Source organism: Salvelinus fontinalis, chromosome 35, assembly GCF_029448725.1.
Source record: "Salvelinus fontinalis isolate EN_2023a chromosome 35, ASM2944872v1, whole genome shotgun sequence".
In the NCBI taxonomy this organism is placed as follows: domain Eukaryota; kingdom Metazoa; phylum Chordata; class Actinopteri; order Salmoniformes; family Salmonidae; genus Salvelinus; species Salvelinus fontinalis.
The window spans coordinates 16303635-16365536 of NC_074699.1; the positions used below are offsets into that span (position 1 = coordinate 16303635).

Sequence of the window (61902 nt, forward strand, 5' to 3'; positions counted from 1 at the left end):
GTTATATGTACAGTAGCTTTGATTGGACTGATTATGTCATCATCATACTTTCTAAATCTTAGCTAGCAGTCATCATGAATCAAGTCAACAATCTACTGGCAAATCCTTTTCAATCCTTGTCATTATGAAGAGAAATAATGTAGATAAATTATAGATTAAACATATCGGTGCTCATCGGCCATTGGACAAACATTACACAACAAGTTGGAAATCGCTAATTCAACAATTAGTGGTTTGGAAGGAATCAGTGACGAACTGCAAGCATTGCAAAGCAATCACTAGCCTGCTATTCAGTGGAATATGTGTGTGGTCCCAATTCTGGGTTTAATGGCTTTTCCAAGCTTAAAATTATAAACATTCAGCATTGGCCATGCTGTCAATCCAGCATGATTTCTGCCGCACTCAAAACAAACTGTTAACTCAGAACTGGGAAATCTGACTTCAGTGAGTTCAAGACAACTGCGAAGTTGGTAAAAAAACGAGCTCTGACTGGGAAAATACATTTTAACGGTCATCCAACTCGGAATTGTAAGTCGGGAACTCGGGCTTCTTTCTAGAGCTACGACCTGAAGATCACTGACGTAATCATGATTGGACCGTGTTTTTTCTCAGTTCCCATTTATCTTGAAAGCAGCATAAATCCAGAGAATGACAGATTTTGATGACAAAATTTGCCCACAAAGGACTGCCGCACCACCTTCCTGTTCAAGTGAGGACAGCACAACAAGAGTCCAAAAATGTCTTGTACGCTGCTGCATAAATGATGTAATATGCCAGGGAAGATATGTATACTGTAGCTAAGAAAGTAATACTAAGTATATGTTGTGCAGTAAGCTGTTAGTAGCCCATGTGACTCACCCTAATAATTTGGCCTATTTTCCCCTCTTAATTTTGCCTACTGTTCTGACTTGATGGTGCACATGTAGCCTATAACTTGTTTTAGAGAAATGTAATCATTGAAATATTGTAAGAGCTTCCATTGTCTGCTTATATGCCCCCTTTATTTATCCTACGGTTCTGACTTGGTGTACAGGGAGAATACTCTAAGAACGGCCCATGTTCTGAATTCTGTTGCCTTACATTTTCAAAAGTGCTGAACAAATAGTTATGTAGACTACGTCTGTCCTAGCTCACTCATTAATGTTTTAATCGAAATTACTGATGACCTCTTATACACTTGTCTTCCTCTTATGCCATAGTTTGTACATCTCAATTGTCAGTAGAAACCACATTTGTTTAAGCAAGTCAGCCATATCAGCTATGTTTTTTTAAAAGGCTGAATGAACTGTTTCGCTGCCAGACAACGCTCCGCTGATATCCAGGTGTAGCAGTGGTAATGTGTTGGGACTGCTGTTGGGACTCTGCTGTTGGGGCAGCTTTATGTAGCCCCTAACAGTTTGTGGTCAAACTTTGTCACCGTTAAAGTGCAATTAATGTACTGTTTAGTGTTGTGTTGTGTAGTGGCTTTGCTGGCCTGCATCCCCCAACATGTTTTTTTGTTTGCCTCACCAAGATTTACACTATAGCTGACTATATGACTATAGCTGTAGGATCTTCATTTAACCACCCTGTTGTTGCAGGAAATGTCCAGCACAGCAGGAAATTCAAACTTCTACTGTATTCAAGGTTTAAAAAGGCTTATAAAGTTTTTAATTTCCACTTAAAAATGTCAGACTTGATTTGTCCTTACTAAAACTTTATCAACCCCTACAAAAATGTCCATAAATTATAGTCCATACAATAATTCACATTTCCTGTTGCTGCAGGATTATTTTCCTACTGTGAGAAACTGGTCACATTAAGATCCTTTATCTGTACCTTATAGCAAGTCCCTTGTGGATCCTTGGCTGTGTAAGTGCCCATCTAGACCACCCGTGTTCACAGATGATTGTGGCCCGTGTTGAGCAGAGTGGTCTGTGTACGTCCATGTTTCTGGAGCCCCACTCTGAATTAAGGCATAATGAACGGTTGACTCAGCTAATCCAGGCTTTTCCGTGGTATTTTCGAGACCTTTTCTCTCATCCTCTCACTGTTCTACATTGTTAGGCCTATATGGGATCTGGAAGATTGGGGGTTCAGGTCAGGAACATTCAGACATGTTGAGTTTACACCTGGAAACTTTTGCTGCTAAATAGCACATGATACATTACAGGTATTACTAATAATCCTAAATGGTAAGCCTTAGACAAGTAAGCCTTATCCAAGCCAGAACGACACATAGGGGCAGGAGCAAGAACACCCCATGGACATGACACTAGTCGGTCGCAGGACCTCAACCCCAATCCATTTCCTTAATGCAGAGTGCCAAGCAGAGAGGCATGAGGCTCAATCCCTGGTATGACTCGACCAGAGATGGAACCCCCAATCTTCCAATCTCAGTGCAGACACTAAACACAAGGCCACGGTGTTGGTTTATTCATTTATGACTGAATTAATCGTTTTATGGGTACCATTAGCTTATCTTCCTGACTATTGTGAGGACCATCCCATAGCTTCAATACCATACAACACTCATTTCCATGGCCTCCAACTGCTATTAAATGTTAGTAAAATGCTAGTAAAACTAAGTGCATGCTCTTCAACCGATTGCTGCCCGCACCCTCCCGCCCGACTAGCATCACTACTCTGGACGGTTCTGACCTAGAATATGTGGACAACTACAAATACCTAGGCGTCTGGTTAGACTGTAAACTCTCCTTCCAGACTCACATTAAGCATCTCCAATCCAAAATTAAATCTAGAATCGGCTTCCTATTTTGCAACAAAGCATCCTTCACTCATGCTGCCAAACATACCCTCGTAAAACTGACTATCCTACCAATCCTTGACTTCGGAGATGTCATTTACAAAATATCCCCAAACACTCTACTCAGCAAACTGGATGTAGTCTATCACAGTGCCATCCGTTTTGTCACCAAAGCCCCATATACTACCCACCACTGCGACCTGTATGCTCTCGTTGGCTGGCCCTCACTACATATTCGTCGCCAAACCCACTGGCTCCAGGTCATCTATAAGTCTTTGCTAGATAAAGCCCCGCCTTATCTCAGCTCACTGGTCACCACAGCAACACCCACCCGTAGTACACGCTCCAGCAGGTATATTTCACTGGTCATACCCAAAGCCAACACTTTCTTTGGGCGCCTTTCCTTCCAGTTCTCTACTGCCAATGACTGGAATGAATTGCAAAAATCACTGAAGCTGCACATACAGGCTACAAACGTATAACATAGACAATTACCCACATCACATGAAAGCCTATGGCTACCCTAAATATGGCTCCCAATCAGAGACAACAGAAATCAGCTGTCTCTAATTGGGAACTCATTCAGGCAACCATAGACTCTCCTAGACAACTAAACCAACATAGACAACGCTAGACACATGCACTCAACACAATCCCATACACTACACCCAACACCCCCTTTACCATATAATCACCCAAAACCAACAAAACACAAACATTCCCCATGTCACACACTGACCTAACTAAAATAATAAAGAAAAACAAAGAATACTAAGGCCAGGGCGTGACAGTAAGTGTCCGTAAGACACAGACACTTTTTTTTGTTTTGGGGGGTAGGCCTCTGTTTTGCAGGATATTGTAAAGAGAGAGAGAGCCTTGAGCGCAGCCGCATAGCCATTTATGAACACACACCCCACCCCTTTTTCTTTGTTTTGAAACACACCCACATCCACTACCGCACACGCATGCACACACGCGCGCACATGGCTTTTTCCGCAAGTTTTTTTCTCCGGGGGCATGCTTGGTGATAGATGGAAAGGACATATTCCTATCGTTAAAAGGTGAGATACAATTTTAAAACCATTTATTTAATTCAAAATATTTAGTACATACAGTTTATAGCCGTTCATAATTAATGTCTTTTACTATGCCTTTCTTATCAAAGCTCCGTAAGTTTTCCCTCCATGGCTAGATAATCCGTCCGGCATGTAAATCCTGGGTATGCCCACAGCATTAATGAATAAGATGGGTAGAAAATGAATCTGTTTAAGTCATAAGTAAAGGCCTTTCATAAAGAGGCTGTCATGATTGACTGTGGCCCATATTTAACACGTATTGCTTTTTACCTAAGTTTTTTGTTGTACATTGAATATCCAATAGCAGATTTGTGTAGCATGCATCTCCACTATATCTGTCATGTTACTGTGGTCTTTTAAAAGTCAATAAACATGTGTGTAAAATGTACACTTTTGTTTCACTGTTGATTTGTTTAAGCCCACCTAGAAACACCTGATTTATCCCACAGCATTAATGAATAAGATGTGTAGAAAATGATACTGTTTAAGTCATAAGTAAAGGCCTTTCCTAAAGAGGCTGTCATGATTGACTGTGGCCCATATTTAACACGTATTGCTTGTTACAAAAGACCACTGTTGTACAGTGAATATCCATTTATCCCTGTTACACCTTTATGTGTTGGCTCTCTATGTCGGTACATAGTGTGAAATGCGGTTTCACTAAAGTTATTATACTCTAAACCTAAACCTGAAATGACCTTTAGGATCTTTCTTTGGGGTTCTAATCTCCCCGGTGTACATGCACCGAACAACCATAGGCTGGAGCCACCTGGAAGCTCGGTGCATGTACATATAAAGACAACTAAATAGGAAACTCAACAGTGTGTTAGGCCTAGAAACATTATTTAGATGGCTGTTTTACTGTTGTTGAAAGCTTGAAATGTACATAATGCGAAGGGACCTTGTTTCTAACACACACACACACACACACACACACACACACACACACACACACACACACACACCCACGAGCGCACATATAATCCGTCGGGCCTTTAGGTTCTGGCTATGTCTCAAGGACAGCCGCGGCCAGCGCTGTAATTGTTCACGATTTTGGAAAAGACTGTCCAGCTTATTCATAAGTGTTATGAAAATTGGATAATCCACCCATTTAAAACTAAACACAGGAATAAAAAAGTTTACATCTTTGCATGCTGTGGAAGATACAGGAGAATTGACAGACTTTAGCACCATCATAAAGTTCACAGGCTAAAATTGTCACTTTGGCGTCAGGGCTATAGGCCATTGAAGCGATTCTTAGGGCCTTCAAATCACTGCGGTCGCAGACCTGTTCTTCCAACGCATATCCGGGCACATTTGTACCACTCAGGGCCTGTTCAATTTTACAGAGCGCCAGCCTAATCTTTAGCCATTCTCTCATCCGCAGAGCAGGAGAAAAACTCCCAGGTTTTGCCTGATAAAGGGGTTCTGGGCCACTGTCTGTGAATATCTTTACTGTAGAATCCTCCGGCTGGAATATGTATGACACATGTCCCTCACTCGTACCCAAAAATCCTTTAAAACATTCTGGAGCTTCACACAGAACTTCCTCAATGCTTTGGTCACTGGGTTCATGACAAGACGCGCATAACATGCCAAAAATTGGCATAGGTGTCATTTTTGTTTAATATTCCGGGGGTTATCATGTACAGTCTTACACATGTATTGTTCTGGGGCTTTATAAGGCGTCTGCAAAGCCCAATACCCCAGGACATTCGTGTTTCATAGACAACAACCCGGAGGGCAATAAAATAGGCCTTACTCTTTGAAATGCTTACTCTTTGAAATGTCCCCCCACCCCGTTCAACCTGGACACTAGACATCAAACATCATGACAACTTCAAAAACATCATCAAACTCTTTTCACACTCTAAGCCGTGAGAACCAGGAACAGGATGCCCAAACACACGGTTACTTCCCCCCCCCCGCCCCACCAGGATGTCCTGACCGGAAGCCCAAATATGGGCATGCACACGTCAGCAGGACATAGGGTCATAAATCAACATTTTGACGTGTGACATCTACTTTATTCTCTCTGACCTTTAACCATGTTTTGAGGCTATACAGTGTTTGTTTACAATTACATTGTTCACAATCATTGGAATAAATCAAGCTTGTATTTTGGGTTCTGATGGAGTAGGACAGTTGAACTAAGCTCATGAGACATTTATAAAGTTATATTCCTTAAGCATCAATGAGTATATCATTAATTTATAAGTCCAAAAATGGATGTATCAACTAAGGATTCCAGCTTTTTTACGACCCAGACCAACAGGCTCAGAGACAGTTTTTATGTACAGGCAGTGCGGATCACTTTACTCAGCCCCAACTTCATCTGTACAAAAGAAAATGATCTCTATACAAATGGTAATTCCCATAGCTACAGTACCTACCATACATTTCCCCCTGGGAAATCCCCCTCCATCCAGACAACGTTAAACGGTTTCTACAGCTACAGCTACACCCACTCAGCTTTCCTCCAATGAGTTCCTCTTACAGTTCCTGTTGTATCTTACTGCTTCGCTATTTAAGGTCTGTAGCAAGCCAGATCATCTCATACTTCCTCACAGATAGTCAGTCAGACAAACAGACAGAGAGACAGGCACAGGCAGACCAAAAGGTAGACCGTCAGTTAAGTAGACAAGCAGTCAGACAGGCAGGCAGACAGACAGACATGGCCAGGCTGGACGTGACAGAGACCTTCCATCACATCTCATTCCCTGGGCACATTCACACCCAGGACTCCCTGAACTATGCCCGCCACTTCAAGTTCCAGGACAGGGACACCGTCATCGCCACCTACCCCAAATCAGGTAAGGACGGGACAGCTCTGTCACACCTCTGCTCTGTGTCACAACACATTAGACATGCTGCAACACTAGCCAACTATAGTACTTCTCCCTCTTTCACACACTTTGCAGTTGAAGAAAACGGTCAGGGCTTTAATAACTGTACATGTACAGACTACAGTAGGTTATTGTATTGTCACGGTTGGTTTTACTTGTCATTAATGAATTGTTTTCAACATCCACTTCTCTCAGACCACCTGTCTTTATGGAAGTAGTGGTTTAGGGAGGGATTCAATGAAGACAGAGGTATTAGATGTACAGTTCTCTCTTATCTCTCTCTCTCTTTAACTCTCTTCTTTCTTTCCCTCTGTGATCTCTGGTTAAAGGGACTACCTGGATGCAGGAGATTGTCACTCTTGTGAAAAACAGAGGGGACCCACAACTCTCCAAAACTGTTCCCAACTGGGCCCGAGCCCCCTGGCTGGAACAGTATTACAGTGCAAAGTTGCTGGAGGCCACCCAAGGGCCCCGAATCATCACCACTCACCTGCCCTACAACCTGCTGGCTTCTGCACTCCAGGGCTCCAAAGCTAAGGTAGGATGTGGTTATGTTGAAGAGACTATTCTCAATGCTGTGAGACATTTCCTTTTTTTCTAAATCAACTCTATGGAAATAATATATTGATAGCAAGTGACACTATCTCTACCCTGTCTCTTAGGTCATCTATGTAACCAGAAACCCCAAAGATGTTGTTGTGTCATATTACCACTTCCATAAAATGGCCAAATTCCTCCCAGAACCCAACTCATTTGATGAGTTTCTGGATAGTTTTCTGGAGGGATCAGGTGAGTTGACACTAATGATTTGTACCTCAAGCAATTCTGGGATGTAATCCTCCTGTTAACAGTCAGATCTTTGCTTTATCTTGGCCAGGTCGCAATTGTAAATGAGAACGTGTTCTCAATTTGCCTACCTGGTTAAATAAAGGTGAAATAAAATCTAATCCAACGTTTACCCTTTTTACAGTGAGTTATGGGTCGTGGTTCGATCATGTGAAAGGCTGGACGAGACAAGCAGAAGTCTTGGCAAATGTTCTTTATATCTCTTATGAGGAGATGTGGCTGGTAGGAGAACTCTTGTCTATCACTGTCTGCTATTTATTGTAGTTGTCATAAATTGCAAACACCCCATTACATTCTCTCTTCCTCATGGCAGTTGTGTCACCCCTAACCATATTGTAGACATGTCCATTTATGGGCATCAAAACACAACACTTGTATCACAGCAGTTCTATTACAGTCTCATGAGTCTCTGAGGTTGTGTCAACTACAGAAATAGGCTATCCTTCAGACATGAAAATATTAGTCATAGATTATAAATAGACCTTTGTGAGATGCTATTTTAAGTGACATTATGATTTATTCTTGGCGAACAGGTGCACATAAAATACCACATGAACATTGTTTTAGGAAAAATAATTGCTTGCATTACAGATATTCACTGTATCTGACCTAATGAGTGTTTGATCTCTTAGTATGCCACAAATGTTGTTGATAGACTAGACATAGAAGATCAATTCAGCCTCTTGTGAAAACAACCCTCTTTGTCCGTATCTATAATAAGAGCATTGACTTTTCTCAGGACCTGCGAGGCTCGATGGAGAAGATCAGCACTTTCCTGCAGTGCCCCCTAGTGGGCGAGGAGTTAACCAGCTCCATGAGACACTGCAGCTTTAGCAGCATGAGAGACAACGCCATGGTGAACTACACCCTAGTCCCACAGGAGATCATGGACCACAGCAAAGGCAAATTCATGCGGAAAGGTGAGGCTCCATTGCTCAACAGGAGTACAATCCTGACTAGAGATATGTGTCAGTCAGTGCCAGAAGGATAGAACAGTACCGCAGGCCTCCCCTGCACTCACAGTGCTGTGAAGAGAGATGGGCCATAATAATGAAGACCTTGTTCTGTTTGCAGGTAAAATTGGTGACTGGAGAAACACTTTCACAGAGGACCAGATTTGTCTTTTCGACACCGTCTACTGCTACCAGATGCAAGACTGTCCTCAGACCTTTTTGTGGGAGTGTCCTGAGGGGGAGGAGGAGTAGGAGGAGTAGGAGGACAGGCCTCTGGGGATCAGGGGAGGGCCCTTATCCTCCATGCCGCCGGAGATTGATGGATACGGTTCATACAAGTCCTGGGATTCTCCCACGGATGTTCTCCGTGTTTTTGTGAATGTAAATGTAATGTACATAAGCTAATATAGTAAAATAATATAATAAAACTGATACGCTAATATAAACAAATATTGTGTGTGACCTATTTGTTGTTGTAGTTAGGTTTTTCCACCTCTAAAGAAATCTAAATGTTACAGTTAACTGAATGAGAGTGAAGTTTCTCCTGCATCTTGGCTTGTGCTGCAATAGCTAGATGAATAAACCATGTCTCCTCCCTAGCTAGCGCTGTCAGCCGGTCCCTCTCATTAGCCTGCTGATGGGATCCGAGAGGGACACATTTAACTCCCTGACATTGACACATTGGAAATCCTCCCAGTGTGTGGCAGTGCATCAAGCAGAAGGGCTCATATATTAACTCCAGAAAGGCTGATGTGTACATAAAAAGCTGTTACGTCAGTCACATAGCTTGACTCCGAACAACCTGGATTTCCCATATACGTTTCCCATATACGTCTTGTACTTCCATCAGTACGGTTGTTGGAAAACGATGTGACAGATGCTAACAAATAGGCGGATATCATCGTTAGGCCTACCTAATCCCAGATTCTATTGGGCTGCTCATCTAAAATAATGTGAAGGATGGTGAGTTGTGTATTGAAAGCATTTGTGACAGTAAGGATCCATCCACCAGAGACTGTGGTCATGTGACTTTATCATAGTGCTCCGGTTGTCTCATTGATGCTGCTAAAATATACAACCACATACAGTATGTCCACCTAATGCGTGTCATGTTATTCAGTCTGGGTTGGTTGTTGAAGTTGTCTTTGCGGGGCTTGTGTGTCATGGGTCTTGTGTTCAGCTGTCAGTGACGTCAGGGTTCACCACTGGATTCCATTACAAAGTGGTGTGCCAGAGCTATTTCTGGGGGTCAGCATGAACTCTGTCCCTGTGTGACATATATTCAACCTCTCTTTCGTATCGTCTGAGATCCCCAAAGATTGGAAAGCTGCCGCGGTCATCCCCCTCTTCAAAGGGGGAGACACTCTAGACCCAAACTGTTATAGACCTATATCCATCCTGCCCTGCCATTCTAAAATCTTCTAAGGCCAAGTTAATAAACAGATCACCGACCATTCCAAATCCCACCGTACGTTCTCCACTATGCAATCTGGTTTCCGAGCTGGTCATGGGAGCACCTCAGCCACGCTCAAGGTCCTAAACAATATCATAACCGCCATCGATAAAAGACAGTACTGTGCAGCTGTCTTCATCGACCTGGCTAAGGCTTTCGACTCTGTCAATCACTGCATTCTAATCGACAGAATCAATAGCCTTTGCTTCTCAAATGACTGCCTCGCCTGGTTCACCAACTACTTCTCAGACAGAGTTCAGTGTGTCAAATCGGAGGGCCTGTTGTCCGGACCTCTGGCAGTCTCTATGGGGGTGCCACAGGGTTCAATTCCCGGGCCGACTCTTTTCTCTGTATACATCAAGGATGTCGCTCTTGCTGCTGGTGATTCTCTGATCCACCTCTACGTAGACGACACCATTCTGTATACATCTGGCCCTTCTTTGGACACTGTGCTAACACACCTCCAATCGAGCTTCAAAGCCATACAGCACTCCTTCCGTGGCCTCCAACTGCTTTTAAATGCTAGTAAAACTAAGTGCATGCTATTCAACTGATTGTGGCCACACCCTCCCGTCCAACTAGCATCACTACTCTGGACGGTTCTAATTTATAATATGTGGACAACTACAAATACCTAGGTGTCTGGTTAGACTGTAAACTCTCCTTCCAGACTCACATTAAGCATCTCGAATCCAAAATTAAATCTAGATTCGCCTTCCTATTTCGCAACAAAGCCTCCTTCACTCATGCATACCCTCGTAAAACTTGTAAAACGACTTCATGTCGTTCAGCCACAGAGACAGAGGCCATGCAACAGAATGAGTTTCCTCTGCAATGGAGTGTGAGTGACGGTGTTGGGTACCGCGTGTGTCACAGCAGCTCCTTACTCCATAGTCCTGTCTCAATGCTGATGACCAGGAGAAAGACACACACACACACACACACACACAGTGTCTCGGACCGGCACACCCTGGTTGTAATGGGCCAGCTGTTTAGAGCCTGGCCTGAGGCAGTTATGAGCGTTTCATTCCTGAGTGGAGGGGATGTCTTGGAAGAGCCACTGAGACAGTCAGGCTTCCTGTGCCATCTGGGACAGACGCCTGCCTGTCTGCATCCCTGTCTGTTTGTCTGTCTGTTTGTCCAAATGATTATCATCATCATCACCCGGTTCTCACACACCAGAGCTTTTAACCAGAGAAACATGTTTAAATAAAATGACTATGCACATTTTTAAGGCTTTCTGTGAGGACCTCAATATGAAAAATATATAATTTACAATTGGGTAAAAACAGACTAGCGTGAGATTTGGGATGCTCTAGGGTAGTAATATGAATCGGCTGTTTCCAATTCCGAATCAAGTTCCTGTAAATTGCATCAATTTATTGAAAATGTTCCGTAAGAGGTAAGATGGGATGCCTGGAACGTTTAAAAATTGTGAATTAGGGGAAATATTCATTTGAATCTCTAAAATGTATCAGGAATAGTGGTTAAGGGGAGACCAGCAGAATAATGAGTATTTTGATCTTCCCTAAAAAAGTCAACCTCGTTGGCTGTGCTACTCACTTCAGCAAACAAAGGGACTAGAGGTAAGTGTCGCATGTAAGTTGCCTTTACCCTCTGTGCCCAATTACAACCTTATCTCATCCACTTCTCAGGAAGTTAAGCCTTGGCCTTTTTGTGCAATCAAACTCTGTCAGCCGGAACCTTGTTAATCGGGAATTCATTCCCAAATGACATCAAAGCCAATGAGAGTGAAGCAGATGAGGTTGTGCACAGTGGCTGCTGATCAGTTGAAACAGAACCACAGTGTTTCCCCTAAGAGATTCAGACCGTCAAAAAACATCATTTCATGCCTGATCTTTTCAGCCAATTGGCTTCAATATCGTATTTGAACTTGTTTTCCCTCTTTTCTTATTATGTCTCCTGAGTCAATAACTAATCATGTCCTTCATCTGAATGTAAAATGGATTCTCAAACATAATCAAGCGGCTGAAAGTCAGAAGGGAAAATCATTTGTGGATTCTGCTAATAATAGCTAAACAATGTGCTTATCCTTATTACATTATTCCGACAGGTACAGACAAAACTAATAGTGAATGCTTATCTTTATTACATTATTCCGACAGGTACAGACAAAACTAATAGTGAATGCTTATCCTTATTACATTATTCCGACAGGTACAGACAAAACTAATAGTGAATGCTTATCCTTATTACATTATTCCGATAGGTACAGACAAAACTAATAGTGAATGCTTATCTTTATTACATTATTCCGACAGGTACAGACAAAACTAATAGTGAATGCTTATCCTTATTACATTATTCCGACAGGTACAGACAAAACTAATAGTGAATGCTTATCCTTATTACATTATTCCGACAGGTACAGACAAAACTAATAGTGAATGCTTATCCTTATTACATTATTCCGACAGGTACAGACAAAACTAATAGTGAATGCTTGTTATTATTTGATGTGATTGATGGAATTTTCTTTGCTGCTTATCTTTCTTATCTATGTTTTGATCATGTAATGTTATATAACCTCATCTGCAAACTCAATGAGAATGGATGACAAAGGCAGCGAAACCACAGAAGGACAGATTAAATATGTCACACATAAACAGTGCTGCTGCAACACTGAATGGTAAATCTATTTAAATCCATTAACTTTCAGAGGAAGGTTTGCTCAGGCCTTATGCACATATAAGCAAATCAGATCATCTGCTTTTGGAGACAGTGATAACTCCCTGTCTCTATTAGTGACTTAATTCAATTATCCCCACCGTGTGTGTGATATAAAACGTTACATTCAACATGCTTCTGTGGATCTACAGTATCTCTGATATTGTTGCTTGATGAAAAGCTGTGAATGTTTCCTCTACAGGTTGGCAGATATTAGTTTCCCAGATACAGTGGAGGACATGAGACAAAGCCAAACAGTTGTTTATACAGTGTCCTCTCCACAACATCAGAGCGATTGAAAACAAATATTATTAATGGATTTTACTCTGAATGGCTGTTTGACTTTTATTTGTCAGTTCAGCAACATAAAAGGCTTTCCGATAAGGCTTCTTCTAAAGCCACATTCTACTCGTCTAATAATGGTATGATAACAGGCCCTATGGAAAATAAAATGTTTTTTATTCACATACACATTCTCAGAAACACACTTGCACACACGCACAAACACGAACACGCACACGCACGTATTAACACATGGGGATGCAGGTGAGAGGGAAACAGGAAGACAGGAAATTAAAGTCAGCCTCCCAATCAGACCTCAGAACACATTGTGATCACCCAATATCAACATAAAAGTACAAAGCGCCTCACGTTTCATAAACACGAGACAAATGTCTGGGGAATGAGCTGTGTGTGTGGGTGTGTGTGTGTGTATGTGTGTGTGTGTGTGTCTCTCTGTGTTGGACACATAGCCCCAGAAGTTGCGTACAAGTCTCACGTCTCTTCTAAAGGACACAGGTGAGACTATGAGAACAGAGAGAGAGACTGAGTGTCTTACGCACGTTTAAATGTTTCATTTACATCACTGATAATACACACCAGAGGGAGAACATTTCTTCAAAGATGTTGAAGGCAAGCAGTAGACTGCTAAAAGTTAACACTGACATCAGGTTTAGGGAACGGTAATTCAGTGGCCAATAATGGTTGCAATGGAAATAAGATGTGTGGGTGATTTTAGCGCAAATGTATGGTTTAACAATGGATTACCCTGTGTTAAATCGCTGGCCAATTGTGGTTGCAAAAGGCGTTGGAACAATATTTCCTCTTCACTTCAGTTTGCGCCTCAATTCATCATCTTTGGTTGTAGAGCGAGGTAGCAGCACATTCCTTTCCCTAAACACTGGACAGGATACATGTGTCCTAAGTGTATTTTTGTACATGGGGTTTGTTGTTATTAATGTTTTTACATAGCATGTTGACCACAGTGTAGGTTGGTGGGTGGAGCTATAGGAGAATGGGCTCATTGTATTGGCTGGAATGGTGTCAATGGAACAGAGTCAAACATGGTTCCCATATGTCTGATCGATTCGATACCATTCCATTTATTCCACTCAAGCCATTACAATGAGCCTGTCCTCCTATAGCTCCCCCCACAAGCCTCCGCTGGTTAAAAAGTAAGTCAAAGTAAGTTCAGGAGTAAAAATTTGCTTAACAAGTCACATAATACACTACATGAACAAAGGTATGTGGACACCTGCACGTGGAACATCTCATTCCAAAATCATGGGCATTAATACGGAGTTTGCTGCTATAACAGCCTCCACTCTTATGGGAAGGCATTCCACTAGAAGTTGAAACATTCCTGTGGGAATTTGCTTCTAGTCAGCCACAAGAGCATTAGTGAGGTCGGGCACTGATGTTATGTGATTAGGCCTGACTAGGCTGATTAGGTCGGGGCTCAGGTCTCTAGGTCGGGGCTCTGTTCTTCCAAACCGATCTTGACAAAGCATTTCTGTATGGACCTCGCTTTGTGCACGGGGCATTGTCATGCTGAAATAGGAAAGGGCCTTCCTTAAACTGTTGACACAAAGTTGGAAGCACATATTCGTATAGAATGCCATTGTATGCTGTAGCCAGGACCATGAAAAACAGCCCCAGACCACTATTCCCCCTCCTCCAAACTTTGCAGTTGGCACTATGCATTGGGGCAGGTAGTGTTCTCCTGGCATCCGCCAAACTCAGATTATTAGGCTGCTCGGCCATTGAAACCCATTTCATGATGCTCCTGTCAAACAGTTATTGTGCTGAAGTTGCTTCCAGAGGCAGTTTGGAACTCAGGAGTGAGTGTTGCAACCGAGGACAGACTATTTTTTACACGCTACGTGCTTCAGCATTCAGTGGTCCCGTTCTGTGAGCTTGTGTGGCCTACATCTTTGCGGCTGAGCCATTGTTACTCCTTGACGTTTCCACTTCACAATAACAGCACTTACAGTTGACTGGGGAAGCTCTAGCAGGGCAGATATTTGACTTGTTGGAAAGGTGGCATCCTATGACGGTGCCACGTTGAAAGTCACTGAGCTCTTCAGTAAGGCCATTCTTCTGCCAATGTTTGTCTATGGAGATTGCAGCATTGACATGTGCTCGATTTTATACACCTGTCAGCTACGGGTGTGGCAAAATTAGCCAAATACACTCATTTGAAGGGGTGTCCACATACTTCTATATATATACTGTAGTGTAATTTGCATGGACTCACTGTGCAATAATAGTGTTTAACATGATTTTTTAATGAATACCTCATCTCTGTGTCCCCCACACAGACAAATGATCTGTTATCTCTGTCGAGCAGTGAATTTCAAACACAGATTCAATCACAAAAACAGGGAGGTTTTCCAACGTCTCACAAAGAAGGGCACTTATAAAAATGTAAATTAAAACTTAAACTGCAAAAAATGTGGCAAAGAAATTAACTTCATGTCCTGAATACAAAGCATTATGTTTGGGGCAAATCCAGCACACAACTTAGTACCACTCTTCATATTTTCAAGCATGGTGGTGGCTGCATCATGTTATGGGTATGCTTGTCATCGAAGGACTAGGGATTTTTTTAGGATGAAAAGAAAAGTAATAGACATGACAATAACCTAAAACACAAGGCCAAATATAGACTGTAGTTGCTTACCAAGACGGCATTGAATGTTCCTGAGTGGCCTAGTCACAGTTTTGACATAAATCGGTTTGAAACTCTATGCCAAGAATTGAAAATGGCTGTCTAGCAATGATCAACAACCAACTTGACAGAGGTTGAATAATTTTTTAAGAATAATGTGCAAATGTTGCACAGTCCAGGTGTGCAAAGCTCTTAGACTAACAGCTCTAATCGCTGCCAAAGGTGATTCTAACATTTATTGACTCAGAATACTATGTAAATGAAATATTTCTGTACTTAATTTCTAAAAACATGCGTTCACTTTGTCATTATGGGGTTTTGTGTGTAGATGGGGGAGAATTATAATTTTTGTAATTCATTTGGGGACAAAATGTGCTACAAGTCAAGGTGTATGAATACTTTCTGAAGGCACTGTATATACACTTGGTGAACTATTCTCGACCCTCAAAACTCACCATTCAGGGTATAAAAGAAAAACAAAAGGATGTCAAAAAAATGTCAGGGCCAAATTGTCAGTGGCTTAACACAGAGGAATTCTCTTGGTTGCTTAGCCTCTGATTGTATAAGTGGGGATATGCTGGTATTGTAACCTTTTTTGAACTAGGCAAGTCAGTTAAGAACAAATTCTTATTTACAATGACAGCCTACCGGGGAACAGTGGGTTAGCTGCCTTGTTCAGGGGCAGAACAACAGATTTTTACCTTGTCAGTTTGTGGATTCCATCCAGCAACCTTTCGGTTACTGGCCCAACGCTCTAACCACTAGGCTACCTGCTCTAACCTCGAGGCTACCTGCTCTAACCACTAGGCTACCTGCCGTATTGAAACTAGTGAGAGTGTCACTAGCCTTTATACCCACTCTCCTCGCTCTATCATCTTGGTCCCTCTAGGTTGTGTAAGGTTATAGAGGCCAGTTAGTGGATCAGAGTTGTAGGAGGAAGTGCTTTCAACTGTGTGCAAGAGGGCAATAGTGCATGAAATGTAATGCATGGAACTGTAAACCTTCCTCAAAGAGTTACATACAAGCAGGGGTGAACTTAGTGATTTGAAGGCTCCAGGCAGAGTCCAGTCTGAGGTCTGACATGCCATGCTCGTTTTGGCCAGACAGCATCAGACAGCATCAGATAGGTGGGCAGCATCAGACACATGTCCTCTGTCTCGATGACGATGACAGTATTATCAGCAGCACCTGTCATATTGCAGGAAAAGACAACACAATTGCAGGAAAAGACAACACAATTTCAAAAGCTCACACAGATGTCAAGTGTACACATCAAGTCTCGTAGTAACAATGAGGGAGAGCACTTTATCTGTAGTCCCCTGAGGAACCCGGCCTAGGCTAGACTATGTGTTGGATAAGGTGATGAAACGAACGAGCTGCTGAGTCTAAGCGCCAATGTGTTGCAAGAAACCATGAGGACTAGCCCTCGATACCTCCCCTCAATACGGGGGTGAGGGACTTTATGTAACTCTGTCAGCACAGCAGGAACACCAGTCTTAGCGAGGGTGCACACACTGAGACTAGCAGAGTGTAATGACCCCTGACAGGGACATTCATATTTTAGCTCGACAGAGGTGCACCCACTACTTCACTCTTACCGATTGTTAAAAAAAATGCCTATTTAATCCTCAAATACGAAGGTCGTGTTTTCATCGGAAAATGACATAGAAATCGTGTTGAGTCATTCTGGTAGTGTAATAGGGTTGGTTAACCATTTCCTGTTGCTATGCGCACTCACTTGTAATTAAATAGCTACATTATAGAAGAGTGACTAATGTCAATTTTCAATGATCAAGTAGAAATTGAATCTTCCCACCTCATAACAGCCTCTGGGTTGATATCTTAGGTAATCTACTGTATTCTCTTGAGCTCAATAGTTCTGCCCCCCCCCCCCCCCCCCCCCCCCACACTGTTTTATTTAGGGAATTGGACATCCTGCTGTCAACAGAGGTGGGTGTTGAAGTACCAAGAACCACAGCGCGTCATCTTTGTACATGTGGCAACGGAAGAGCACTCCTCGTTCTTGAAATTTCATTATCTCAAAATGGCCTTCTCCTCTCCTCGTTCTTGGAATTTCATTATCTCAAAATGGCCCTCTCCTCTGTTCTCCTCAGTTCTCAACACTAGGTGGTGATGAGTTTACAGAATGTTATGTCCTACTGTGTAGTCACATGGACATCTTCATATTGCACCTACTGTGTCTTGCTTATCAGATCCCACTAGACTAACTTCGAGAAGCTCAATTTAGTTCAGAATTTGATGTCTCACAATAGTAGCCTAAATTCTGTCACTATATTGTTAAACAAGGAGGAGGTATTGCTCCTATCAAGCTAGGCTTTTGAGACATTTTGGTGGAAACCTGAACATACCAGTTGAGTGGGAACTGCAGTTTTTTGATATGAAGAACAAATATAATTAATCATATCCTTGCAGGACAATTTACAGTACAATTTACAGTACGTTGGTTGAGGATTGAAGATCTGTATCTATCACTTGTTGCCTCTAACTGTGGCTCTGAAGATGGACAGACAGAATGACATGAAACCAGGGCAGAACCAGAGGCCCATAGGCCCTCAGATTTGTCCTGTTTAATAATAATACAAATAATAATTATGAAGTTGGCTTTAGCTAGCCCAGATAGGTTCCTAATCTCCCAATCTCACAACTAGCTACCAATAAGCCATTTCAGGCTGTCAATCAAGTTAGAGTAGCTAGCTTGTCTAACTATCTTAGCTGGCATGCCTTCTGGCAAGGCTGGTAGACTTTCAAAAAACAAGCAATAACTAAATATACTGAATAAGACTCACATTCATTTAAATCCTTTACTCAGATTTGAACAGAAATGCAGAGAAGCATATTTAGTTTATTTAATAAAAGAACCAGCAGGATACAGACAGCTCAAGAAGGTATACTGAAGATATGCTGAAAAATATACATATTTTTTTTTTTACATACCTGTCGAAGTAAGCATAATCATTATGCCTCTAGATTGCAGATAAAAGCTGTTTCAGGTGTTTAAAAAATCCCAAATGCTCCAACTTCCTGATGGGGGGGGGCATAGCCCCACTCCGGACCAGCCCCCAGTCATCCTCACATACTCTGAGGAACCACCGTTCACTAACTTCACAGCGACAAACGACATGACAAAGAGCTCTCACTGTTTAATGGATAAAAGATAGCTCAATCTGTCTGTCCCTCCGATGTAATGCAGAAACGATTCAAACACTCTCAGGTTCTTGGATTTACAGACAGAAGGGATAGTAATTGCGCAACAATCGATTCTCTCTCTCTTCTTCTTCTCCCTCTCACTCTCTCTGTCCCTTCTTCTGTGCAACACATGGACACACATGAAAGCAGTTTCTCGTGACTGGCAGAAGCTAGAATCTTTCATGGAACTGTATATGTGTGTTATTATGCAATTCAGGTTTGACAAGGAGTTTGAAACATTTTCATTTTCATTTTTTTATGGGGGCTAGATGGCATATTCCATTATACGTATAGGCTATGCTACGTCAAGGCTATGATACGTCAGGGCTATGCTACGCTATGTCAAGCTGGCACCTCTACAATACTTCAACTCAAGAGATCAGGGTTGGGGAAAGTACCGTAAGGTACCATTTATCATCAAAGTCGATTTTTCAATTTTCTAAATGGAATTTCAATTCACTTCCTTCATTGAAATGAAATGTACATGGTTGAGATTATCATCACGTTATGCATGTGACATCTGAGATATATCTTGTTGAAACTGAACAAATTGAGGTACAGCAGGCTGCTCCAAAGCAAGAGAGCTATTAACTAGAGTTGGGCTATGATGACAAGCCTTTTGTCATCTGTATTTAAATGATTCACTAACCAGGAGTGACAGGACCTCCATTCCCCTGCTGGGAGGGAATCTAGACCCTGTTTATGCAGCTCTATTTTAGAACAAGTTATTTCCTTCTTGGGTGGTTTTCATGAAAAATCCACTTAAAAATCCTTCCTGGTTGACAAAGGCCGTAGAAATCTAGTGGCTAGAATCTCCTCACAATATCCTCCTTGACCAGATAACATCTTGTCCTTAATAATTCCATCCCTTAAATGAACTTTAAAATCATCTCAAGTCCAAGCTGTAGCCTACTTGTTTTAATGGCTCTAACATGCTCTCATCTTACAGCTTGTGAGATTATCTAAAACACAGGTGTCAAACTCATTCCACGGAGGGCCGAGTGTCTGCGGGTTTTCGCTCCTCCCTTGTACTTGATTGATGAATTAACATCACTAATTAGTTAGGAACTCCCCACACCTGGTTGTCTAGGGCTTTATTGAAAGGAAAAACCAAAAACCTGCAGACACTAGGCCCTCCGTGGAATGAGTTTGACACCCCTGATCTAAAACATGTTTCCCAGCATTCTAATATGAGTTGAAGAAAATGTGAATAAAAGTTGTAAGGTGAAACATCGGAAACCAAACTTCTTAAGAGAGATTAATTTATTGAAAATCCTTTGAAATCAACATCGGAAGACATACTCGATCAGGCGAGGACACACACTCAATGAAAGTCATGACTTGAGAGAGTTTTACAAGATCAAGGCAGAAAATGACTTTGTTAGCAAAGGCATAATGGAGATTATAAGCCCCGGCTCTCATATCTGAAACTGTGCTGAGTGGAGGCTACAACTGCCTCGAATACATCTCAGACATTACACTGGAGCGGAGACTGGCTGATGTCTCACTGTCGCCCCTGAGGACACTGTTGATCCAAGGCATGTAGGCAGAGAGCTTCATGTAGACAGCGTATTTCTCCCTGGCACAGGCCTTATCGAAGGACAGGATCCCTATAGCATACACTCTGCTGTCTTTGGGGTCCTGGACTGCCAGGGCACTGCCTGCATCCCCAGAGCACACATTCTCCTGGTACTTGCTGGCTCCAGTACAGAACATGTTGTCGTCTATGGTTGGAGTTCCTCTCAGCACTTGGCCACCGCGGTTGTACTCTGCCTTACAGAAGCCGTGCGATACCACAGGCAACACCAGGTGTTTCAGTGACTCAGCGGGGGTGAAGTGGACCCCCCAGCCCCAGCCTGTGATGATGCCTTTCTCCTGGGCTGCCTCAGCTAGGTCCTGACCCCTCTCAGGCAGAGGGATGGGCATCACAGCCTCGCTCAGGGTGAATGGCTCCTTCAGCTGAATCAGAGCCAGGTTGTTGTCCCAGTCTGACACGTTCTGGAAGCCTGGGTGCAGAACCACCTAGAAGGGGGAAGGGAATAATTCATAGGACCTCTTTTTGATGATCTACTGTATTTGTGCTCTGACTACCTGTAAGACTGAGAGAGCCCAGTGATGAGAGCCCAGTGCAGTTCTGCTTGCTGAAAATAGTGAATTGTCTGAATATTGTTTGAAAGAGATGGTAATGGGCATACTAGCTCACCTTTTCTACAGCAACTTCTTTGGAGGCATTGGCTTGGGAGCGTCGCGTGATGCCTAGGTACACCTTGGGGATGATTGGTTCTTTCCCCTGGGTGTCCTGCCTACTCTTCCTGACAAACAAGTTCCTGCCAGCGGTCAGGACCCAGCGGTCAGAGATTAGAGCTCCCCCAGCGAAGCCCCCGTTCATGACGTTTTTACTCAGGTAGACCATGGCCTGCCAGGGGACATGAGGGGCCAGAGTGCCCCCAACCATACGCCTGAAGCGCAGGTCTGGGCAAGAAACACAACAACATTATAATTAAAAGATTATTGCAGAAAAATGAAATGTGCCTCAATACAATTCCAGCCTTAGTTTCAGTTTGAGTTTGAGTTTGCTAAAATCAGCACTATCCACTTGAATACACACAGCATTTGGTAATAGCTTTGTGGAACCTTGACCTGAAGCAAAGTACATTCATGAATCCTGAAGCTCAGTAAATTCATGAATCATCTACTATTATCTGAAAAAGTAAGTGTTGTCATGACTTGAGCGAGACAAGGCTAGCTTTCACAGAATTACCTTGGGGGTCACAATACGCAGAAACCTAAATGAGGATGGAATTAGTGTTGTTTCTCTTCTCAAACATTTTCCTTGAAACCCTAGATGATTTCATGCTCTGTAGATTTTCCTAATGACATATCTTACCATCCAGCTTGGAGGAAGCTGAGACTGAGGATCTCTCCTTTCTTTCCTCCCTGCTTCCCTTCTCTTTGATCCCTGTCATCTCATGTGTGTCGCTGCTGAATCGATTTTTAAGATAATCAGGATAATAGCTGTGAGCTGTGAGCTGTGAGCCGTGAGCCAAGGTTCTCACTTGAAAGTGATGGTGACATCCTCATTTTGGCCACAGCTACTGTATTCTCTTCCTCTTACAGAGGCCAACAGGCTGAATAGAAACAGCTTGTGTCTGATAAAGCTCAGAGTAGCCTGAGGGGAGCCATAGTGAATATTGGCTTCAGAACATCCGATGAGAGTGACAGTGTAATTGAAATGTGAGTGATATCCTTACACGAACCAGTCACAATGGGCCAGCAAATATAATATGTTTTGGAAATAGAAGAATTGCACGTGTATATCCAATGTTTTTGGCGATATTCTGCATCAATGGAGTAACCAATACCCACCTTAACATAGACATGGGATAAGAAAGGGTGTCAATGCTCCTTGGTCTTGTTTTTGTTTGAAAGCGTTTCCTCTCTCCATTCAGAACATTTAATCCCTCTGATCTTTGTTGACATTTCAATCTAAATCAGAAGAAGTAAGCCTGTATTGGCATAAAGCAGGGAGTTGGTTATGTTTCAGTTAGATAGATAGTTACCTGAATCGCCTGAGATCTCATCAATTGCATGTGATTCTTGGGTTTTGATTTTGATTCTGACCTGAGCTAGACAGACACAGGAGGCTGCGAGGAGCACTGCCAGGGATGACCTGTGGACAGAAGGAACACATGAGTACAGTACACACACACAGAGCCAACTGACAGACAGAGCCCAAACACTCACCAGTACCACAGCTAACTGTTCCTTTACTTAGTGCTTCTCGGGGCTTGCATGTTTACCTATATTTAGAAAATGTCTCTAGCTAGAGCAGTTTGAATGTTTTTTTGAAAGATTTAAGTAGCTGCATTTCCCTGCCATATTACAAAGATCCTTTGTTCAAAGACATTTCAGAGATTTATTTGGATTGGTACTGCAACGACAACAATTGCCAGGCAACTAGGGTTTTGTTGAGGAAAGAATATGAAAGGTATAACATACCACATTTTGATGGAAATATCAGTATATCAGTTTGTATGTTGAGCTGTGTCTCCTCTGTAAAGACGATGTACTCCGTGAGAAGTTATGGGACCAAGGCCTTATATCTGCTGAGGAGAGAACTCACCCCCTGTCTGCCCACCCCTGGGAATTCTGCTGGACACAGCTTCAGTTCTGATTCCCGAAAATCGGAGAGATTTCTATTTCGATTTCCTCTCCTATTCTCGCTATACACCAAGTCACTTGGCTCTGTCATAACCTCACATGGTCTCTCCTATCATTGCTATGCAGACGACACACAATTAATCTTCTCCTTTCCCCCTTCTGATGACCAGGTGGCGAATCGCATCTCTGCATGTCTGGCAGACATATCAGTGTGGATGACGGATCACCACCTCAAGCTGAACCTCGGCAAGACGGAGCTGCTCTTCCTCCCGGGGAAGGACTGTCCGTTCCATGATCTCGCCATCACGGTTGACAACTCCATTGTGTCCTCCTCCCAGAGCGCTAAGAACCTTGGCGTGATCCTGGACAACACCCTGTCGTTCTCCACCAACATCAAGGCGGTGGCCCGTTCCTGTAGGTTCATGCTCTACAACATCCGCAGAGTACGACCCTGCCTCACACAGGAAGCGGCGCAGGTCCTAATCCAGGCACTCGTCATCTCCCGTCTGGATTACTGCAACTCGCTGCTGGCTGGGCTCCCTGCCTGTGCCATTAAACCCCTACAACTCATCCAGAACGCCGCAGCCCGTCTGGTGTTCAACCTTCCCAAGTTCTCTCACGTCACCCCGCTCCTCCGCTCTCTCCACTGGCTTCCAGTTGAAGCTCGCATCCGCTACAAGACCATGGTGCTTGCCTACGGAGCTGTGAGGGGAACGGCACCTCAGTACCTTCAGGCTCTGATCAGGCCCTACACCCAAACAAGGGCACTGCGTTCATCCACCTCTGGCCTGCTCGCCTCCCTACCACTGAGGAAGTACAGTTCCCGCTCAGCCCAGTCAAAACTGTTCGCTGCTCTGGCCCCCCAATGGTGGAACAAACTCCCTCACGACGCCAGGACAGCGGAGTCAATCACCACCTTCCGGAGACACCTGAAACCCCACCTCTTCAAGGAATACCTAGGATAAAGCAATCCTTCTGCCCCCCCCCCCCCCCCCCTTAAAAGATCTGATGCACTATTGTAAAGTGGCTGTTCCACCGGATGCCATAAGGTGAATGCACCAATTTGTAAGTCGCTCTGGATAAGAGCGTCTGCTAAATGACTTAAATGTAAATGTAAATGTAGATTGCAACATCTCTGTTCAGCGCCAACCCATTATTGGGACCGTGTCTAAACCCCAACCCTGACCCCATCTGGAGCTCAGCCACAGCCAACGAGTATCAGAGAAGACCATCTGAGGGATAAATCATTTCATAGGGTAGGAATTATGAAACCAGAACAGAACACAGCACATCTATAATGTGTGTGTCAGTTTGGTTTATTGAAAGTTAATGAGGTGCATATAAATGCCGCATCAGAGTGTGTTATTTAAAAAAATGTGGTTACCATCAGAATCCCCAAAACTTTTTCTTGATTATGTTATTTGGAAAACCCCAATTAAAAAGTTGTTGAAGTTATTGTTGACTCACATTTGCTGTTTATGACCTACTTTGGTAACACTTATTGTTATTAACACTTACACTTATTGTTATTTGAATAAATGTGCATGTTGACACTCTTATGTCTTAACCAGCCATAAAATAACACAATATATGTCACAACAGGCATAAATATATGGGTCATGACAGTGGCATGACCATGTTATGACAAGTTGTGTCAGCTGTTACAACATATTATGACATGGTTATGACACTGGGTGTAAAGTAAAGTGTTACCCTCACTTTTCAAGAAGAATAAAATGTGCTTGCCTTTGAAACATCTGGAGGGAAACATTTACTTAGTGTTTTTGCATTTGTTGTAAAGGATCCAAGCTTTTAAAATACCAGCTTTGCGAAATCATGTGAATTCCACTTGGCTGTTGACCGAGGTACAAAGAACAGGTAGCCTAGTCGAGTAAAGTTGAGTAAACAAATAGTCTGTCCTTTTGCCAAGCTTCTTGGCTCTCAACAACATTAGGAAAAATCCAGCCCTGCAACTAAATAATATTCTGGTGTTGGGGAAAGAAATTGAAGGATTAAGTGACTTTCTTCCACTGGGAGATCTGGTCATTATCTGATGTATTCAATTCTGAGTTTGCATCCCAATATTACACTTTATATACACCATGGAAGACTGAAATATAACAAAAGTGTTAGACATAGAAACACCGGATTTTCTGCGTAAAAAAATAAAATAATGTTTATTAATGACTCAAGGATGAAAAATATGAATATCACTCCACCTGTGAGGCCACTATGTCATTTGACTGCAGGACAGGGCTACTACCACATCCCATTTGAAAGCACCTTCTGACATGTATTAGTGTTCGATCTCATTCTTATGGCCACTCGTTGGAGTGGAGTAGTTTGTTCATAGCCATCCTCCTTTAAGTCCGTGCAAAATTAGTTTGCAATAGTATCGATTAACTGTAAAATGAGAGGCTTTCATTGACAAAGAGAAAAAAAGCTGCAGTGCTTTGTAACAAAGAGGTGAGCGTACAACGTACAGTATGTTGTCGTGTACTTATATTACTGTAGATCTAGGGATTGATGGTGACTGAACAGTATCATGTACCTCATCAGTGTAATTACAGCATATAAAACAGCCATTGTTAATAGGAACTGTGTCATAGCTAACGAGTTAGCAGATTGTCTCTCAGATGGTCTCATCGGTATCATTCATTCATGTCTCTGAAACAGGTGGGCGGGCTAGCATAATACAATGACTGATGCAAGGACAGAGAGATGGATGCCCTGCCTGCCTGCCTGCCTGCCTGCCTGCCTGCCTGCTTGCCTGCCTGCCTGCCTGCTTGCCTGCCTGCCTGCCTGCCTGCCTGCCTGCTTGCCTGCATGCCTGCCTGCCTGTTTGCCTGCCTGCCTGCCTGTTTGCCTACCTGCCTGCCTGCCTGCATGCATGCCTGCATGCCTGGCACTGTAATGCTGTTGATGTCTCTGAACTGTCATGCTCTTAGTGCCTGATGTTACATAAGACTGGTAACGTCATTGTGGCTCTATGTCACACTCTCACAAACACTGACTGTCCTTAGGCCTTGTGATTCCAGACTGGAACCTGTGTGTTGTGTTGGGTATCACACTACAGGACAGGATATGATGTACAGGTACGTGTACAGATAAAAACAGCCATCTGTCAGCAGCCATTTCATTTAGCGTTTTCACGTGTGTATGTGTGTGTGTGCGTTTGCGTGTGCATGTGCATGTGTGTGTGCGTGTGTCAAATAAAATGTTATTTGTTACATGCAGTGAAATGCTTACTTACAAGCTCTTTCCCAAAGATGTAGAGTTTTAGATAAAAAGATAAAAAAACACATGAGAAATAAAACACACAAGCATGAAACTATATACAAGGAGTACCAATAACATATTAACGTTCAGGGATTCGTGGTAATTGAGGAAATATGTACATGTAGGCAGGGGTAACATGGCTAGGCATCAGGATATAATAATAAGAGTGAAAAGTAGCAGCAGCGTATATGATGGGTGTATGCGTGAGTGTGTGATTGCGTGTGTGTGTGTGTGTGTGTGTGCATGCGTGCGTGCATGTGTGGATAGAGACCTGTAAGTGTGTGTATATAGCCAGTGCAGGTAGAGTCAGTGCAGATAGTCCGGGTAGCCATTGATTAGCTATTCAGCAGTCTAATTGCTTTTAAGATAGAAGCTGTCTCGGAGCCTGTTGGTCTGAGACCCGTTGCTCCGGTACCGCTTGCCTGACGGTAGCACAGAGAACAGTCCATGGCTTGGGGGGCTGAAGTCTTTGGCAATTTCCTTGGCCTTCCTTAGACACCGCCTGGTATAAAGGTCCTGGTCGGCATGGAGTTCAGCCCCACTGATGTGCTGGGCTGTCCACACCACCCTCTGTGGAGCCTTGTGGTCGAGGGCGGTGCAGTTGCCATACCAGACGGTGAAACAGCCAGTCAAGATACTCTCAATGGTGCAGCTGTAGAACTCCTTGACGATCTGAGGCACAAATCGGTCTTTTTAGTTATTGTTTTTGATTTGTTGTTGAAACAGCGGAGAGGAGCCTCCGGCAGCGTAGTCAAAAAATTGGAATGATGTCAGAGGGGAAAAAACTGTGTTGGTTGTTTGCAGTAACTTCTTTGTTGTTGTAATATCCCAAACAGACGTGGCAGTTTCACCAATTAAGGATTCCAGCTGGAGCCCTTTCCTGCAGTCAAATGACCTAGTGGCCTCAAAAAGGAGGATGGTTATGAACAACTCCTACGAGTGGAGTACTTTTGTTTCAAAGTAGATTTGTTAGACTACCAAGAAACACTCTGTGTGACACTGATTTAGTCCTCTGCAGTAAAAGGTTTTCAAAGCAGGAGAAAGAGACGAGTTGGTGCACTGTTACCAACCTTTACTCTTCAGCTGTCCTCTGTATGGTTGCACTTTCACGTTGCTGTACTATGCATTCAGCACCCTCTCTACTTTCGCTGCAGCACAAATCAGGATAGCTATGTCTGTCTATACAAAGGTCTTAGTCACGAATGTTTCAAACTATTCATGTTTATTCAATTACTGCTATTCAATAGGGAATCAACAAAGGTTTACACCACACATTGATTGCCAATGAGAACTGTCCCTTTGAACCAGGTGACTCATATGCCTGAGTCATCTGTGATTATATAACATTCAAAACCTCCTTAGATCAACAAGTCACATAGTCTTGAATGACACCTACAGGAATGTTGTAACTCTGGACGTCATTCATTTCTTCGATATTTTATTTTGAAAGAATATTTCAAATCCATTGCTCTGATTCATAAGAGTTCATTGTATTTCAGCTGAATTCATTGTATTCACAAGTGATGCTCCCATTGAGGAGCCTCTCAATCTACGTAAATAGTGCAGTGGAGTCAGGCAAGTTGGCCATGGACTTTCTTTGTTTGGCACGGTCTGTTTCGCCTACCCAAAAGCTACTTGAAACTTTACGTCTTTTAGTTTGAATGACTCCTCGGCAAAGATACAATCCCATCAACAGTTTAATTCATAGATCTGTTTCTTCAGAATGCAATAATTTATGATGTTTACACATTTGACTTTCACTGTCCTCAAACCTTTGTCTGACCACAAATAAACAGACACCGAGTCATCTGTTGTAGTCTGGAGGACTGGCTGCTGGCTGCTTGTCAACAACTTTACAATCCATCTATGTATGCATTGCCTCATGACCTTAGTTAATAAAATATTGTTTTACTCCATTGTTTGTAAACAATGTAAACAAACACTGTATAGCCTCAAAACATGGTTATAACTATAATTTTGATTCCATGGATGGTCCATAACTCTGTCTATAATTTTGAAAGTGGTTTCATTTCTCCAGCCCCATCGCGCATCCCTTTACTAAAACGTTGTTATTGTTCAAACTGCAGATTACCATTGGCTACATTAGAGTGCTTCTAAAACAGGATGGAGGAATTCACAATTGACAAGAGGAGAATCTACATAGTAAAGCACTCAAAGCAAAAATGTCAGTAACACCACTCAGCACAGATGTGATGACTCTACCTGACAGCCATGTGGTTGAAAATACAGCACATTCTCACCAGGGTGCTGTACCTTTAAAGAGATGGTGTGGGCTGTGCTGTGCTGTGGGGGACCATATGGTGAAAGGACGCCAAGGAAATTTGTAGATCATATGAGGTATGGGGTCATTAAGTGGGAGGGGGTGGGGTCAAAGCCATTTGATGTGACCAACCGAGAAAATGGGAAGAGGGCATGGAAAGGCAATGGGAGCAGTGCTTCCTGGGTCTAATATTGTGATGTTAGCGTTGTAGTCTACCGATCAGCTGCATTCCCCAGTTGTCTCTCATTGTGGGTCATATGACCATAGAATTGGGAATTAGAATACTAGAACAGTTATTTAATAGGATCTCTATACATATTATTCAGCTTGAGTGGACTGACAAACTCATTAGCTAGCTACATCCTCTCATGAGAAACAAAAGTCCTTTCGGAAAATTTGTCAAATTAATCGCATGGGTGAGCTTACTTTCACTCAGAGCCTAATTTAGTTACATGTAGAGTTTTTCTTCTGGAATTTCTATTTTGCATCAGGCTATGTCACTACATGCTGACTAGCTTTTAAAAGAGGATAATGAACTGAGAACTGTCTTTTCTCTGCGGTATTGTTTTGCTATCTTGTCTGACAAGTTGACTGAGTGTGATCTTGGAGGGAAGACACTGTGCTGAAAATATAAATATAAATCGCAACTGTCAGGCCCATTGACTGCACTGATACAGGTGGAGACTGTTGTATTATTCATTACATGAGCTTGAAGCCACAACAGACAGTGAAGTCATATGTTTGTCCCACTCCATTAACAGTCAGCACGCCATTTTAATATAGCCTTAGGGGTTTGTAGGTACAGTATGTGAACTCCATACCACACAAATGCATTATAAGACAAGCCAAACATGGACATGCTAGGGGGAATGCTTTGATGTTGCCAGATTATCCAAATCGTAAAGAAAAATGACCTTATTGTATTTCTATGTGATTGAGTGTGTGCATTTATATGAAGTTAATTTATATGTTGTTAACAATTATGTAGTAAGTCACTAATAGTTCAGCAGCCCAATATGACATCTAGGGATTGAAGAAGTGTTTACCTGGCTCTGTGGATCTACCGTTGACTGCAAGCTGTTGTTATTTTATTGTGATAAGTTATTATGGTTGGGTGAAGCAGCCAAGCATGCTCAGTGCTTACACATGAAGTGCAGTGATAGTGGAGGCGGGGGTTGACTGGGATGGTGCCTCCCTGAGGGCGGCGGCAAGGCCGTGGCAGGATGTGACCCATGCCAGGGCCCCTAAGCGATGCGCTGCTACCGCATCTACTGGAGCTGGGCTGACGGTCGCCAGCGTATGCTCTCTGCTTCACAAGGGCATGGACTCTGGCGGGGGATTAAGAGTGCACTGCCAGGGGTGGAAGACTGGGAGAGGAACAGAGAAGGGGGGGGGGGGGGGAATGAGAGAAAGGGAGAAGAGGAGAGAGAGTGGGGAAGAGGAGAGAGCCGGACGGTGCCCGGTACCTCAGATTTTTGAGAAAAAAAATCACCTTCATAAGAAAGCATTGGATGCAAATCATCACATTTGCGTAGTGGCATCGAGCAGTAGATTACAGGCACTTACAGAAGTCGCACACATGGGAGAAAGAACAATTGTGGCCTAGGGTCCGGAATATTGTTGGCCTTTTTATAAATGCATTTAATGCAATTCTACTTCATTTTACATGCCTGGAGACTTTGGCATAATCCTTTTTAATGCTGCATTCAAAACAACTGGGAACTCGGAGCTGGGAAATCTCTGACTTTTGACTTCAGTGCGTTCAATACAACTGGGAAATTGGGGGGAAAAGGAGTTCCGATTTGGAAAATTTGTTTTGAACGGAATTCCAAGTGTGGAACTCTGGCCTCTTTTAGACCTCCGACTTTCTGACCAGAAGATCACTGACATCATGATTCAACCTAGTTTTTTTTCAGAGTTCCCAGTTATCTTGAAAGCACAAAACGATCAAAATGACAGGCTACTTAGACTGACAAACTGAGAATCTGAGATCAATGAAAACGACCTTGAATCCATCAATAGCCTAGGCTTAGGTGTGTGGAGACAATTGTATGCTACAATATGAGGAATAAATTATAGTCCTAAAAAAGCATATGCGCTCGTGCCAAAAACATCTCTCCCTCACTTTCTCTCATTTCACTTTGTAAAACAATAGTTTTATCAAATATGTTGGTAGCCTACAGCTGACGGATTGGAGAATTATCTTTTCAGCAGGAGCCATTTGCTTTCCAACCTGTGTTTTCCCACGATTGTAGACTATTTGAAATATTGGGAAAGGACAGTTTTGTCTGCATGCTGTTTGCTCACCCACAGATTTGCTGAGCGTTCCCGACTGTAGGCTATGCCTTAATATTGGGCTACATTACACAGCTAGGCAATTTTTTAAATAAGCTATTGATCCTCTGTGTCTAAATGATAGGCCTTCTCATGAGGTAGTTCTGCTGTTCTGAATGATTTCATTTATTTCTGAACAGACAACAGTAATTCTATAACTTTAGCAAATGTATTTCAAATTTTCAGGCGTGCTGCATAAGGAAATACATTCTGAAGTGCATTGCTGGAGAGATGAGTTGCAGGCTCCTGTCTATCAGAGCAGAGAGGGAGAGAGATTATAGAAAGTGAATCTCATTGTAATTCTGTGAGAGATGGGGGGGTGAGAGAGAATTAAAGATGAGGCAACTCGAATGAACTTTGATCGCGTTTGTTATAATTTGTACATTGCAAAAAGGGACAATTATTGTTGATGCCAGAAGAGGTACCGGATCTGGCCAAATACAGTTGAAGTCGGAAGTTTACATACACTTAGGTTGGAGTCATTAAAACTCATTTTTCAACCACTCCACAAATTTCTTGTTAACAAACTATAGTTTTGGCAAGTCGGTTAGGACATTTACTGTGTGCATGACACAAGTAATTTTTCCAACAATTGTTTACAGACAGATCATTTCACTTATAATTCACTGTATCACAATTCCAGTGGGTCAGAAGTTGAAATGCACTAAGTTGACCGTGCCTTTAAACAGCTTGGAAAATTCCAGAAAATGATGTCATGGCTTTAGAAGCTTCTGATAGGCTAATTGGCATCATTTGAGTCAATTGGAGGGGAACCAGTGGATGTATTTCAAGGTCTACCTTCAAACTCAGTGCCTCTTTGCTTGACATCATGGGAAAATCAAAAGAAATCAGCCAAGACCACAGAAAAAAAATTGTAGACTTCCACAAGTCTGGTTCATCCTTGGGAGCAATTTCCAAATGCCTGAAGGTACCACGTTCATCTGTACAAACAATAGTACGCAAGTATAAACACCATGGGACCACGCAGCCGTCATACCGCTCAGGAAGGAGACGCGTTCTGTCTCCTAGAGATGAACATACTTTGGTGCGAAAAGTGCAAATCAATCCCAGAACAACAGCAAAGGACCTTGTGAAGATGCTGGAGGAAACAGGTGCAAAAGTATCTATATCCACAGTAAAATGAGTCCTATATCGATTTAACCTGAAAGGCCGCTCAGCAAGGAAGAAGCCACTGCTCCAAAACTGCCATAAAAAAGCCAGACTACGGTTTACAACTGCACATGGGGACAAAGATCGTACTTGTCCTCTGGTCTGATGAAACAAAAATATAACTGTTTGGCCATAATGCCCATCGTTATGTTTGGAGGATAAATGGGGAGGCTTGCAAGCCGAGGAACACCATCCCAACCGTGAAGCACGGGGGTGGCAACATCATGTTGTGGGGGTGCTTTACTGCAGGAGGGACTGGTGCACTTCACAAAATAGATGCATCATGAGGAGGGAAAATGATGTGCATATATTGAAGCAACATCTCAAGACATCAGTCAGGAAGTTAAAGCTTGGTCGCAAATGGGTCTTCCAAATGGACAATAATCCCAAGCATACTTCCAAAGTTGTGGCAAAATGGCTTATGGACAACAAAGTCAAGGTATTAGACTGGCCATCACAAAGCCCTGACCTCAATCTTATAGAAAATTTGTGGGGAGAACTGAAAAAGCGTGTGCGAGCAAGGAGGCCTACAAACCTGACTCAGTTACACCATCTCTGTCAGGAGGAATGGGTCAAAATTCACCAAATTTATTGTGGGAAACTTGTGGAAGGCTACCTGAAACGTTTGACCCAAGTTAAACAATTTAAAGGCAATGCTACCAAATACTAAATGAGTGTATGTAAACTTCTGACCCACTGGGAATGTTATGAAAGAAATTAAATCTGAAATAAATCCCTTTCTCTACTATTATTCTGACATTTCACATTCTTAAAATAAAGTGGTGATCCTAACTGACGTAAGACAGGGAATTTTTACGAGGATGTAAATGTCAAGAATTGTGAACAACTGAGTTTAAATGTTTTTGGCTAAGGTGTATGTAAACTTCCGACTTCAACTGTAGGTTCTAGAACGAAACAGTCCAAAACTGAGCGGTGCCAGATCCTGTTCCGGCAGGATCCGGCTTAAATTAAGCACTGGAGTGAGGGAAGGAGAAAGGTGAAGAGCGGTTTAGAGAAAACATCTTATCCCAGAAAATGGAGAGAAGATTGGAAGTGCTGAGTGATAAACCGAAATGTCATTGTTTTCCTCCGGTTATTAAACAAATAGTTGGCCGATGTCATTTCAATTATTTGAATTCCATTTAGTTCGTTATTTTTGTGATCCCAATGCGCCGTTTCTCTAGAGAGAAATCAAATCATTCACGAGAGAAATCAAGTCAAAAACTATATGGGACACTGGGCTGAAGTGAGTTGTAGTTTTCATTAACCAACTATTAATTAACCTAGTTCAGCGCAGAAATGTGGTAATTAACTACCGTAACCACGTTTTCATCCACAGTTGATATGTGGGTAAAGTATACGGTATAAATAAATACACTAGCTGTGATGGAAACAGGAAGATTTGGTACAATTGTATAAATGCGGACAGATAATTTCTTCATTTGACATGGTGGGATCTTTTTGTGTCTGTAAAATTAATTATGGAGGAATGGCGGTGGAAACGCCTTTAAGCTCAAATATTTATGTAATAACATAATTTCGAAGTAAACTTGTCACGCGATGATATTGTGTGTGGTCCTCCCACTACGAATCAGGAAACCATGCAGTTTATTAGGCTACAGATTTTTAAAATTATGATGAATTTCACAGGGTGTTGAAAGTGCACGGTGATGAGCATGATGCTCCTTTCCAATAAATATCGAGGGTCTTATTCTGGTGACACAATGCTCGACTGCCATTTGTCAAATACAAATATCCATAATAATTGAATCACGTGTACTAGCCAGTGGCGACCAGTCATCCAGGGTAGGTGGGGCACCTGCTTGAGCCCCACACTTTTGCATATTATTTTAGCATTAATTCGTGTCACATAACAGTTTGCAAAAAAAAAAAAAAAAAAAAATTATAATCATAAGAGTTAATAAAGCCTCCATGCAAACATGGTCTCTTTTTTGCTTCCTTGAGTAAGGCAGCTCCAAAATGCAGGTTTTTCAGCCTAGCTCAGCGCTTTCTGTGGTGGTGGGGCAGCCAGCGGAAAATACAGAGCATCGGGGTTGGTAATGTTCTCTAGTTGCGCCGTGATTGGCTTTGTGTTCTGTAACTCATGGGGACACTTAATCACTGCCTGTTCATGAGAATTGCTAAATAAATGTACATATACATATTATTCAATCTACAATCTAAACTAGATGTCCTCAATCTCACAAAAATGATCAAGGAACCCACCAGGTACAACCCTAACTCCGTAAACATGGGCACCCTCATAGATATTATCCTGACCAACTTGCCCTCCAAATACACCTCTGCTGTTTTCAATCAGGATCTCAGCGATCACTGCCTCATTGCCTGCATCCGCTATGGATACGCGGTCAAACGACAACCCCTCATCACTGTCAAACACTCCCTGAAACTCTTCTGTGAGCAGACCTTTCTAATCGACCTGGTCCGGTTATCCTGGAAGGATATTAACCTCATCCCGTCAGTCGAGTCGAAGCCTGGTCGTTCTTTAAAAGTAATTTCCTCAACATCTTAAATAAGCATGCCCTTTCAAAAAATGTAATACTAAGAACAGATACAGCCCTTGGTTCACTCCAGACCTGACTGTCCTCGACAAGCACAAAACATCCTGTGGCGGACTGCACTAGCATCGAATAGTCCCCGCGATATGCAACTTTTCAGGGAAGTCAGGAATCAATACACGCAGTCAGTCAGGAAAGGAAAGACTAGCTTTTTTCAAACAGAAATTTGCATCCTGTAGCTCTAACTCCAAAGAGTTTTGGGACACTGTAAAGTCCATGGAGAATAAGAGCACCTCCTCCCAGCTGCCCACTGCACTGAGGCTAGGAAACACTGTCACCACTGATAAATCCACGATAATCGATCATTTCAATATGCATTTCTCTACGGCTGGCCATGCTTTCCTCCTGGCTACCCCAAACCCGGCCAACAGCTCCGCAACCCCGCAGCTACTTGCCCAAGCCTCCCCAGCTTCTCCTTCACGCAAATCCAGATAGCAGATGTTCTGAAAGCGCTGCAAAACCTGGACCCGTACAAATCAGCTGGGCTCGACAATCTGGACCCTCTCTTTCTAAAATTATCCGCTGCCATTGTTGCAACCTCTATTACAAGTCTGTTCAACCCCTCTTTCATATCGTCCGAGATCCCTAAAGATCGGAAAGCTGCCGCGGTCATCCCCCTCTACAAAGGGGGAGACACTCTAGACCCAAACCGTTACAGACCTATATCCATCCTGGCCTGCCTTTCTAAAGTCTTCGAAAGCCAAGTTAATAAACAGATCACTGACCATTTCGAATCCCACCGTACCTTCTCCGTTGTGCAATCTGGTTTCTGAGCTGGTCACGGGTGCACCTCAGCCACACTCAAGGTCCTAAACGATATCATAACCGCCATCGATAAAAGACAGTACTGTGCAGCCGTCTTCATCAACCTGGCCAAGGCTTTCGACTCTGTCAATCACTGCATTCTTATCGGCAGACTCAATAGCCTTGGCTTCTCAAATGACTGCCTCGCCTGGTTCAACAACTACTTCTCAGACAGAGTTCAGTGTGTCAAATCGGAGGACCTCTGGCAGTCTCTATGGGGGTGCCACAGGGTTCAATTCTCGGGCCGACTCTTTTCTCTGTATATATCAACAATGTCGCTCTTGCTGCGGGTGATTCCCTGGCCCACCTCTACGCAGACGACACCATTCTGTATACATCTGGCCCTTCTTTGGACACTGTGTTAACAAACCTCCAAACAAGCTTCAATACCATACACACTCCTTCCATGGCCTCCAACTGCTCTTAAACGCTAGTAAAACCAAATGCATGCTTTTCAACCGTTCACTGCCCACACCCGCACGACTAGCATCACTACTCTGGATGGTTCTGACTTAGAATATGTGGACAACTACAAATACCTAGGTGTCTGGCTAGACTGTAAACTCTCCTTCCAGACTCATATTAAACATCTCCAATCCAAAATTAAATCTAGAATCTGCTACCTATTTCGCAACAAAGCCTGCTTCACTCACGTCGCCAAACATACCCTCGTAAAACTGACTATCCTACGGATCCTCGACTTCGGCGATGTCATTTACAAAATAGCTTCCTATACTCTACTCAGCAAACTGGATGCAGTCTATCACAGTGCCATCCGGTTTGTCACCAAAGCCCCTTATACCACCCACCACTGCGACCTGTATGCTCTAGTCGACTGGCCCTCGCTACATATTCGTCGCCAGACCCACTGGCTCCAGGACGTCTATAAGTCTATGCTAGGTAAAGCTCCGCTTTATCCCAGCTCACTGGTCACGATAACAACACCCACCCATAGCACGCGCTCCAGCAGGTATATCTCACTGGTCATCCCAAAGCCAACACCTCATTTGGCCGCCTTTCCTTCCAGTTCTCTGCTGCCAATGACTGGATCGATTTGCAAAAATCGCTGAAGCTGGAGAATTATATTTTTCCTCACTAAATTTAAACATTAGCTATCGGAGCGGTTAACCGATCGCTGCAGCTGTACATAGCCCATCTGTAAATAGCCCACCCAATCTACCTACCTCATCCCCATATTGTTTTTATTTACTTTTCTGCTCTTTTGCACACCAGTATTTCTACTTGCACATCATCATCTGCTCATCTATCACTCAAGTGTTAGTTTGTTAAATTGTAATTACTCCGCTAATATGGCCTATTTATTGCCTTACGTCCTCATGCCATTTGCACAAACTGTACATATATAGACTTTCTTTTTTTCTATGTTATTTCTATGTTATTCTATGTTATATTATTCTGTGTTATTGACTGTACGCTTGTTTATTCCATGTGTAACTAACTCTGTGTTGTTTGTGTCGCACTGCTTTGCTTTCTCTTGGCCAGGTCGCAGTTGTAAATTAGAACTTGTTCTCAACTAGCCTACCTGGTTAAATAACGGTGAAATAAAAACATTTAAATAAAAAATTTGCAGCCACACTGCTCTATTTGTGACGCTTCACTCGCTACAAGTCCTGCTTCTCCCATCTCCTCATTGGTTATTTGCAGCATAAACCCACATGGGTGAATGAAAGATGAACTGAGGTCCACACTTCAGTTCAGTTGGTGGTGCTAATGCAGCTTAAAGTTGGTTGTCAACTGCCATATAAGTCCGAAGAAGAAGAAGAAGAGCCAGATGGAGGAGAGATTGCTAGAAACAAACTCGGTTTGTTATTAATATAGTTGGTTCAGATATCGTTTTGGTATTTCAACCTGCGTGTCCTGATCGTGGGCGCGATGGCTCACGCAGACACACGTGCGCGAGTGGTTTGGTCAGCATATTAAAGTAGAGCTCGAAAATTCAAGCCCTTTGGGTGATGCCATAGAGTTATATTAGAAGAGCCCATCCAAGAAGGCTCAAGGTAATTGGCCACAGATAAAATTACTTCAAATCAATGTTATTTCTACAGTAGCTTTGATTGGACTAGTCATGTCAACATCATACTTTCAAAATATTAGCTAGCAGTCATCATCATGAATCAAGTTGACAATCTACTGGCAAATCCTTTTTAATCCTTAATGAAGGAAATAATGAAGAGAAATTATAGATAAAATGTATCAGTGCTCATCGGCCATTGAACATAAACATTAAACAACAAGTTGGAAATCGCAAATTCAGCAATGAGTTGGTTTGGAAGGAACCAGTGGCTAACTGCAAGCATTGCAAAGCAATCACTAGCCTACTATTCAGTGGAGTAGGTGTGTGGTCCCAATTCTTGGTTTAATCAATCAATTTTATTTTATATGGCCCTTCGTACATCAGATAATATCTCGAAGTGCTGTACAGAAACCCAGCCTAAAACCCCAAACAGCTAGAATGCAGGTGTAGAAGCACGGTGGCTAGGAAAAACTCCCTAGAAAGGCCAAAACCTAGGAAGAAACCTAGAGAGGAACCAGGCTATGAGGCGTGGCCAGTCCTCTTCTGGCTGTGCCGGGTGGAGATTATAACAGAACTATGCCAAGATGTTCAAAAATGTTCATAAGTGACAAGCATGGTCAAATAATAATCATGAATAATTTTCAGTTGGCTTTTCATAGCTGATCATTAAGAGTTGAAAAACAACAGGTCTGGGACAGGTGGCGGTTCCATAACCGCAGGCAGAACAGCTGAAACTGAAATAGCAGCAAGGCCAGGCGGACTGGGGACAGCAAGGAGTCACCACGGGCGGCAGTCCCGACGCATGGTCCTAGGGCCCAGGTCCTCCGAGAGAAAGAAAGAGAGAATGAGAAAATTAGAGAGAGCCAAGATTTTCAAAATGTTCATAAATGACAAGCATGGTCAAATAATAATCAGGAATAAATCTCAGTTGGCTTTTCATAGCCGATCATTAAGAGTTGAAAACAGCAGGTCTGGGACAGGTAGGGGTTCCATAACCGCAGGCAGAAGAGTTGAAACTGGAATAGCAGCAAGGCCAGGCGGACTGGGGGCAGCAAGGAGTCACCACGGCCGGTAGTCCCGACGTATGGTCCTAGGGCTCAGGTCCTCCGAGAGAAAGAGAGAAGGAGAAAATTAGAGAGAGCCAAGATTTTCAAAATGTTCATAAATGACAAGCATGGTCAAATAATAATCAGGAATAAATCTCAGTTGGCTTTTCATAGCCGATCATTAAGAGTTGAAAACAGCAGGTCTGGGACAGGTAGGGGTTTCGTAACCGCAGGCAGAAACAGTTGAAACTGGAATAGCAGCAAGGCCGGGCGGACTGGGGACAGCAAGGTGTCAGCATGCCCGGTAGTCCTGACGTATGGTCCTAGGGCTCAGGTTCTCAGAGAGAAAGAGAGAACGAGAGAATTAGAGAGAGCATACTTAAATTCACACAGGACACTGGATAAGACAGGAGAAGTACTCCAGGTATAACCAACTGACCCTAGCCCCCCGACACATAAACTACTGCAGCATAAATACTGGAGGCTGAGACAGGAGCGGTCAGGAGACACTGTGGCCCCATCCGAAGAAACCCCCGGACAGGGCCAAACAGGAAGGATATAACCCCACCCACTCTGCCAAAGCACAGCCCCCACACCACTAGAGGGATATCCTCAACCACCAACTTACAATCCTGAGACAAGGCCGAGTATAGCCCACAAAGGTCTCCACCACAGCACAACCAAGGGGGGGCGCCAACCCAGACAGGAAGTTCACGTCAGTAACTCAACCCACTCAAGTGACGCACCCCTCCTAGGGACGGCATGAAAGAGCACCAGCAAGCCAGTGACTCAGCCCCAGTAACAGGGTTAGAGGCAGAGAATCCCAGTGGAGAGAGGGGAACCGGCCCTGGAGAGACAGCAAGGGCGGTTCGTTGCTCCAGAGCCTTTCCGTTCACCTTCACACTCCTGGGCCAGACTACACTCAATCATATGACCTACTGAAGAGATAAGTCTTCAGTAAAGACTTAAAGGTTGAGACCGAGTCTGCGTCTCTCACATGGGTAGGCAGACTGTTCCATAAAAATGGAGATCTATAGGAGAAAGCCCTGCCTCCAGCTGTTTGCTTAGAAATTTTAGGGACAATTAGGAGGCCTGCGTCTTGTGACCGTAGCGTATGTGTAGGTATGTACGGCAGGACCAACTCGGAAAGATAGGTAGGAGCAAGCCCATGTAACGCTTTATAGGTTAACAGTAAAACCTTGAAATCAGCCCTTGCCTTAACGGGAAGCCAGTGTAGGGAAGCTAGCACTGGAGTAATATGATCAAATTTCTTGGTTCTAGTCAGGATTCTAGCAGCCGTATTTAGCACTAACTGAAGTTTATTTAGTGCTTTATCCGGGTAGCCGGAAAGTAGAGCATTGCAGTAGTCTAACCTAGAAGTAACAAATGCATGGATTAATTTTTCTGCATCATTTTTGGACAGAAAATTTCTGATTTTTGCAATGTTACGTAGATGGAAAAAAGCTGTCCTTGAAACAGTCTTGATATGTTCGTCAAAAGAGAGATCAGGGTCAAGAGTAACGCCGAGGTCCTTCACAGTTTTATTTGAGACGACTTTACAACCATCAAGATTAATTGTCAGATTTAACAGAAGATCTCTTTGTTTCTTGGGACCTAGAACAAGCATCTCTGTTTTGTCCGAGTTTAAAAGTAGAAAGTTTTCAGCCATCCACTTCCTTATGTCTGAAACACAGGCTTCTAGCGAGGGCAATTTTGGGGCTTCACCATGTTTCATTGAAATGTACAGCTGTGTGTCATCCGCATAGCAGTGAAAGTTAACATTATGTTTTCGAATAACATCCCCAAGAGGTAAAATATATAGTGAAAACAATAGTGGTCCTAAAACGGAACCTTGAGGAACACCGAAATGTACAGTTGATTTGTCAGAGGACAGACCATTCACAGAGACAAACTGATATCTTTCCGACAGGTAAGATCTAAACCAGGCCAGAACTTGTCCGTGTAGACCAATTTGGGTTTCCAGTCTCTCCAAAAGAATGTGGTGATCGATGGTGTCAAAGGCAGCACTAAGGTCTAGTAGCACGAGGACAGATGCAGAGCCTCGGTCTGACGCCATTAAAAGGTCATTTACCACCTTCACAAGTGCATTCTCAGTGCTATGATGGGGTCTAAAACCAGACTGAAGCATTTCGTATACATTGTTTGTCTTCAGAAAGGCAGTGAGTTGCTGCGCAACAGCTTTTTCTAAAATTTTTGAGAGGAATGGAAGATTCGATATAGGCCGATAGTTTTTTATATTTTCCGGGTCAAGGTTTGGCTTTTTCAAGAGAGGCTTTATCACTGCCACTTTTAGTGAGTTTGGTACACATCCGGTGGATAGAGAGCTGTTTATTATGTTCAACATAGGAGGGCCAAGCACAGGAAGCAGCTCCTTCAGCAGTTTAGTAGGAATAGGATCCAGTATGCAGCTTGAAGGTTTAGAGGCCATGATTATTTTCATCATTGTGTCAAGAGATATAGTACTAAAACACTTAAGTGTCTCTCCCGATCCCAGGCCCTCGCAGAGCTGTGCAGATCCAGGACAGCTAAGCCCTGGAGGAATACGCAGATTCAAAGAGGAGTCCGTAATTTGCTTTCTAATGGTCATGATCTTTTCCTCAAAGAAGTTCATGAATTTATTACTGCTGAAGTGAAAGCCATCCTCTCTTGGGGAATGCTGCTTTTTAGTTAGCTTTGCAACAGTATCAAAAATAAATTTTAGATTGTTCTTATTTTCCTCGATTAAGTTGGAAAAGTAGGATGATCGAGCAGCAGTGAGGGCTCTTCGGTACTGCACGGTACTGTCTTTCCAAGCTAGTCGGAAGACTTCCAGTTTTGTGTGGCGCCATTTCCGTTCCAATTTCCTGGAAGCTTGCTTCAAAGCTCGGGTATTTTCTGTATACCAGGGAGCTAGTTTCTTATGACAAATGTTTTTCGTTTTTAGGGGTGCAACTGCATCTAGGGTATTGCGCAAGGTTAAATTGAGTTCCTCAGTTAAGTGGTTAACTGATTTTTGTCCTCTGACGTCCTTGGGTAGGCAGAAGGAGTCTGGAAGGGCATCAAGGAATTTTTGTGTTGTCTGAGAATTTATAGCACGACTTTTGATGCTCCTTGGTTGGGGTCTGAGCAGATTATTTGTTGCGATTGCAAACGTAATAAAATGGTGGTCCGATAGTCCAGGATTATGTGGAAAAACATTAAGATCTACAACATTTATTCCATGGGACAAAACTAGGTCCAGAGTATGACTGTGGCAGTGAGTAGGTCCAGAGACATGTTGGACAAAACCCACTGAGTCGATGATGGCTCCGAAAGACTTTTGGAGTGGGTCTGTGGACTTCTCCATGTGAATATTAAAATCACCAAAAATTAGAATATGATCTGCTATGACTACAAGGTCTGATAGGAATTCAGGAAACTCAGAGAGGAACGCTGTATATGGCCCAGGAGGCCTGTAAACAGTAGCTATAAAAAGTGATTGAGTAGGCTGCATAGATTTCATGACTAGAAGCTCAAAAGACGAAAACGCAATATTTTTTTGTAAATTGAAATTTGCTATCGTAGATGTTAGCAACACCTCCGCCTTTGCGGGATGCACGGGGGATATGGTCACTAGTGTAACCAGGAGGTGAGGCCTCATTTAACACAGTAAATTCATCAGGCTTAAGCCATGTTTCAGTCAGGCCAATCACATCAAGATTATGATCAGTGATTAGTTCATTGACTATGACTGCCTTTGAAGTGAGGAATCTAACATTAAGTAACCCTATTTTGAGATGTGAGGTATCACGATCTCTTTCAATAATGGCAGGAATGGAGGAGGTCTTTATCCTAATAAGATTGCTAAGGCGAACACCGCCATGTTTAGTTTTGCCCAACCTAGGTCGAGGCACAGACACAGTCTCAATGGGTATGGCTGAGCTGACTACACTGACTGTGCTATTGGCAGACTCCACTAAGCTGGCAGGTTGGCTAACAGCCTGCTGCCTGGCCTGCACCCTATTTCATTGTGGGGCTAAAGGAGTTAGAGCCCTATCTATGTTGGTAGATAAGATGAGAGCACCCCTCCAGGTAGGATGGAGTTCGTCACTCCTTAGCAGGTCAGGCTTGGTCCTGTTTGTGGGTGAGTCCCAGAAAGAGGGCCAATTATCTACAAATTCTATCTTTTGGGAGGGGCAGAAAACAGTTTTCAACCAGCGATTGAGTGCTGAGACTCTGCTGTAGAGCTCGTCACTCCCCCTAACTGGGAGGGGGCCAGAGACAATTACTCGATGCCGACACATCTTTCTAGCTGATTTACACGCTGAAGCTATGTTGCACTTGGTGACCTCTGACTGTTTCATCCTAACATCGTTGGTGCCGACGTGGATAACAATATCTCTATACTCTCTACACTCGCCAGATTTAGCTTTAGCCAGCACCATCTTAAGATTAGCCTTAACGTCGGTAGCCCTGCCCCCTGGTAAACAGTGTATGATCGCTGGGTGATTCGTTTTAAGTCTAATACTGCGGGTAATGGAGTCGCCAATGACTAGGGTTTTCAATTTGTCAGAGCTAACGGTGGGAGCCTTCGGCGTCTCAGACCCCGTAACGGGAGGAGTAGAGACAAGAGAAGACTCAGACTCAGACTCCGACTCGCTACATAATGGGGAAAACCGGTTGAAAGTTTCTGTCGGCTGAATGAGCGACACCGGTTGAGCATTCCAACAGCATTTCCCTCCAGAAGCCATGAGAAAGTTGCCAGAAAGCTGGCTTGCAGCACAGCTATTTTCGCCGTAAGGCGATCGTTCTCCTGTATATTATGAGTACAGCGACTGCAATTAGAAGACATCATGTTAATGTTACTACTTAGCTTCGGCTGTTGAAGGTGTTGACGAACCATGTCCAGATAAAGCGTCCGGAGTGAAAAAGTTGAATGAGGGAAAAAAGTTGCGATGGAAAAACTAAAAATATAAACGGTAATTAAAAACAGAAACAAAACAAAAAACGTAAAGTTGTCAGCTAGCAAAGTAAAGTAAAGTTGGCAGCAAAACGCACAGCAACAAAACGCACAGCAACACGTCTGCAGATTCAACAGGAAGTGACGTCGATCCAGAAGGCGAGGTTAGTACAGTTTAATAACCTCTAACGAGTCTCCCTCCCGGATCCGGGATCCTCCTCATCAAAAAAGCTGACTAGCATAGCCTAGCCTAACGCGACAGGGATATCATATAATATAATTTCATGAAATCGCAAGTTCAATAGAGCAAATGAAAGATAAACATCTTGTGAATCCAGCCATCATTCAATTTTTTTTATGTTTTACAGCGAAAACACAATATATATTTATATTAGCTCACCACAATAGCCAAACACACAACGTCATTTATTCACCGCCAACATAGCTTTCACAAAACCCAGAAATAGAGATAAAATTAATCACTAACCTTTGGACAACTTCATCAGATGACAGTCTTATAACATCATGTTATACAATACATTTATGTTTTGTTCGAAAATGTGCATATTTAGAGCTACATATCATGGTTTTACATTGTGAATACGTAGCCACAATGCACCAAATTATCCGGAGATATTTTGGACAGTCACCTAATCTAACCAAAGAACTCATCATAAACTTTACTAAAAGATACATGTTGTACAGCAAATGAAAGATACACTGGTTCTTAATGCAACCCTTAATGCAACCCCTGTGTTAGATTTTTTAAAGTAACTTTAGTACAACATACAGCATGCAATATTGTGAAACAGCGCCCTACAATTCTCCGCCTTGTTGGAGCCAACATAAAACACAAAAATATGAAATAACATCATAAATATTCTCTTACTTTTGATGATCTTCCATCAGAATGTTGTTCAAGGAGTCCTAGTTCCAGAATAAATCGTTGTTTTGTTTTAGAATGTCCATTTCTTCTGTCGAATTAGCAACTTTGGCTAGCCATGTGGAGGGCACATGTCCAAGAAATCTTTGCGCCTGGAACGAAAAATTCCAAAATTCCCAATAAACGTTGAATAAACTGGTCAAACTCGGTTGAAAATACTAATTTATGATGTTTTTCTCATATGTATCCAATAAAATCAGAGCCGGAGCATTTCGTCGTGTATACGTAACGCATTTCAAAAGACAATGTGGAGTTCCCCTGTGCGCAGTTGAAAACTGACAAAGGAGCGGACCTGTCACTCCAAAAGCTCTCATTCGGCCTCACATCAAGCTAGACACCCCATTCAACCTTCTACTGCCTGTTGACATCTAGTGTAAGGCGTATGAAGTGCATACAGATCCATAAATATAAGCCAGTTGAATAGGCAGGCCCTGACACAGAGCCCCATTTTCAGAATTTTCACTTCCTGTCTGGAAGTTTGCTGCCAAATGAGTTCTGTTTTACTCACAGATATAATTCAAACAGTTTTAGAAACTTCAGAGTGTTGTCTATCCAATAGTAATAATAATATGCATATTGTATGATCTAGAACAGAGTACGAGGCCGTTTAATTTGGGCAAGATTTTTTTCCAAAGTGAAAACAGCGCCCCCTATTAAGAGGAAGTTTTAAAGGTCTCTTTTCCCATATTGGCCATGCTGTCGATCCAGCACGATTTCTGCCGCTCTCAAAACAACTGTTAACTCAGAACTGGGAAATCTGACTTCAGTGAGTTCAAGACAACTGGTAACTCCGACTTGAAAAATAGGTTTTGAACGGTCATCCAACTCGTAATTGTAAATCCAGCCTCTTTCTAGAGCTACGACCTGAAGGTTACTGACATAATCATGATTCGACAGAGTTCCCAGTTGTCTTGAAAGCACCATAAATCCTGAGAATTACAGATTTTGATGACAAAGTTTGATGCCACCTTCCTGTTCAAGTGAGCACAGCACAACAAGGTGAGTCCAACATTGGCTTGTATGCTGCTGCATAAATTATGTAATATGCCAGGGAGATATGTATACTATAGCTAAGAAAGTAATACTAAATGTGTGTTGTGTAGTAAACTGTTAGTAGCCCATGTGCCTCACCCTAATAATTTGGTCTGTTTTCCCCTCTTAATTTTGCCTACTGTTCTGACTTGGTGGTGCACATGTAGCCTATAACCTGTTTTAGAGAAATGTCATCATTATTGTAAGAGCTTTCATTGTCTGCTTATTTTATTTTACCCCTTTTTCGATCCAATTGGTAGTTTCAGTCTTGCCCCATTGCTGCAACTCCCGTACGGACTCGGAAGAGGTGAAGGTCGAGAGCCATGCGTCCCCCGAAACACAACCCGCTAAGCTGCACTGCCTCTTGACACACTGCTCGCTTAACCCGGAAGCCAGCCAGGAGGAAACACCGGACACCTGGAGATCGTGTCAGCGTGCATGCGCCCGGCCCGCCACAGGAGTTGCTAGAGAGCGATGGAACAGGGGCGGCTGGTCAAACCCTTCTCTAACCCGGACGACGCTGGGCCAATTGTGCACCGCCTCATGGGTCTCCCGGTCGCGGCCGACTGCGACACATAGACGAGACGGTCTCATAGACGAGACGTAACATAGTAAATGTATATCCGGGACTTCCAAATCAGTGTCACGTTTGGTATGGTTACATTAGACAGAAGGTTACTTAAAAAGTTGGGTGGTTGGTCAGGGTGGATGGGTCTAGCAACCCAAAGGTTGTGTATTTGAATCTCATCATGTACAACTTTAACATTTTTACTAATTAGCAACTACTTACTACTTTTTAGCTACTTTGCAACTACTTGGCATGTTAGCTAACCCTTACCCTAACCTTAACCCTTTAACCAAACTCCTAACCCTAACCTCAACCCTAACCTTAACCCTAACAATAACCCCTAACCCTATCCTCTAGCTTAGCTAACGTTAGCCACAGCAAATTTGAATTCGTAACATATCATACATTTTGCAAATTCATAACATATTGTATGCATTGCAATTGATAACATATTGTACGAATTGCAATTAGCAACATATCATTCAAATTATAATTTGTAACATATCAAACTACACTGAACAAAAATATAAACTCAACATGTAAAGTGTTGGTCCAATGTTTCATGACCTGAAATAAAACATTTCAGAAATGTTCCATATGCACAAAAAGCTTATTTTTCTCACATTTTGTTTACATCCTTGTTAGTGTGCATTTCTCTTTTGCCAAGATAATCCATCCACCTGACAGGTGTGGCATATCAAGAAGCTGAATAAACGGCATGATCATTACACAGGTGCACCTTGTGCTGGGAACAATAAAAGGCCACTCTAAAATGTGCCATTTTGTCACACAACACAATGCCACAGATGTCTCAAATTTTGAGGGTGCATGCAATTGGCATGCTGACTGCAGAAATTGTCCACCAAAGCTGCTGCCAGATAATTGAGTGTTAATTTCTCTACCATAAGCCGCCTCCAACGTTGTTGAGACACTAGTCTCAATGTCAACAGTGAAGAGGCAACTCCGGGATGCTGGCCTTCCAGGCAGAGTTGCAAAGAAAAAGCCATAACAGCCTTCATTTCTCAGAACAAGAATAGACTGACGAGTTTCAGAAGAAAGCACTTTTTTCCTGCCCATTTTGAGCCTGTAATCCAACCCTAAACGCTGATTCTCCAGATACTCAACTAGTTTAAAGAAGGCCAGTTGAATTGATTCTTTATTCAGAACAACAGTTTTCAGCTGTGCTAACATAATTGCAAAAGGGTTTTCTAATGATCAATTAACCTTTTAAAATGATCAACTTGGATTAGCTAACACAGCGTGCCATTGGAACACAGGAGTGATGGTTGCTAATAATGGGCCTCAGTACGCCTATGTAGATATTCCATAAAAAATCCAGCTACGATAGTCATTTACAATGTTAACAATGTCTACACTGTATTTCTGATCAATTTGATGTTATTTTAATGGACAAAAAATATGCTTTTCTTTTAAAAACAAGGACATTTCTAAGTGACCCCAAACGTTTGAATGGTAGTGTATCTGTGACCAACAGATGCATATCTGTGTTCCCAGTCCTTATATGAACTATAACTCAGTAAAATCTTTGAAATTGTTGCACGTTGCTTTTATATTTTTGTTCAGTATAATTGAAGTGTCCCAGATTTTGTTTACTATGTTACATCTACCTCTGAGTCCACGTTGTTAATCTACTTTGAAGAGCTAGTAAAATGATTTTGTCAGACAGCTCTGCAGCATACTTAGGCAGGCTTGCCTAGCTGAATATGATGACAAAAGACAGTACGAGGAGCCCAGAGATAACATTGTCTGGCTGGCTGCTCCTGCCTGAGCAGAGATGAGATGATGACTTTAAGGAATGAAAAATGGTAAAGCCATCCAATAAAAACGAGAAAAAAAAACAAAGTAATATACACAACTGAAATATTGTATTATTTCATAGTAAATTCCTATTTTTCTATTGATGTCTACCCAACGTGGACCTGACAGAGAAAATTGAATATTTTCAATATTTTGTCAATTGAATGTTCACAGTTGTTGGCTTTGGAACTTCCATTAAAAAGCTCTAAAATCATTTGAAAATCATTATTTCATAATGGTTCTCCTATGAGGACAGCCGAAGAATCCTTTTAGGTTCTAGATAGCACCTTTTTTATATGAGTGTGAAGAGCGCACAAGACATAGGACATATAAGTTGCTTGGAGTTGTGAGGGACAGAAGGGGGAGGGGACGTGGGAGGGAACGTGTGGGGGAAAGAGACTGGGAGAGAGATGCTGCTGCATGTGGACTGTAGCTTGCAGCTGCAATTGTGGAAGAGCGAGAAAGCGTCCTCATGTGAGAGAGACTCAGAGACTACTAGAAAGAGAGAGAGAGTGAGAGAGAGAGAGAGAGAGAGAGAAAGAGAGAGAGAGAGAGTGAGAGACAGACAGAGAGAGAGAGAAGGCTGAAGCACAGAGAGTGAAGTAAATAAAGAATGCACGAAAGACAGTAGAGTGGCGCAATGCTTCTCTGTCTACTGTAGATGTACGAATTCGGTTGTGTCTGTGGAGGCAGTGTGATACCAGAACTATACATTTGCTATCTCATCCACTTGTCTCCTATCAGCTGGATTTACTCAGAAAATGACATCAATGACCATTGGACCATTTACTTGTTCACAATATTGCAGGCACTAAAGGTGAACTTTTAAGAAGTGCAGTGACAATGCAGGTGAGATTCTCTTGATTATTCAAACACTGTACATGTGTTCAACTGTAGGTTGTACTGAAATTAGAGTTTGGTTTGCTAGATTTGAATTTGAGCTTTTGGTTCATGGCATTTCTATCTGTTTATAATTGGGGAAACTGAATATCTACTAGATGCTGAGTTATCTATATTTCATATGTTATGTTTGCGGTAAAAAATATTTAACAGCTTCTGTCTGAAGCCAGTTGATGTGTGGACAGAGGCTGTGCTGTTAAGTTAAATTGAGGTAATAAGCTGTTACTATGCATTTACTTGTAATCTGAGATATATTTGATATGCGCTTCCAGGTAAAAAACAAAACAAAGATGTGCTTTGAAAAGTGAACTTTTATGATTGAGTGTAGAGAACAATGACGTACTGTGTCTCTGTATCGCTCTTCTTTCCCCTCTCTCATATCATACACACAGATACAGTCACACTCACAATATGTGTTGCTTTTGTTCAGTAAGTCCTGTGCTGCTGGCTCTCCCTAGAGCTGCAGACAGCAGGACAGTTGATGGAGTGACGTGCTCTGGGTGGGGTGCCTGTTCATTAGATGAGTGTGATTGAGACCACAGCATATTGACAGGGGGTAGAACAATGAGACTACTGTACATGGTTAACAAACACAACAAAGATCAACAGAGCAAGCGAGGAGTTAGCTATAGATCAGCGGATAGCTAGATTAAGGAATAAAGCACTGTTCACAGTGCTCTTCACACATCCTGCAACAGCAAAATAAATTGATAGAGAAAGTAAGAGGTAGATGATAGGTGTGAAAATAGAAGGCTGGGAAGAGATATGCAGTATGAGTCGTCAGAGATTGAGTAGACTTTGGAGAAGGGAAGAAAAGGTTAAAGGAGGAGAGGGAGTGTGAGAGAGATGGAGTCACTGCTGTGTTCAAGTACAGCTAGGCCATGACAGTGAAGACAGCCCTGGCTTGGGGGGACATCGAGTAGAAATGGCCAGTCCATTATTCCAGATGAGCGTTTCCTGCTCCAGGGAGGGAGCCCTGACCTAGCCCCTAATCCAGCAGCCTTCCCCACGCCTCGCCTCTCACTCAAGGAGACCGCCACGGCTCTCCTCACACAGTCAAACATATATCCACTGCATGCATGACAAGCCCTCCTCACCCACCTCCTCACCAAAAGGTTCACCACACACTTCTGCCTACCACTTAGACATTTTACTTTGCACAGACGCCTGTATATCAGTTTTAATTTGTATCAGGGGCAAGGCATTTGTTCGTCTATTGTTATACTGCTAGTGCACACAAACACTTGCATCTCCTTGGTCTTTTGCATTGGTTTGGAGTTTGTGAGATTTGTTTTGTTGTAAAACTAAAATATTGTGTGCATGAAGTCTAGTGAGTCTGCCAGATCAGAGGCAGAAGGGATGACCAGGGATGGACTCTTGATAAGTACGTGAATTTAACCATTTTCCTGTCTTGCTAAGCATTCGAAATGTAACAAATACTTCTGGGTGTCAGGGAAAATGTATGGAGTAAAACGTACATTATTTTCTTTAGGAAGGTAGTGAAGTAAAAGTAAAAGTTGTCAAATATAAAGTACAGATACCCCAAACAATGACTTAAGTAGTACTTTAAAGGTTTTTTACTTGAGTACTTTACACCTCTGGTTATGTGTCATTAAATATTGCAAGTTGAGCTTCCACCTCCCATTATGACCCGTAGAGTAAATTGCTGCTCTTAGTTGAGCTATTTAGTCATGGTGATTGGTCTATAGGCATGGCTCATAATGAACAAAACAATGCAGCCTCTCTGTCCATGTTGGATTCATTAGCTTCATTCAGCCTGTTGCACACACACATACGTCTGCGTTCGAAGATTGCATGGAGAGAAAAAGCACCTTTGAATGTGCCGTAAAGGTTAAGGGCTCCATTATTCTGTGTGCATTATCTTAAACATGTGAGGCGTGTCACTTAGGCTGGTCCTGCTGGGCCATACTGATAGTTCCCATGGCACTCATCCTCGATGTTAATAAACTGGATGTAATTAGATTGAAGAATACTGTCATTTAGATTTACATACATTTACATTTAAGTCATTTAGCAGACGCTCTTATCCAGAGCGACTTACAAATTGGTGCATTCACCTTATGACATCCAGTGGAACAGCCACTTTACAATAGTGCATCTAAATCTTTTAAGGGGGGGGGGGGGTCAGAAGGATTACTTTATCCTATCCTAGGTATTCCTTAAAGAGGTGGGGTTTCAGGTGTCTCCGGAAGGTGGTGATTGACTCCGCTGTCCTGGCGTCGTGAGGGAGTTTGTTCCACCATTGGGGTGCCAGAGCAGCGAACAGTTTTGACTGGGCTGAGCGGGAACTGTACTTCCTCAGCGGTAGGGAGGCGAGCAGGCCAGAGGTGGATGAACGCAGTGCCCTTGTTTGGGTGTAGGGCCTGATCAGAGCCTGAAGGTACTGAGGTGCCGTTCCCCTCACAGCTCCGTAGGCAAGCACCATGGTCTTGTAGCGGATGCGAGCTTCAACTGGAAGCCAGTGGAGAGAGCGGAGGAGCGGGGTGACGTGGGAGAACTTGGGAAGGTTGAACACCAGACGGGTTTCGGCGTTCTGGATGAGTTGTAGGGGTTTAATGGCACAGGCAGGGAGCCCAGCCAACAGCGAGTTGCAGTAATCCAGACGGGAGATGACAAGTGCCTGGATTAGGACCTGCGCCGCTTCCTGTGTGAGGCAGGGTCGTACTCTGCAGATGTTGTAGAGCATGAACCTACAGGAACGGGCCACCGCCTTGATGTTAGTTGAGAACGACAGGGTGTTGTCCAGGATCACGCCAAGGTTCTTAGCGCTCTGGGAGGAGGACACAATGGAGTTGTCAACCGTGATGGCGAGATCATGGAACGGGCAGTCCTTCCCCGGGAGGAAGAGCAGCTCCGTCTTGCCGAGGTTCAGCTTGAGGTGGTGATCCGTCATCCGCACTGATATGTCTGCCAGACATGCAGAGATGCGATTCGCCACCTGGTCATCAGAAGGGGGAAAGGAGAAGATTAATTGTGTGTCGTCTGCATAGCAATGATAGGAGAGACCATGTGAGGTTATGACAGAGCCAAGTGACTTGGTGTATTGCGAGAATAGGAGAGGGCCTAGAACAGAGCCCTGGGGGACACCAGTGGTGAGAGCACGTGGTGAGGAGACAGATTCTCGCCACGCCACCTGGTAGGAGCGACCTGTCAGGTAGGACGCAATCCAAGCGTGGGCCGCGCCGGAGATGCCCAACTCGGAGAGGGTGGAGAGGAGGATCTGATGGTTCACAGTATCGAAGGCAGCCGATAGGTCTAGAAGGATGAGAGCAGAGGAGAGAGAGTTAGCTTTAGCAGTGCGGAGCGCCTCCGTGATACAGAGAAGAGCAGTCTCAGTTGAATGACTAGTCTTGAAACCTGACTGATTTGGATCAAGAAGGTCATTCTGAGAGAGATAGCAGGAGAGCTGGCCAAGGACGGCACGTTCAAGAGTTTTGGAGAGAAAAGAAAGAAGGGATACTGGTCTGTAGTTGTTGACATCGGAGGGATCGAGTGTAGGTTTTTTCAGAAGGGGTGCAACTCTCGCTCTCTTGAAGACGGAAGGGACGTAGCCAGCGGTCAGGGATGAGTTGATGAGCGAGGTGAGGTAAGGGAGAAGGTCTCCGGAAATGGTCTGGAGAAGAGAGGAGGGGATAGGGTCAAGCGGGCAGGTTGTTGGGCGGCCGGGCGTCACAAGACGCGAGATTTCATCTGGAGAGAGAGGGGAGAAAGAGGTCAGAGCACAGGGTAGGGCAGTGTGAGCAGAACCAGCGGTGTCGTTTGACTTAGCAAACGAGGATCGGATGTCGTCGACCTTCTTTTCAAAATGGTTGACGAAGTCATCTGCAGAGAGGGAGGAGGGGGGGGGGGGGGGATTCAGGAGGGAGGAGAAGGTGGCAAAGAGCTTCCTAGGGTTAGAATTTGCTTGGATGCTTGGAATTTAGAGTGGTAGAAAGTGTCTTTAGCAGCAGAGACAGAAGAGGAAAATGTAGAGAGGAGGGAGTGAAAGGATGCCAGGTCCGCAGGGAGGCGAGTTTTCCCTCATTTCCGCTCGGCTGCCCGGAGCCCTGTTCTGTGAGCTCGCAATGAGTCGTCGAGCCACGGAGCGGGAGGGGAGGACCGAGCCGGCCTGGAGGATAGGGGACATAGAGAGTCAAAGGATGCAGAAAGGGAGGAGAGGAGGGTTGAGGAGGCAGAATCAGGAGATAGGTTGGAGAAGGTTTGAGCAGAGGGAAGAGATGATAGGATGGAAGAGGAGAGAGTAGCGGGGGAGAGAGAGCGAAGGTTGGGACGGCGCGATACCATCCGAGTAGGGGCAGTGTGGGAAGTGTTGGATGAGAGCGAGAGGGAAAAGGATACAAGGTAGTGGTCGGAGACTTGGAGGGGAGTTGCAATGAGGTTAGTGGAAGAACAGCATCTAGTAAAGATGAGGTCAAGCGTATTGCCTGCCTTGTGAGTAGGGGGGGAAGGTGAGAGGGTGAGGTCAAAAGAGGAGAGGAGTGGAAAGAAGGAGGCAGAGAGGAATGAGTCAAAGGTAGACATGGGGAGGTTAAAGTCACCCAGAACTGTGAGAGGTGAGCCGTCCTCAGGAAAGGAGCTTATCAAGGCATCAAGCTCATTGATGAACTCTCCAAGGGAACCTGGAGGGCGATAAATGATAAGGATGTTAAGCTTGAAAGGGCTGGTAACTGTGACAGCATGGAATTCAAAGGAGGCGATAGACAGATGGGTAAGGGGAGAAAGAGAGAATGACCACTTGGGAGAGATGAGGATCCCGGTGCCACCACCCCGCTGACCAGAAGCTCTCGGGGTGTGCGAGAACACGTGGGCAGACGAAGAGAGAGCAGTAGGAGTAGCAGTGTTATCTGTGGTGATCCATGTTTCCGTCAGTGCCAAGAAGTCGAGGGACTGGAGGGAAGCATAGGCTGAGATGAACTCTGCCTTGTTGGCTGCAGATCGGCAGTTCCAGAGGCTGCCGGAGACCTGGAACTCCACGTGGGTCGTGCGCGCTGGGACCACCAGGTTAGGGTGGCCGCGGCCACGCGGTGTGAAGCGTTTGTATGGTCTGTGCAGAGAGGAGAGAACAGGGATAGACAGACACATAGTTGACCGGCTACAGAAGAGGCTACGCTAATGCAAAGGAGATTGGAATGACAAGTGGACTACACGTCTCGAATGTTCAGAAAGTTAAGCTTACGTTGCAAAAATCTTATTGACTAAAATTATTAAAATGATACAGTACTGCTGAGGTAGGCTAGCTAGCAGTGGCTGCGTTGTTGACTTTGTTTGAAAGTGTAGGTGGCTAGGTAACCTCGATAGCTGGCTAGGTAACCTCGGTAACTGGCTAGATAATTAGTCTAAACTACACAATTGTCTTAGATACAAGGACAGCAAAGACAACTATGTAGCTAGCTAACACTAGCTAGCTAACACTACACCAATCAAATCGTTCCATTGTAATGTAATAGTTTCTACAGTGTTGCTATTCGGTAGAAGTTGGCTAGCTAGCAGTGTTAGCAGTGTTGACAGTGTTGACTAGCAGTGTTGACTAGGTAGGAGAACGGCAGCGCGGCGGACGAAAATAGCTGGCTAGCTAACCGAAATTACTCTAGACTCCACAGTTATCTTAGATACAAAGACAGCAAAGACAACTATGTAGCTAGCTAACACTACACTAATCAAGTCGTTCCGTTGTTCCGTTGAATGTAATAGTTTCTACAGTGCTGCTATTCGGTGGCTAGCTGGCTAGCTAGCAGTGTTGATTACGTTACGTTACGTTAAAAGGACGAAAATAGCTGGCTAGCTAACCTAGATAATTGCTCTAAACTACACAAATTATCTTTGATACAAAGACGGCTATGTAGCTAGCTAAGATCAAACAAATCAAACCGTTGTACTGTAATGAAATGAAATGAAATGTGATACTACCTGTGGAGCGAAGCGGAGTGCGGTAGTGCGGAGTGCGGTAGTGTGGCGTAACATAATTGTCAGTCCCTGGAGAACCCTTGATCTGTGTCCCTAACGTAAGATGAAGTGGGAATGCTGCTGCCTGAGGAGCTGCAGCTGCAGTCAATATTAACTGGGCTGGGCTATTTTTACAGTCGGACTCACAATGTTCTTTAACACATTTCCACGTTCACATTTTTTATTGTTGTTCTGTCAGTGTTCCCTCCAATTGCCTTTTTCTTGCTAGATGTCTGTCTCTCTTGATGTCTTCATGCACAGCAGTCAAGGGGATATTGTGTAGGAGGTTGAAAGGGAAAGGTGTGTAGTTGTCAGCTGAAACCAAAATGTGGTTCTGAACATTGAGTACTCTTGGACTATTAGTTTCGAAGACAAGCATAAAAATGTTACGCAATAATAAGATTTAGAAGGAACATTTAGCTTCCATCTTACCTCACATAAAAGGTACCTCTGAAATATGATGGACTATTTGATTACATACAGTCAAGTCCCAAATTATTGGCACCCTTGAGAAAGATGAGCAAAAAAGACTATATGAAATATATAATACAAATACCGATCTACAGTATTTGAATGCAAAAAAGGGAAAGTTAAATTGTTTTATACTAATGCAAGTGCTAAGAGGAAGAGATTTTATTTAACAAGTACTAAAATAGGGTCTTTAAAGAAAGGTATCAAAATTATTGCCACCCCTGTTTTTAATACTCTAGCACACTCCCATTGCGAGGATAAGAACACAGCCTTTAAACATTTTTCTTGTTTTCTTGTTGCTTGTTTCTCCAGTAGCATCTCTCAGTCCAGCACATGGGCACCAGGAGCACAAAGTTCTCCTAGTAGTGAGGTTTGTCTTGGGCCTCGTCCAGACTACCATGACTGACCTCCTGGCCAACCTGAGTGTTCCATGGGGCACACAGGCGATTGTGAGACCCAACCTGACAGCAGCTGCCCTGGTTGTGCCAGGGTCAGACAAGTCTCTGGCCCCCTTCTGCACCTTCTGCTGCTGTGGCCTGCTGAACCGTACCCTGGCTGTGGTGTTTATGGTCAGTCTGGCCTTCGCCATAGTGGTGGGCAACGTGGTCACGCTCACCGTCTTCATGCAGACAAGACAGGTCCGCACACCACAGGGATACCTCAAAGGTAAACAAACAAACTCACTGATTCATTCAGAATGAGCTCATTTACTCCCTAGAAATGCTGTTGATTTGGATAAGAGAGAATGGTAGTCACATGTAAGTTGCTCATGTTTACGCACATAGGTGCAATAGATTCTCTGACATGGAAGAACAACCTTTGGTGTTTTTGACATTGAAAGGTGAAATTCATTTAAATTCAAGTTCTGGTTTAATGTTCTGGAGTTGTTCTAAGATTTCTAGAGTCACATGTTTGTTTATGTTGCCTGCTGGTTACATATAATTTCTTTGCAGATACTCTTACCCAGAGTGACTTATAGGAGCAATTATGGTTAAGGGCCTTGCTCAAGCACACATCGATACATTTTTCACCTAGTCAGCTCAGGGACTCGAACCAGAGACTTTTCGGTTACTGGCCCAATGCTCTTAACCACTAGGCTACCTGCCACCCTGCGTTAGTTATATTGGCAGGATTAATTAAGACAGTCGGTGCTTGTTGATTAGCAGAGAACTAAATCAATCTTCAATACTGTTCAGTTACAATCAGGGATTCCTTTGTGCATTGCCTCAAAAGCCGCGAAACCATTTCCACACAGACTGTTGATTTTTTCCCCATGGAATTGAATGTAAAATCAGCTTTTAGAACACAGGGATTTGTACCGTATGTGGTTGAGTGTGAACTGTGAATGACCTTTCTCTCCTGACAGTCTCTCTGGCCATAGCGGACATGATGGTTGGAGTGCTGGTGGTTCCTTTCTCTGTCTACACTGAGATCTCTCTGATGGTGACCAGTTCCCCTCCTGTCTGGTACCAGGGGGGCACTGACCCCTCCATGGGGGGCCTGGTGGGACCCTGGCAGCCCTGCATGCTGATTGGTCCAGTCTTCGCCGGCTGTACATTTGTCTCCATCAGCACTATTTTCCTGATGACGGTAGAGCGCTGTGTGGCCATCTTATGGCCCCTTCATAAGGACCACCTGGTGACACGGAGACGTACCCTGTTTCTCATCCTCTTCTCCTGGGCAGGCAGTTTCCTCCTGGCCCTGGCCCCCCTCATCCTCAGCAACAACTTCACACTGGAGTACAGTGAGTGCAGCCGGATGTGTAACTACGTCCCCCTGTGGGATGGAGTCACGCTGCCCTCTGACGCCAACATCCTCCTGCTGTTCCCTGTGTTTGACTTCACGCTGCTGGGCGGCACCCTGGTATTCAACATCCTGTCCTTCACCAGCATCCGCCACTACACACGCAAACGTAAGCTCATGTCAGAGGGGAATGTAGGGGTCGAGGGAGGGGGAGGCGGCTGCCAACATCGACCCTCCTTCTCTGACATCAAGGCTGCCAAGACGATCAGCATTCTGACATTTGCCTTCACGGCTTCCTTCACCCCCATCGCTGTGTTTGTGCTGGGCAACGTGGTGGGCTTCACCTGGTGCAACTTCTCCTTCGTAGCCTTCTGGATCCTGACTGGGAACAGCTGCTGTAATGTGATAATATACAGCGTGAGAGACCAGCGCTTCAAGAAAGGAGTGACTCTGCTTTTTCAGAGGGAGCACTCACCTTCCCACGGGGAGAAAGGCGGAGCTACACCACCCCCACTCACCTTGTGACTACACCCCAAACCCCACCTCCTCTATTTTGAAAAGACAACCAGTGCCCTTTTATTTAACTTTACTATGAATTAATCGATTTAATCGGCATTTAATCGGCATTTAACTTCAGGTAAAACAACGACAAAAAAGACACAATTATGGAAAATGAATTGTTTCCATTTTTTTTCACTGTGTCTAAATACTGAAACATAACTGTAGCTAACCTATGCGGTATCTAGTAGTTGCCAGTTATTCCCAGCATCATTTAAATCATATGACTCAAGCTGTCTCATTGGACGAGGTGAGATATCTGTGGGGGATATCTTAATAACATGCACTTTATCATAGAGTTGTCAGTAATGTATGGTTTTCATTTGTTTTGTGACTATCCAGAAACGTGTTCATTTTGCACAATTTTCTCTATAATAGCTTTTATTTTTGCTATAATACCATTATATTCATGAGGATGGCCTAATCAAATGTGAGTGAATGAAATGAATCTAAATGAAGAGTGATGTTGATTTTTTATAAAGTTATGGGCAAATCCACAGGTCCCTGATCTGTACTACACAGAAATGCATAATTATGGATATGAATGTCATTCTCTTCAAGGTGATGCATCCTGAATAGGTTCACAAAGGTTTACATATGCAATATCCTCTTTTGCATATTTGGGTATTATTCTACACACTGGATATTATTTTAATGAGCTCTGCCCCCAACCAAGACCAAATGAAATCTGAACCAATCATAGATGTCTTTGTTTCATACGTTTGGACATCAAAGTACAGCAGAGTACAGTAGAGTACAATACAACACAGTAGAGTTCTGTACAGTACAGTAGAGTACAACACAGTAGAGTAGAAATCAGTACAGTAGAGTACAATACAACACAGTAGAGTACAATACAACACAGTAGAGTTCTGTACAGTACAGTAGAGTACAACACAGTATAGTAGAAATCAGTACAGTAGAGTACAATACAACACAGTAGAGTACAATACAACACAGTAGAGTTCTGTACAGTACAGTAGAGTACAACACAGTAGAGTAGAAATCAGTACAGTAGAGTACAATACAACACAGTAGAGTACAATACAACACAGTAGAGTTCTGTACAGTACAGTAGAGTACAACACAGTAGAGTAGAAATCAGTACAGTAGAGTACAATACAACACAGTAGAGTACAATACAACACAGTAGAGTTCTGTACAGTACAGTAGAGTACAACACAGTAGAGTAGAAATCAGTACAGTAGAGTACAATACAACACAGTAGAGTACAATACAACACAGTAGAGTTCTGTACAGTACAGTAGAGTACAACACAGTATAGTAGAAATCAGTACAGTAGAGTACAATACAACACAGTAGAGTACAATACAACACAGTAGAGTTCTGTACAGTACAGTAGAGTACAACACAGTAGAGTAGAAATCAGTACAGTAGAGTTCTGTACAGTAGAGTACAATATAACACAGTAGAGTACAATACAACACAGTAGAGTAGAAATCAGTACAGTAGAGTTCTGTACAGTAGAGTACAATATAACACAGTAGAGTACAATACAACACAGTAGAGTAGAAATCAGAACAGTAGAGTTCTGTACAGTAGAGTACAATACAACACAGTAGAGTAGAAATCAGAACAGTAGAGTTCTGTACAGTAGAGTACAATATAACACAGTAGAGTACAATATAACACAGTAGAGTACAATATAACACAGTAGAGTACAATACAACACAGTAGAGTAGAAATCAGAACAGTAGAGTTCTGTACAGTACAGTAGAGTACAATACAACACAGTAGAGTACAATACAGCACAGTACAATACAGCACAGTAGAGTAGAAATCAGTACAGTAGAGTTCTGTACAGTAGAGTACAATATAACACAGTAGAGTACAATATAACACAGTAGAGTACAATACAGCACAGTAGAGTAGAAATCAGTACAGTAGAGTTCTGTACAGTAGAGTACAATATAACACAGTAGAGTACAATATAACACAGTAGAGTACAATACAACACAGTAGAGTAGAAATCAGTACAGTAGAGTTCTGTACAGTAGAGTACAATATAACACAGTAGAGTACAATACAACACAGTAGAGTAGAAATCAGAACAGTAGAGTTCTGTACAGTACAGTAGAGTACAATACAACACAGTAGAGTACAATACAGCACAGTACAATACAGCACAGTAGAGTAGAAATCAGAAGAGTAGAGTTCTGTACAGTACAGTAGAGTACAATACAACAGAGTAGAGTAGAGTACAATACAGCACAGTAGAATACAATACAACACAGTAGAGTAGAAATCAGTACAGTAGAGTTCTGTACAGTACATTATAGTGTACTCAACTGTAGTGTGCCCTTCTGTGTACTGTACTAAACTCTACTGTACAAAACTATACTTTTCTTTACTGTATGGTACTGTGCTGTGCTGTGCTGTGCTGTCCAAACTTGTGAACCCAACTGTGATTTGGGACTACTATTTCAAGGCACAATGCAATGTTTCATAAACTTACAGAAGGCAGAAACATTTCTCCAAAACAAAATATGTGTTGATATTAGTTGGCAGGGGTCATTTCTTCAACATTATTGTGTTTTGATGTAGCTTTCATTTGACAGCCAGTATGATGTGCTCCTACCTTTACAAGTTGGTGTTCATAGGTCCTTTTACATGAAAATGACCTTGTTCATCTCATGGTTGCCAGTGTACACAAGGAAAAATGTATCTGAATGGTACAACAAGTAAGAATGAATATGAAACATAAATGAAACATTTATAAATTCACTGAAATAGACATAACGATTCAGATGCCTTATCTTATGTTTTGAGTGTGAATGACCCACAAAGACCAAATCCTCTGTTTAATCTGTTCTGTTTGGTGGCTGTAAAGGTATACCATTAGAGGGACTACATTTACGTCTGAATATTCTCATTAAATACCATTATATGTTGAGTATAAAATTATTATTATTCAAGGAAAAACATGCTCCAGATATTTACAGCACTTATACAATGTTGATCGAATAAATGCTAATCAATTTATTTAAATTCAAAAAATATCTTACTTGAAATTACATGACTTAAAGTAAACATTTTTAGCTTAAAGTAAACACAATAGCATTTTCAATAAACATCACCCAAAGAAATCAGGATAATTTCCATATGATCTGTACTAAATAGCTGTTTGGTACATTTTGTCACAGTGGCAATGATAATATTTCATGAAAATAAAATATCTGTTTTGAAATATTTTACAAGCTTAGAGACTTTGGTTTATGTGAACATTGCTGTGTCAATATTTAAGCACGGTACAGAACTTTATCAGTATTGCATTATTTATCAGATGACGTCAGATGTTGTCATAAACGCATTTGGAAACACTTCGTTTGTGAGTTTTTAATGGTGTTCACTCATGAGAGTAATGTGTTCAGACAGTACTAAATGTCTTTCAGGCATCTGCTCTAAAATTCACCGCCTCAGCAGTTACACAAGCTACACTAGAACCAATCATTTTCATCTTTTGTCCCCATCAGGATCCAACTTCCTTCCATTTGAGAAACGTTAGTGGAGAAGGGAACATCCTGCTAGCTGTGGTCAACAAGCCACTGGATGTCTCAGGAGTCCTGACAATGTCTACAATGTGATCTCTCACACATGAGTCATGTCATAGTTTACAAATGTGGCATAAAAAAAAGTATATATAAAAAAAATATATATACAATGGATTTTTATCTACTATCACTATTTATGTACGACCATGCCATCTTCCTGACAACAGATCACCAAATGGTAGACCTAGTAAATGTGCATATAATCAGGAAGCTACTCCTCACTCCCATGTGCTGACCTCATAAACTATGTCAGCAACAGGGTTATTATGGCGACAAAATGATTGTATATATATTTGTTTACCTTTATTTAACGAGGCATGTCAGTTAAGAACAAATTCTTATTTACAATGACGGCCTACCATGGTCCCCTAACCCGGACAACGCTGGGCCAATTGTGCACCGCCCTATGAGACTCCCGATCATGGCCAGTTGTGATACAGCCCAGGATCGAACCAGGGTCTGCAATGACACCTCTAGCACTGAGAAGCAATGCCTTAGACCACTGCGCCACCCGGGAGCCCAATAAATAGGCCATGATTGGCACCAGGCCCATCATCACTGAGCAGTGAATTGCTTGTTGAGAGAAATGCTCTTTGCTGAATATGGAACATGTCAGATGCATGCTCTGTACAGCCGTGCTTCATCTTATCCCCCCGGTTGACAGGGAGGGTTTGGATATCACATTCACTCCTCATAATCAGAGAAATCTGGAGATGCTGCAAGGAAGCATTAGATGGAAATGGATGGGGAGAGGCTAGTATGTCAGAGCAGAGGTCTGGCTGGCAGAGATGTGATAAAAGCATATTCCTCCTACAGCACTACCATGACATAAATGATCTGACACATGGCTGGTCATGTGACAAGGCAAGGCTAAGGAGAACACTGGACTGTCAAAAGAACCACTTACTGGGAGAGAGAGAGATGGGGAAGAGGGAGAAAG

At 43.0% G+C, this 61902-nt stretch overlaps 4 protein-coding genes across 5 annotated transcripts in view; 2 read left to right on the forward strand and 2 right to left on the reverse strand.

Annotated features, from left to right (window-relative positions):
• LOC129834125 (dipeptidase 1-like) overlaps positions 1-5397 on the reverse strand; it is a 16467-nt gene extending 11070 nt beyond the window's left edge. Inside the window, exon 1 of the mRNA XM_055898873.1 lies at positions 5329-5397. Coding sequence (XP_055754848.1) covers positions 5329-5397 — 69 coding nt within the window. The remainder of the gene's footprint in view (positions 1-5328) is intronic.
• A 984-nt stretch (positions 5398-6381) lies between these two features.
• LOC129834977 (sulfotransferase 2B1-like) lies at positions 6382-8917 on the forward strand. The gene is made up of 6 exons (XM_055900337.1): positions 6382-6635; positions 6998-7206; positions 7331-7457; positions 7639-7736; positions 8254-8434; positions 8589-8917. Exons 1-6 carry the CDS (start codon positions 6497-6499, stop codon positions 8717-8719), a joined length of 885 nt encoding a protein of 294 aa, XP_055756312.1. The 5' UTR covers positions 6382-6496; the 3' UTR covers positions 8720-8917.
• An 11093-nt stretch (positions 8918-20010) lies between these two features.
• LOC129834392 (haptoglobin-like) lies at positions 20011-22873 on the reverse strand. Of its 2 annotated transcripts, XM_055899321.1 has the most exons (4): positions 22765-22873; positions 22326-22435; positions 20969-21237; positions 20011-20787 (listed from the first exon to the last, which is right to left on the reverse strand). In XM_055899321.1, the coding sequence occupies exons 1-4, from the start codon at positions 22767-22769 to the stop codon at positions 20212-20214; spliced, it is 960 nt and encodes a 319-aa protein (XP_055755296.1). In that variant the 5' UTR covers positions 22770-22873; the 3' UTR covers positions 20011-20211. The 2 variants fall into 2 exon arrangements, with proteins under 2 accessions (XP_055755296.1, XP_055755297.1); XM_055899322.1 differs by lacking the exons at positions 22326-22435; positions 22765-22873 and adding an exon at positions 22132-22290.
• Positions 22874-25934: 3061 nt separating this feature from the next.
• Positions 25935-60731, forward strand: LOC129834393 (trace amine-associated receptor 13c-like). Its single transcript, XM_055899323.1, has 3 exons — positions 25935-26021; positions 55402-55755; positions 56456-60731. The coding sequence occupies exons 2-3, from the start codon at positions 55488-55490 to the stop codon at positions 57355-57357; spliced, it is 1170 nt and encodes a 389-aa protein (XP_055755298.1). The 5' UTR covers positions 25935-26021; positions 55402-55487; the 3' UTR covers positions 57358-60731.
• Positions 60732-61902: the final 1171 nt, after the last annotated feature.

Coding starts and splice junctions, on each gene's coding strand:
- LOC129834977 (XM_055900337.1), top strand. CDS start 6,497: ATGGCCAGGCTGGACGTGACAGAGACCTTCCATCACATCTCATTCCCT. Junction 6,636..6,997: donor CGCCACCTACCCCAAATCAG/GTAAGGACGGGA, acceptor CTCTGGTTAAAG/GGACTACCTGGATGCAGGAG. Junction 7,458..7,638: donor TAGTTTTCTGGAGGGATCAG/GTGAGTTGACAC, acceptor CCCTTTTTACAG/TGAGTTATGGGTCGTGGTTC.
- LOC129834392 (XM_055899321.1), bottom strand. Junction 21,238..22,325: donor TGAGATCTCAGGCGATTCAG/GTAACTATCTAT, acceptor TTTCTTGCCCAG/ACCTGCGCTTCAGGCGTATG. Junction 20,788..20,968: donor AAGAAGTTGCTGTAGAAAAG/GTGAGCTAGTAT, acceptor TCCCCCTTCTAG/GTGGTTCTGCACCCAGGCTT.
- LOC129834393 (XM_055899323.1), top strand. CDS start 55,488: ATGACTGACCTCCTGGCCAACCTGAGTGTTCCATGGGGCACACAGGCG. Junction 55,756..56,455: donor ACCACAGGGATACCTCAAAG/GTAAACAAACAA, acceptor CTCTCCTGACAG/TCTCTCTGGCCATAGCGGAC.